The sequence below is a fragment of the Lissotriton helveticus genome, chromosome 3_1 (assembly GCF_964261635.1).
Source record: "Lissotriton helveticus chromosome 3_1, aLisHel1.1, whole genome shotgun sequence".
Taxonomy (NCBI): domain Eukaryota; kingdom Metazoa; phylum Chordata; class Amphibia; order Caudata; family Salamandridae; genus Lissotriton; species Lissotriton helveticus.
This window is the reverse complement of record NC_136061.1, coordinates 705,043,338-705,115,426: the sequence shown is the minus strand read 5'-3', so window position 1 is coordinate 705,115,426 and position 72,089 is coordinate 705,043,338.

The following is a 72,089-nucleotide window of genomic DNA, read 5'->3' as shown; positions in this document are numbered from 1 at the left end:
CACGCCTAGATCAATGCCCTACTCAAGAAACTCCGGCCCATCTCTCTACTCCCTTTCCCAGTCAAGGTCATAGGGAAAACCATCAACAGACAGCTAACCCGATACCACGAAGAAAACAGAATCCTGGACCCTTCCCAGTCAAGGTTCCGCAGGAACCAAAGCACTGAGACTGCCCTCATCGCCGCCACCTGCGACATCAGGACCCTGCTGGACAATGGCGAGACCGCAGCACTCATCCTCCTAGACCTCTCTGCCACCTTCGACACCGTCTGCCACCTGCCCACTACACGCACGCCCCTACGCCACAGGTAACCGAGACAAGACTCTGGTTTGGACCACCTCCTTCCTCTCCGGCAGAACCCAGAGCGTCTGCCTCCCCTTATTCCGTTCCAAAGCCTTCGAGATCATCTGCCACGTACCCCAGGGATCCTCCCTCAGCCCGACGCTGTTCAACATTTACATGGCCCCACTTGCATTTGTAGCCCGACAGCACGACCTCAACATAATCTCCTATGCCGACAAAACTCAGCTGATCCTCTCCCTCACCAAGGACCCCATCACAGCCAAAGTCAACCTCCATGAAGGAATGAAGGCTGTCACCGACTGGATGAAGACCAGCTGTCTAAAGCTGAACTCGGACAAGATGGCGTTCCTCATCCTCGGCTCCAACCCTTCAGCCTAGGACTCCTGGTGGCCGACGGCACTGGGGGCAGCCCCGACACCCACCGACCACGCACGCAACCTGGGAATCATCCTCGACTCAACGCTCTCAATGACCAAGCAAGTCAACGCCGTCTCCTCCTCCTGCTTCAACATCCTCCGCATGCTCCGCAAGATCTACAGATGGATCCCAACAGATACAAGAAAGACAGTCACCCAGGCCATTGTCAGCAGCAGACTCGACTACGGAAATGCCCTCTACGGGGAAGCCCCGACCAAGCTCATCAAACGACTACAACGCATCCAAAATGCCTCGGCACGACTGATCCTCGCCTTTACCACACCACAGCCACATCCCCCCCACCTGAGAAACCTGCACTGTCTCCCCGTCAACAAGAGGTTATCCTTTAAGCTCCTCACCCATGCACACAAGGTAATTCACAAGACTGGCCCAGCCTACCTCAACAGACGGCTCTCCTTCTACACCCCCAACCGCCAGCTACACTCCGCCGACCTCTCACTCGCCACCGTCCCGCACATCCGAAGAACAACTACCGGTGGGAGATCCTTCTCCCACCTCGCCAGCAAGACATGGAACACCCTCCCACTGAGCCTACGACAGACCCAAGACCTGCTGACCTTCAGGAGGATACTCAAGACCTGGCTGTTTGATTAGTAGTGGCCACCCCAGCGCCTTGAGACCCTCATGGGTATGTAGTGCGCTTTACAAATGGTTGATTGATTGATTGATATAGTTCCATTCCATTCAAAGCTCATTTAAGATGTCATGAGTGATGTCATGAGTGACACAACTGACCATGTCATGAATGAAGTAATGTCTGAGGTAATTAGTAGTACATTGCAGGGGAGTAAATTATAGTTAGCTCAGGTAACTATAACTGCTGAATTTCACTGGTTGTGTATGAGTGAAATCTGAGTCTAACTATACCATCCCTGTAATCTTTGTTTTTTTTCAGCAAATTTCTAGGTTTTTTTTAACGTTAAGTAAGATGCATATCACAATGGATGTTGGGGGGTTGGAAGCAGGGCCAGGCATTGTGCTGCCCCTACCCAAGCTTGCTCCTCCTGCCTTCCCTCCTCCTAGCCATCCATTGTCCAAGTCCATGTCCCTGCTCCCTTATTACAGCCCTGTGTTGCCGTTGTTCTGCCACTGGCCTTCCCCCCTTCTCTGAACAGTTAGCTTGCTGCCCCATCTACCTCCTCCCAATCCTTCGTTGTCTGAATCCATGGACTAGCCTTCTCTCTCCTGCCATGCATGGTCTGATGTGCTGTCACTGCCCTCCATTTAGCATGATGTACCAGTCCACTCCTCCTGTCCTCCATTGCCCAATTCTATGCCCCATAATTGACCTCCTGCTTAGCCTCCGGACTTAGCTTGCTGTCCCTATTCTCCTTCCCCCTGCCCTCCGATGTCTGTGTGCATGCCCCTGCTCCATCCTTTTTGCCCACCATGTTCAATGGACCTGCCACTCCTATCTACTCTGAGTGTTCTGTTGAGCTGCCACTCCCCTCCCACCTGCCTAGCATTGTCAGATGACTGTAACCTGTCCCTGCCACCTCCACCCTGCCTGTCCACATTCTATGCCCATATCCCCTTCCTCCTGTCCCACATGGTCCATTTTACTGCCACACCCTACTGCCCTCCCTGGTCTGGTGTGCTGCAACTGCTCCTCCTGCCTGCCCTGCGTGGTCTGTTGTCAGGCCCCTTCCCCTGAACTCTCTTGTCCCTGCCCAGGTCCTAACCCTCCATTCTATCCTCCATGGTCCTTTGTGCATGCCCCTGTACCCTCCTTCTTGCCCATCATAGCCATTGTGCTGCCATGTCACATCCTGCTTGCCATGCATGGTTTTCTGAGCTGCCACACCCCCTCCCACCTTCCCTGTGTGGTCAGCGAGCTGTGTGGTCAGCGAGCTGCCCCTGACCCCCTCCCACCTTCCCTCCATGGTCTGAGTGTATGCCATTATAGTGTCACTGTTGCTCTCCATGGTGTGTCTTGCTTCTAGTGCCCATCCTGCCTGACCTCCATGGTCAACTTGCAGCTCCTGCCCTGCCCCCTTGCCCCCAGCCCTCTTTTTCAATGTGCAGACCCCTATTCCCTCCCTCCTGGCTTGTCTGTTCCATTGTAATGCCCCAGATACGTCCCTCCTGCCCTTTATGGTCCGTTATGCTGCAGCTTTCTCTCCTGTGTGTCCATTATGGTCAGCTAGCTACCATTGCCTCTTTCCCCTCTGTTCTCTGTTGTCCATGTGCATGGTTCTGTCCCCTCCCTATTGCTTTCTATGGATTGTTGTGCTACACTCCTGTCCCGCATACCGTGTGTGGTGTATTATGCTGCTGCAAACCGTGATGCCTGCCCTGTAGGGCCAGTTTGGTACACCTCACCATGTGCCACATGTCCTCTGTTATTCGAGTCCATGTCCCTACCCCTATTCCTCCTGCCTTCCATGATCCAATGTACCATGCTTGCTAACATTTTGAACTTTGTAAAAGAGAGATTTTGAAAAAGAACTGGGGTGTTGATTTTCCCCTTTGACTTACATTGAAAAAGAGGAGATTGTAGGCATGAGGCAGATTAAATAAAGCCCATTTGGGCTTAAAAACATTAGATGTTTCCTGGCTGAATCGGGTCTGTTGGCATGTATGGTTGTACTATCACTGCCTCTTTCTTCTGCCCACAATGGTCTATTATATTGCCACAGCCTCTCTTGCCAGTCCTGTATTGTTTGTTTATTGCCCTTGCCCCCCTTTCCACTGCCCTCCATAGTCCATTGTGCAGCCACTGCCCTTCCTGCCTGCCCAGTGTGGTCAAATTGTTGCCTCTGCACCCTCCTACCTGCCTTCAATTTTTGGAGTCCGTTCCCCTGCCTCTGCCTCTCAACAGTATCCCAATGAACAACTAGATTGCTAATATTCTATATTTATTACAAAAGTGTGGAACGCCTGACGTCATCTGGATGTAATCAAAACTTTAATACTTTAATACCTAGAGCATTTCCTTTAGAAATTACATATATGAGAGGTTGGTGCTCTAAAAAACTAAAATGAGGACATATTTTCGGAGTTTTCAAATAGCGACAAAGCACGTTTAAATTATTTGTCATCTTTATGTTTTTTATCCAGTTGACCCATTGATTAAATGTTGCACTTAGGGGAGAGGATGTGGTGTTTATTCCTGAGCTGCAGACTTTGCAACTGGGGAATCAGTTTGGAGTTTCTGCTTCAGCTCGACATTCTGTGATTCTGGTCAAATCACTTAATCTCCCCATGTCTACAACCAAAATGAATGTGTTCTTGTGTGATGTAAAGCGCTCCAATACCTGACAAGTCTGCACCATATAAAACTGCAAAAACACAAAAAATAATAAGTGTTTTGCACACTTCTGTCATTGGGCTACATCTGGGCTACATCTGGGTGATAGTTGTGCTACATTGGGCTCTTTTGTCTCTGGTGGCCATCTTGGGAGATTTATTTGTCATTAAGTTTCCTAATTTCCTCATTTACTGCAGTCTCCTCAGTAGGAAATGCTTTCAGTTTTTTACTTTGATTCCATCAAGAAGGTATTCAGATATGTCTGAATTGACTCAGAAGTGACTCAAAATGTGCCCTAATTTTTCTTTCGTCAGCACTAATCACAGCAAAATGAACTTACTCTTTGTGTTCCTTTTTAAATTAAATGTTTTAAGTGTTACCAGTTCATTCCAATCATGATGGCTTCAGGTGTGCCATACGTTTGTCATAAGTAAGACAGTAAGCGCTCTAGTTGTTCTTAAGAACACTCTGGGACATTCTGTCATTGAACTATACGTGGGCTACATCTGGATGATATTTGTGCTACATTTGGGCTCTTTTGTCTCTGGTGGCTATCTCGGGAGACTTATTTGTTATGAAGTTTCCTAATTTCCTCCTTTACTGCAGTCTCCTTTCAGTTTTTTACTTTGGTTCCATCAAGAAGGCATTCAGATGTGTCACACATTTGCCATAAATTCTGAATGTTAGCACTCTAGTTGCTCATTAGATCACTGTAGTAAAGCTACTGCTCACCAGGGAAGTCTGCTGCTGGTATTGAAAGTGCATGTTTCAGTCTGTATGTCAGAATTTCTTAATGAAAAAGAAGAGGATTTGAGAAGTCACTCAAAATGTGCCCTAATTTTTCTTTCTGCAGCACTAATCATAATTTCTATGGCAAAATTAACCCCCTCATGAGTTACCACTTTATTCCAATCAAGATGGCTTCAGGTGTGCCATACGTTTGTCATAAGTAGGACTGTTAGCACTCTAGTTGTTCTTTAGAACACTCTGGGAAGCTGCAGTAGAGCACAAAGGAATCAACTGACAGTCTCTGCTCTTGTAGTCTGTGTGTCAGAATTTTTTTAATGAAATAGAAGAGGATTTGAGAAGTCACTCAAAATGTGCCCTAATTTTTCTTTCTGCTGCACTTATCATCATTTCTATGGCAACATGAACCCCCTCATTTTGTTCCTTTGCAAATTAAATGTTTTAAGTGTTTCCACTTTATTCCAATCAAGATGGCTTCAGATGTGCCATACTTTTGTCATAAGTAAGACTGTTAGCGCTTTAGTTGTTCTTTAGAACACTCTGGGACATTCTGTCATTGGGCTACATCTGGGTGAAATTTGAGCTACATTTGAGCTCTTTTGTCTCTGGTGGCCATCTTGGAAGACTTATTTGTTATAAAGTTTCCTGATTTCCTCACTTACTACAGCCTCTCAGTAGGAAATACTTTCAGTTTTTTACTTTGATTCCATCAAGAAGGCATTCAGATGTGTCACACATTTGCCACACATCCTGAATGTTAGCACTCTAGTTGCTTATTAGATCACTGTAGTAAAGCTACTGCTCATCAGGGAAGTCTGCTGCTTGTATTGAAAGTGCATGTTTCAGTCTGCATGTCAGAATTTCTTAATGTAAAAGAAGATGATTTGAGAAGTCACTCAAAATGTGCCCTAATGTTTCTTTCTGCAGCACTAATCATAATTTCTATGGGAAAATGAACCCCTCATGTTGTTCTTTTTAAATTAAATGTTTTAAGAGTTACGACTTTATTCCAATCAAGATGGCTTCAGGTTTGCCATATGTTTGTCATAAGTAGGACTGTTAGCGCTCTAGTTGTTATTTAGAACACTCTGGGAAGCTGCAGTAGAGCGCAAAGGAATCAACTGACAGTCTCTGCTCTTGTTGGATGTACATGTTTTACTGAGAATGTCAGACTTCATTCTCACATGACTGAGAATGATAATGTGAATTTACAGAAAATATGCTCTCAGTTTAGCGCTTTAGTTGTTCTTTAGAACACTCTGGGACATTCTGTCATTGGGCTACATCTGGGTGAAATTTGAGCTACATTTGAGCTCTTTTGTCTCTGGTGGCCATCTTGGAAGACTTATTTGTTATGAAGTTTCCTGATTTCCTCACTTACTACAGCCTCTCAGTAGGAAATACTTTCAGTTTTTTACTTTGTTCCATCAAGAAGGCATTCAGATGTGTTACACATTTGCCATAAATCCTGAATGTTAGCACTCTAGTTGCTTATTAGATCACTGTAGTAAAGCTAATGCTCATCAGGGAAGTCTGCTGCTGGTAGTGAAAATGCATATTTCAGTCTGCATATCAGAATTATTTAATGAAATAGAAGAGGATTTGAGAAGTCACTCAAAATGTGCCCTAATTTTTCTTTCTGCAGCACTAATCATACTTTCTTTGGCAAAATGACCCCCCCTATTTTGTTCCTTTTTAAATTAAATGTTTTAAGAGTTACCACTATATTCCAAACAAGATTACTTCAGGTGTGCAATACGTTTGTCATAAGTAGGACTGTTAGCACTCTAGTTGTTCTTTAGAACACTCTGGGAAGCTGCAGAAGAACACAAAGGAAGCAACTGATAGTCTTTGCCCTTGTTGAATGTACATATTTTACTGAGAATGTCAGACTTCATTCTCACATGACTGAGAAAGTTAATGTGAATTTACAGAAAATATGCTCTCAGTTTAGCTTATAGATCACCTTCCAAACCTCTGTGGGAAAAGCATGATAAAATAGTTTTCTCTCAAACATGATTCATGATATCCCAGCAGAAGGCTTTTTCACACGGTCAAATCCCCTTAGAACACACCACAATTCCTAAAATGTATATGGTACCTTCAAAAAATGATTTATAATGTAACTAAAGTCTTAAAACCTTCTATTAACTGCAATGCTTTTTAATGAGGTGCTATCATGTATATTGGTCCAAAGATGGCTGCCAACACTTCTTGGATGAAGTAATGACAGCCAATCAGATCTCACGATGAGATGTGTGGTTAGGCTCCACCCAGATATAGATATTTCTTTTTCCATTAATATTTAAAAAAACTACTGAACAGATTTACACCACTTAACAAAAAGCGGTCTTTCTGAACCAAGAGCTACCTTTTTGCCAAATTTGGTGTAATTCGTTTAGCAGTTCGGGATGTAGCCGTGTCTAAAGTTTCCTAAGGAAAATTGCATGGAGAAAACATGTTTTGGGACCCCCTTTTTTCCTGGCCCCCACTTGCCAAATCAGCCCGAAACTTTCAAAATAGCTGCGGACCGAAGCGGCCATAAGTTTTGAAAATTTTGTGAAGATTCGTCAATTGGCGCCAAAGTTATTGGGAATAGAATGTTGCAATTTTCCTATGGTAACTAGGTCCTAACTATAACTCTATATATGTATATAATGTCGCATAACTACCCAACTGAAAAATATATTGCCACTGGGGAGCTATAATTAGTTAGGTCTGCATTTCCTTAGGAAATGCCTGTTTTGGTTTGCTAATAAATTTGGTACTGTTTAACGAATCTTCACAAAAAATGTCCTTTTTGGGTTCAGGGTGATCTGGGAAGCGGGGGCTGCGAAAAGGAAGGCCTAATCCTAAAATCTCCATTCATTTTCCATAGACTTTATAAGACTGCGATACCATAAAAATTGTTCAACAGAATTACACCAAATTTGGCAGCAAACTAAATGTTGGTACTGAAAGCGTACTTTTTTGTGATTTGGTCAAAATTTGTTCAGTAGTTTTAAAGAAATTAAGGTTAAAAAATACTTGTATATCTGGACAGTTGGGTTCATGGGACTCATGAGACTCGAGAGTCTTGCGAGTACAACTTAAAAAAATAGAGCATTCTGATTGTCCTAGCGGGCTTTTTTCCCAAAGGCCAACTCACTCCTGTGGAAGTGAGGGTTCCATGGGTGCAATCACTCTCATTGGCTGGCTGCAACATAAAAAAGGAGATGCCCTTCATGGGGCCAAAAATTAAAAATAAGACCCCCGGGGAACCAAATCCTTCACGTCCGAATAACAAATAAAGGGAAGGGGGACATGTGGACACCATCCCATAACCCCTCTATGGTCCAGCGGACCACATTCTTTAGGGACCAATTATAATGAAAGGCGAGGAGTTTGCACAACCACCCTCCTCGAGGCTTAGGCCCCGGGGACCCAATTCTCCAGGGCCAAATTGATTTTAAAAGGGGAAGGGTGCAACACGCTCCCCTCCCCGTGCTGATATAGCCCTGGGGATCCCTTCCCCTGGGGTGCGATAGTGTCAAAGGGAGCCCACCACAAGAACACTGTGGTTCCCTGCCTAAGAGAAGGTAGGAAATTCAACTTTTCTCCCAGCGGGAGCAGTTAAGAAATGCTACACTGTTAGACTTGGGATCATTGGCATGGTTTACCCAGACTTTTTGCCTCTACCTCCTTTATTTTTGACAATATGCTAGATTTTGTTTTTGCTGGCAATCAGTCAATCAATTAAGGCATTTATAGAGCGTGCTACTCACCCCTAAGGGTCTCATGGTGCTGTGGGGGCGTGCTGGTAGTGCTCGAACAGCCAGGTCTTGAGTAGCCTCCTGACGGTCAGAAGGTCTTCGGTCTGCGTAGTCGGATGGGGAGGGTGTTCCAGGACTTGGCGGCGAGGTAGGAGAACAATTTGCCGCCGGTGGTCATTCTTCGGATGCAGGGGACAGTGGCGAGGGCGAGGTCTGCTGTGCGGAGCTGGTGGTGTGGGGTAAAGTAGGTGAGTCGTGAGTTGAGGTATGTTGGTCTGGTGTTATGGAGTGCCTTGTGTGCGTGGGTGAGGAGCTTGAATGTGATCCTTTTGTTGACACAAAGCCAGTGCAGGTCTCTCAGGTGGGGTGTGATGTGACTGTGGCGAGAGATGTCAAGAATCAGGCGTTCTGTATGCATTGCAGTCATTTCAGCAGTTTGGCCGGGGCTCCTGCATAGAGGGCATTTCCGTAGTTCAGTCTGCTGCTGACAAGAGCCTGGATGACTGTTCTTCTTGTGTCGGTGGGGATCCACCTGTAGATCTTACGGAGCATGCGGAGGGTGTTGAAACAGGAGGATGAGATGGCGTTGACTTGCTTGGTCATGGAGAGTGTTGAGTTGAGCATGTATCCCAGGTTGCGTGCATGGTCGGTGGGTGTCGGTGCTGCACCCAGGGCAGTTGGCCACCAGGAGTCATCCCAGGCTGAGGGGGTGGAGCCGAGGATGAGGACCTCCGTCTTGTCCGAGTTCAGTTTCAGACGGCTGTTTTTCTTCCATTCAGCGACAGCTTTCATTCCTTCGTGGAGGTTGGTTTCGGCGGTGTGAGGGTCTTTGGTGAGGGAGAGGATCAGCTGTGTGTCATTTGCGTAGGAGATGATGTTGATGTCGAGCAGTCTGGGGACTCAGGTAAGCGGGGCCATGTAGATGTTGAGCAGTTTCGGAAAGAGGGATGATCCTTGGGACACTCCCCAGATGATTTTGGATGCTTTGGATCGGAAGGGGGTGAGGCGAACGCTCTGTGTTCTGTCAAAGAGGAAGGAGGTGGCCCAGTCTAGTGCTTAGCCGCACATTCCTTCGTCATGAAGGCAAGTGCGTAGGGTGAGTGGCAGACTGTGTCGAAAGCGGCTGAGAGGTCCAGTAGCATGAGGGCCGCGTTCTCGCCGTTGTCCAGCAGGGCCCTGATGTCATCGGTGGAGGTGACGAGGGCCGTTTTGGTGCAGTAGTTGCAGTGGAACCCAGACTGGGACGGGTCCAGGATGTTGTTCTCCTCAAGGTAGTGGGTCAGCTGTTTGTTGACGGTCTTCTCAATGACCTACGCTGGGAATGGACGGGAAGTTCTTGAGGTCCCTTGGGTCTGCCTTGGGTTTCTTGAGAAAGGCGTTGATTTTGGCGTTCTTCCAGCTCTCTGGGAAGGTCACGTTCTCGAACGAGATCTTGATGGCCTTGTTGTGGAAAAGTACATTTTGCCATGTTGTATGTGCCTATGTGTTCCCCATCTTCTGTTATATGTGCATGATCGATATGCATGTATTCCCCTCTGATCGATTAAAGACGCAACTACAGTTGTGTCCATCTCTAGTATGCCAGTTTCCAGTCTTCATGAAAGCAACGAATATTAGGCCTATGTAAACCTACGTTGCCACATTTCACAGTGTGCACGTTAATTCATTGAATTGTCCCCGTTTCTAGGCCTCAAAAGGGCCCGGACTCAGATTCAGCTCCTGTCTCCTGAACCCTCTCCCTGGAGCGATACAGCCCCCACCTGTATCCCTGACCCTTAGCTTACTTCTTGCCACGCAGTGCCCGGCCCGGCCTGGCTCTGCCTCCCAGTCTGCCAAGAGTATGTTATGTTTCTAGTTATCAGTCCAGCCCTCCTTCTCAGCATTCCTAAGCTACTGAATCGCATCAATAGTTTCCGTCATGGTCTAGCCTTTATGTCTCCATGTAAGAGAAATACTGTATTAATATTCATAGAATATTCCTCGCACACGCAATACATATAGAATAATGCATGCACCAGTCTTAGTGTCTGTTAGCCTTTGCCCTGATAACTTTTGGATTCTATCAACATGTACTCTAAACACCAGATACTAGATATGCCTTGGGTACATGTCGCTCTGACACTCCAGACTTTAGTCTCCTCTTCTAGCGCAGAAGTCATAGCCCCCAGTTCTCCCTGGTAACACGTCATTGCCCGTTTGCGCGCACCACTAGGTCAGAGGTCCCAGCTGCTCAGGTAGCCCCCTCCATGTTTCCGCCCCGTTTATGACACTTCTGTTACGTTTGCATCACATGTCTATGTATACGCCCTGTACACGCCTTCTTGTTACATCATTTTGCCCTTATCTTTCGCGACTGCTACGAGTCACACCTACTGCTACGCCTACTGTATTGAATGTAATGTATTTGTTTAAGTATATATACTGTGCACCCATATTAAAAGTCATCCCAGTCCCCCATTATTCCCAGATCCTGCCCCCGGCAGCTGCCTTCATTCCCTTCCCGTACAGGCTGTCCTGTTCCTGTCCTTTATGCCTGATTAAAGCCTGTCGACTCAAGATACCTCGAATCCTGACTCTTATTTATTGAGCTACCTGTTTTATTGATTATATGAAAAATAGTACCGGTAATTAATTATTTATTTACCACATAATGGCGCCCGAATAGGGACTTGCCCTTTCCCCACGCGCCGGAGAAGCCACGCAGGCCCCCTGATCCTCTGCAGCCGTGACGGAACCATACCGTGCACGTGCAGATATTTCTGCTTCAAGTATCCCTCAGGCCCACGGAGGAGACGGAGGTTGCGGTCCAGCGTCCAGACGAGGCGGTGAGGAACGCGGCGAGTCCCGACCAGAGCCCAAACCGAGAGTCCAAGGTCCGAGGTATCCGGAGGCCCACCTGTAACTGAAGTCCGAAGTTCGTAGTCCGTCGTCGTAGCAGTCCAGTCCAGTCCGAGGCCTTCCGTTCTTGCTGCCCGGTGAGTACCGTTGCTGGGGTAGTATCTAGACAGTGTCAATTAATTTGTCTCTGGTCCGTGGATTTGGGTACGCAGATCCAACACGAAGTGTTCACCTAGGTGGACGCGGGTCCTGACGTGTCTCTTTATGGGACCGGTAAGTTTCGTGCTGTTTTAGCAGTGCATCTAGTCATTCTAGTAAGTTCAGTTCTCGAAAATTCATGTATTCTGTCCAAACTGTTATTTTAAATGTTATTTCATGTGTTTTCAATGTCGTGGCATGAGTGATTTGTTTTTCAGTTTTATTGTGTTTATTGTGTATTGTATTGTGTCCAGACTCCAGCCTAAATTATGCCTCTGTTCTCGAAGTTACGTCAGTTAAAAAACAGAAAAGGTCTGCTCGAGGAAGCAGTTCCTGTCCCGCCTAGGGACAGTCCAGGTCATTTTATGTATCATAAGCATGGCTTAAGTGCCATATTATATCTAGATTTATGGGTGGAGTACACCAAGGAATTAGAGGAGAAATATAGATGGCCCGTATCCGGTACGTGGGATGCTGAGTGCATCATGCGAGTAGAAGAAGCATTATGGAAAAAGAAATCCAGACAGTCCCAGAAAGATGCCATCGAGTTATGGCGCAAAGAATCTCATAGAAGAACCGAAAAAGAAATCAGAAAAACAGAATTAAGTAGGGAATCCTCAGAAAGAGCCCAAGAAAGGGAATTAATCAAAGTAGGTGAACGAGTTAAAGCCGAACAGTCAGACAGACAGAGAAATGCCCTCATTAAGGGTATGTATCCTCTTCTTGCCGAGGGCTTGCCGAAAGCAACCCCGGAAGTACCATGTAATTTTCCGCCGCCATTAGTTCCGATTAAGCTATGTCACAAACCGACCGCAGCTGATATTTTTCTCTCGTCCTATTTGGACGACACAGTCCCAGAATATGCAAATCCTGTTCCGCCTGCTCCTGTAAGTAATGTAATCCCCGTTCCTCCAGCCACCGGGGCACCCGTTGCAGCACCTGTTACGGTACCCCCGGTCCAGCCTACAGTACATGTACCTGCTACATCAGTCACTCTCCCAGCACGTACAATACCCGTCGACGATTCTAGTCTAGGGGCCGCGGGGGGAAGTCCTCCTGGAACTGTGGTAAATAAATAAATAATACCCTATTTTTGAATGCATAAATGAATAACAGATAGCTCAATAAATAAGAGACAAGATTCGAGGTAGTAGGAGTTTGCAGGTTTATTACAGCATAAAGGACAGGAACAGGACCACCTGCACAGGAATAGGATGGCAGCGCTGCCGGGGGCAGAATCGGGACAAGGAGGTGACCCTTTAATAACAGTGCACGATCATATATACATAACGCAAACACATAGCATTACATTGCAATAGGCGTAGCAGTGGGTGGAGCAATAGGCGTGACGCGTAGTAGTCGCGAAAGATAAGGGTGAAAATGGGTGTAACAGGGCGTATACATAGACATGTGATGCAAACGTAACAGAATATGTCATGAATGGGGCGGAAACCATGGAGGGGGCTACCTGAGGAGCCGGGACCTCTAACCTGATGGTGCGCGCAAACTAGCAATGACGTGTTACTAGGAGAAGCTGGGGGCTTCGAACTCTGTGCTAGGAGCAGAGACTGAAGTCTGGAGAGTCAGGGTGACATGTACCTAAACAGTATCTAGTATCTGATGTTTAGAGAACATGTTGATATAAACTAGAAGTCAGGAGGGGAAAGGCTAACAGACACTATGACTGGACCATGCATTATTCTACATGTAGTGCGTGATGAAGAATATTAAATGACCATTAAATGCAGTATTTCTCTTACATGGGGACGTGAAGGCTAGACAATGACGGAAACTATTGATGCGATTCAGTAGCTTTAGGAATGCAGAGAAGGAGGACTGAACTGATAACTGGAATCATAACATACTCTTGGCAGACTCAGAGGCAGAGCCAGGCTGAACCGGGCACTGCGGGGCAGGAAGTAAGTGAAGGGTCGAGGATACAGGTGGGGGCTGTATCGCTCCTCAGCGAGGCTTCAGGAGACAGGAGACAGGAGCTGAATCTGGTGTCCGGGCCCTTTTGAGGCCTAGAAACGGGGACTTTACAATGAAATAACGTGCACACTGAGAAACGTGGCAACGTAACTTTACATAGGCCTGATATTCGTAGTATTCACGAGAACTGGAAACTGGCATACTAGAGGTGGACACAACTATAATTGCGTCTTTAAACAAACATAGGGAATACATATGCATATTTAATCATGCACATATAACATATGATGGATGACACGTAGGGACACAGAACATGACAAAATTTACTTTTCCACATTCCCTCCTTGTCACTACGTTTTCCATCAGGAAACATCAATATTCATGATACCATCTATCATTTCATACAGTATCATTTGCTCATCTCGAATTATCCTGGAACGGGATTTAGAACGGGGCTTGGGACTAGGAATACATGATGTAGCACAAATGCCGCAAATCGCAGGGCCACATTGTATACAGAGGCAGCAGCTGAATATGATCGCTACTGCAATACCTAGAAAGGACAATACTTTCCATCCCCAGGCGGAAATTATATTCCAGAACCAACCGGACCATGTCCAGGTGCCTGGACCTTGGTGTAACAGATGGGCAATTTTATGGAGTCTGGTTATAGCTGAATAAACAGACGGCGCGTTATTTGGAATGAAAATGCAGCAACTAGATCCGATGACTCTACAGGCCCCGCCCCTATCGGCCAATATGACGTCAAGGACGAGACGATTCTGGAGCACAACAATTCTCATAAAGGATTGCTCTTCGGTTAAGTTACCTAAAGCAGAGGCAGTCTCATTTACTACTGCTTCGAGTGTTCTGGTTAATCTACGTATCAGTTTACTATTCACAACTGTACCTAAATAAGGAAAGACACCTTTATTGATATCTATATATTGTTTAGAGTAGTTTCAGTATAATCGACAATCGGGAGGTTTCTCTTGGGTCTTGTATGTACTAGGTGTGTGTTTCTATGATAATCAGATGGGGCTAGGAAAACTGGTGGCAGTAGGAAGGCAATGTAACAGGTTCCCTCCCAATCGAGGGGCAGACGAACATATGCAGTTTGACCACAAATAAAATAAGAATGACGTGAAGCTTTGAAAATAGATTTCCCACTGTCACTATACTTGACAATAGTAGTACAATCACTATGTCCTACATGTACGGAACCATTATTTCGGACACATAATTCGCCTTTAACTGGTAGCACTGAAATAGTAGGTAAGTCTGGAGTGGAATCAGACTGAACATTCAGGACCATGAAATTCGAAGAATAGTTACCTAAATTATACACTTCATTTTCTAGATCTAACCCGGTTCTGTGGGGGAGACCTTGCTTGTCTGGAAAACATGTACTGTTAAGAAAAGACATATCTGTTGAGGATGACGTTAACGTGGACCATGCTCCACACGAACCATTATGTGAAAAAGGATAAGGAAAAAGTGGCAGAACTCCCTTCGGTGTCTGGAAAGGGGGGAGTCGACCACATACCCAACAATTAGTGGCATTGCTGGTCTGGTGTGAATAATGTAACATGCGGATGAAAGAATTATTTCGCATAGCGAGGCGGTAAGAGAGTTCATGAGGAGGTAGATCACTAAACGTATGCTCTACTGTAGCATTAGCAGACTTATTTACATGAAGAACTGGGAAATACAGGTAAAATGCGTAACTGGTGCAGGAAATCATAATGCTGAGAAATAATATGAAACATAGAAAGACAATACATCGAATTGAGTTTTGACTAACTCTCTCACTATGGGGGTCTATTTTATACATGTCAGAAACAGTCTAACCGTTTCACCTAGGGGAGGACTTAGACAATCAAACTGGCTGACTTATTTTACTAGACCGGAGTTTCAACTTATACTCCTGTTGCGGAGTTTTCTCTAACAGGGGAGGGTTTGTAGCAATGTCTTTTGCGGGACAGTCCTTGAGAACAATATTTTGGCAATCCTTCAAATCCTGGGAAATGTTCTTTGAGACGGGTTTCAGTCCATAAAACTTCTTTACGTGCGAAAGGTGCACCCAGCCTTTGCGACCCTCCAACTTCACGGCTGTACGGGTGGCGTGGAGGACCTGTCGGGGCTCCTTCCAGCGTGGCTACAGCGGACTAGAGCGGTCAAAATTGCGGACAAGAACCATGGATCCTGGAACGATTTCATGCGGTGCCACCTCGGTATTGTCTGGAAATGCGGCGGCAACCTGTGAACGACAAGAGTTGAGGGCAGACATCAAGGAAGCTAGGTAATCTGTCAGCATATTACTTGAAACATCGGTAATACTTCGGGGTCTAGGAGTACCCCACATGTTAGGGGGGCGGCCGAATACGACCTCATACGGGGACAGACCTGATCTGGAATGTGCGACCATGCGCATATAGAACAAAGCGACTGGCAGAGCTACTAGCCAGTCCACACCTTTCTCTTTACATACTTTTGCAATACGGATTTTCAGAGTCTGGTTATGTCTCTCTACGAGACCGGCTGCTTCAGGATGGCGTACACAATGGAACTTCCACTGGTATCCTAACAATAGGGAAACGTGCTTCATCAACTCAGATGAGAATGGCTGGCCGTTGTCAGAATATACGACTCTAGGGAGTCCATAGCGGGGGAAGAACTCACGAACCAGCTGCTTGGCAGTGGTCGCGGCGGTGTAATCTGGGACTGGATATGCTTCTGTCCACCTGGACAAAGCGCATACAACTACAAGGACATACTTGAAACCTCGACATCGCTCCATCTGAATATAATCCATCTGGAGGACTTCAAAAGGGTGGTCAGGGGGCTGGAATCCACCTTGTTCCACCGGGACACTTTTACCTGGATTAAACTGACAACATATCATACAGGTAGGGACTTTCTGCTTGGCTGCAGCTCGTAAATGCTTGTTGAACCAAATGTTCTGGATACTGTCTAACATAGCTTTTTCTCCTAAATGTGCTGGACTATGTGCGGTAGTGATAATGACTTGAACCATAGAGTCGGGGAGAAACCATGTGGCTTTTCCCTTCGTCACCCATCCCTGGTCTGTCTGGACCCCTCCTTGTTCGGACCATTTCCTAATTTCTTCAGGAGTAGCATGTAACTGTATGTCTATGACATCTTGTGTAGGGTCCTTAACTGTCATGCATGTAGTCGGATCTGGAGTGTGTGTCTGTGTCGGATTAACTGGAATGTCTGGAGTCTGTGCTGTAAGCTTGGCTGTGCGATCTGCTAGATCGTTACCTTGAGAAATAATGTCAATAACTTTCGTATGTGCTTTGCACTTCATGATAGCGATAGATGTTGGTAAATGTATGGCATCTAACAGAGCTTGAATAAGGAGACCATGCTGAATCTTGGTTCCATGAGAAGTCATGAAACCTCTCTCTTGCCAGAGCACTCCGAAGTCGTGTACAACTCCAAATGCGTAGCGTGAATCTGTGTAAACATTAACTTTCAAGTTCTTGGCGTGTATGCAGGCTTGTGTCAGAGCAACTAGCTCTGCTGCTTGAGCGGACAGGGTGTCAATACGGTGTGTCTCAATAACTTCGGTGTCGGTAGTCACTGCATACGCGGAGACTAGTTCTCCTGTACTTGTTCTCATGCATGAACCATCCACATAAAGTGTCAGGTCGGGGTCTGGTAACGGAATATCTGTCAGATCTTGGCTTTGTCGTAATGTTAACTACTTCCACGCAGTCATGTGTGGCAGAATTCGAAGTAACTGATGGTAACAATGTAGCAGGATTTAAAACGTTGCAGCGTCTGATTTCTATGTGTGGCTGGAACAGTGTCAATTCATAACCTGTTAAACGTGCAATTGTCAAGTGCTGAGTCTGTGTTCGGTTTAAAAGAACTTCCACGGAGTGTGGAACTTGTACTGTCAGGGAGTGTCCTAGGACTATGGAATCACTTTGTCTGATAGCTAGGGCTGTGGCTGCAACTGACTTGAGGCACGCAGGCAGAGCCTGGGCTACAGGATCTAATGTGCTCGAAAAATAAGCACATGGCTTGTATTGTCCTGCTTGATCTTGTGTGAGAACAGATAATGCTGTACCTTCGCGTTCAGTGACGAAAAGTGTAAAAGACTTACTGTAGTTTGGTGTAGCTAGAACTGGAGCTTGACATAGGGCTTTCTTTAACTCATTGAAACTGAGTGTATGTTCAGATGTCCAGGGGAGGACAGTCGATACGGCTGCCTCCTGTGTCGTTAACTGTATCAGTGGCTTAGCTAGAAATGCATACTGAGGAATCCATTGTCTGCAATAAGAAGTAAGGCCGATAAAGGCACGTACCTCCTTCTGGGTCTTGGGCTGAGGAAGACTCGCTATTAACTGGATACGGTCAGGTGTCAACTGCCTACCCCTCTTGGACAGTAAGTGTCCTAAGTAGACCACTTGCTGGACACAGAATTGAAGCTTAGAAGGGGACACCTTGTGCCCCATCTCGGCAAGGAAATACAGAACTGTAAGGGATGCTCGCTCGCAAGCACGTTCAGAACGGGCTGTGACCAGTAGATCATCGACATACTGGAGCAGGGCAGTGTCAGTTGGCATGTGAATGTTGTCTAGTTGTCTCTTAAGTGCTTGACTGTAAATGCTAGGGCTTTCTGTGAAACCTTGAGGAGCTCGTGTGAACATATAGCTCCTTCCATTTAAACAGAATCCGAAAAGGAACTGGCTGTCTGGATGAATAGGGACACTGAAAAACGCGTTCTTGAGGTCGATTATAGTAAAGAACGTGGCTTCGGAATCAATGGCTGTCAATAGGGAAGAGATATCTGGAACGACTGGGTACTGAGGAATAATACATTTATTAAGTTCTCGTAGGTCAATCACTAATCGATATACTGGGGGTGCATTTGGATCCGTACGTTTCATGACTGGAATGATCGGAGAATTGCATACATTGGAGTCAGTTTCTACAACCACTCCTTGAGCCATGAGCTCGTCAATAATTTCGGATAAGGCTGCTACAGCCTCAGGTGGCAATCTGTACTGTCTGATTCGTGGTAACACCACACCTGGCTTGAGAGTCACACGATGGGGTGTGATTTGCATATAACCAACATCAGTTGGACCTTGCGCCCATAGATGCTGCGGAACATTGGACAATCTGGGATCAAAATCTCGTAATACATAGTGACCCTTAAAGTCACGTAGGAACAGACGTATTCCCTCTGGGGAACAGCATATAACTGCACCTAACTCTTTCAGTGTTTTAATGCCTAATAGGTTTTCTGGACATGACTTAGTAAGTAACAAATCAGTAGTACGGGACAATGGACCTACTTCTAGAGTAACTGGCTTTGATATTTCATTTACAATGGGTTTTCCTGAAAATCCAAGGGAAACATTTCTTGAGCCTGAGAGCGGAGCCCCTGGAACTTCGGCGTGACTTATAGTGGTCCTACTTGCCCCTGTATCGATCAAAAACTTTCTGTCTTTCCCTAATACTTGACTGTGAACATAGGGACCTTCTTGATCTACAGGTATCTCGATGAGAGGCAAGCCTACCTCCCTCTCTAGGCTGTTTCATGAATATGGCTGGTACTCTGGATACTCAGACTGTGCATACTGATACATTTGCTGTGTAACATGCTGTGTTGCAGCAATAGGCTGCGGAGCTGTAACTGTCTGTGGTGCATTCTGTGGCTGAGGAGTCTGTGAAACTTGTTCGTGTCTAGGCGGACGTGGTCTTTCTTTAGTCTTACCAGTGGCTATGTTGTGTTTCAGAACTGCACACTCGTTTATAAAATGACCTGGCTGTTTACAATAATTGCAGTTCCCTTTAACGGGAGCTGCAGGATGACTGGCTTGATTCGGACCCCTCTTCTGACTGTCTTGAGGAACAGATTGTGCAACTAGTACTTTCATTTTCGTGTCTTTCATACGTTTTCTCTCGTGTTCTTGTTCTTCCCTGATCCTATTCTGGTGGTATTGGAGCATCTGCAACATCTGGGACGGGGTATTAGCTTGCCAGGTACTTTCGACTTTCAAAACTCGATTTTTAATTTGTGGACTTGAATTCTCGACTAATTTAGTAACAAAAAGATGAGGGTATGACTCACTACTTGTCTTGAGGCCACTGTTGATGCTAAAACATTTCTCAAATCTGGAATAATAATCACTAATATCTTCGTCTTGTTTCTGTTTACAGGCTGAGATTGCATCCCAGTCTTCTTTTCTAGTTGTCAATAATCTAGGTAAAACTTGTATTAATAATTCTGGTAATTCTTTACATTTCGCTCCAAGACCGGTACCTGGTACTCGTGCCTTGTCTTCGGCTTCTAGAACTGCCCAATCGATCTTTTTCTCTCCCACCTCCCATTCTTTTTCCTTGAGCTTTTCATACACCCCTGTGGGCAACAGAACCTTTAACATTTTAATTATATCTGGATACGTGTATTCTCCCATACGGAGCATGTCTTTTAATTCTCTATGGAACCCTGCTGGATCTTTATCATGACAGGGAATTAATTTCTTCATCTCTAGGAGTTCCATCTTTGTAATCGGAGTGTAAACAAACACTCGTTCTAGTTCGCCACCCGTTCCTCTAACTGGGTGGACTTCTCGTAACGGATTCTGTCTCTCCATGTAAAATGGTTTACTTTCTGGGGGTGAGACATGAACAAAATGCGGGTTCAGAAACGTTCTATATTTGTGACGCTGTTCTAGAATGACACTAATTAAATCGGTACCTAAACCTTTCCATCTATACTGGAGTAACTCGTTCAGGACATCGTGTAACGGACCTGGATCAGAGTGCTGACCCTCATACAATGTAATGAGGTGCTGGATCATATACATACCCGCCAGTCGTTGCTCGGCTGGGGGCATTTTTAGAAACATTTGTGCCACTATTTCATCTGGAAAAGTGGTAGAATCAGTAGTCCATCGGACTGCTGATCGGACTAGTTCTTGTTCATGCATGGTACTTAACTCACTGTAACCGATTCGTGATTTCAGAATGTGATCGGTAGCTTGAAACACTTGTTCTAGAGAACCTTGTTCTGGTGCTGGATGATGAAAAATAGACTTGTGTTCTAGGCGTAAATGGCGATCTGGAAATCTAGATTTTCCTACATACGCTATTCTGTCGGGATTCTCGTCGTCTAACTCTTCAGGATCAGAGTTACTTTCTTTCTCGCTTACTTGTGCTGCTTTACGTTGTTCGTGTATTCTTATTATTTCTTTACGAATTTTCTTGTACATACTTTCCATAGCACTGATGGTTCTGTGCTTACCCTCGGCTATATTATCACTCCACTTTGTCAGGGTTCTCATTTCGGCTTGATCTTTGGTCGGATAATCTTGTTCTCGTATTAGACAATTAATCAGAAACTTTAATAGCATGAGCTGGACTTCAGCTTTTCTTTGAGACATGACTTCGCCAATGCTTTCTGGATCATCCCCTGTACGGATGAAACGATATATTCTGTCTAGATCTTCTTTCATATTCGGTAGGGTGACTAGATACTCGGCCACCCTTCTTACACGTAATGAATATAAAACCATATTATCCTCTCCTGGGACTGGATCATAGCCACATTCATTAAGGGCTTTTCTTATTTCTGCTACAGACTGATGTCTGGGCGTACGCTGTGACGCTTGCATATGTAATTCGGCTGTCGTTAAACGCTTGTGTGGCGGCGGGGTTTGAGGAGTACCTCCCCCTGCGGCCCCTAAACTAGAGTCGTCGACTGATCCTCTTCGTACTAGTGTGGCAGGAAATTGAAATGCGGGCTGAACTGGTATGGCGGGCTGGACCTGGGGGACTGTAGCAGGTACTGCAAGGGGTACCCCGGTGTCTGGAGGAACGGGAAGTGCCTGATTTACAGGGACTGGTGGAGCGGGGACAGGATTTGCATATTCTGGGACTGTGTCGTCCAAATAGGACGAAATAAAAATATCAGCTGCGGTCTGTTTGTGACGTAGCTTGGTCGGAACTAATGGTGGCGGGAAATTACTGGATGCCTCTGGGGTCGCTTTTGGCAAGCCCTCGGCAAGAAGAGGATACATACCCTTAATAAGAGCATGCCTCTGTCTGTCTGACTGTTCGGCTTTAACTTGTTCACCTATCTCGATTAATTCTTTTTCTTGTGCTCGTTCTAAGGATTCTCTACTTAATTCTGACTTTCTGATTTCTTTTTCGGTTCTTTTATGAGCTTCTTTGCGCCATAACTCGATGGCATCTTTCTGTGACTGTCTGGCTTTCTTTTTCCATAATGCCTCTTCTACTCGCATGATGCACTCGGCATCCCATGTACCCGATACGGGCCATCTATACTTTTCTTCTAACTGTTTGGTATACTCTACCCATAAATCTAGATATAGTATGGCACTTATGTCATGTTTCTGATACATAAAATGACCTGGACTGTCCCTAGGCGGAACTGGAACTGCTGCTTCCAGCAGACCCTTTCTAGTTTTTAACTGACGTAACTTAGAAAACAAGGGCATGACTGGACTGTAATCTAGACACAATACAATACACAATGAACACGATACTTATTCCCCATTCATACCACGACATTAAAATACATGAAGAACATTTAAAAATAACAGTTCGAACAGAATACTACCTGGAATACGGGACACAGAATACATGAATTTTCTCGAGAACAGAACTGACTGGAACAGAAACTAGATGCACTGCTGAAACAGTACGAAACTTACCGGTCTCATAAAGAGACACGTCAGGACCCGCATCCACCGAAGTGGACACTTCGTTTGTGGGTCTGTGTACCACCAACCCACGGACCAGAGTCAATCAGATTGACCCTGTCTAGATACTACCCCAGTAACGGTACTCACCGGGCAGCAAGAACGGAAAGCCTCAGACTGGACTGGACTGCCTCGACGTCGGACGGACGAACTTCGGACTTCTGTTACGGGTGGGCCTCCAGATACCTCGAACCTTGGACTCTCGGCTTGGGCTCTGGTCGGGACTCGCCGCGTTCCTCCACCGTCTCGTCTGGATGCTGGACCGCCTCCTCCGTCTCCTCCGTGGGCCTGAGGGATACTTGAAGCAGAAATATCTGCCGGTGCGCAGAAGAGTTCCGTCACGACTGCAGAGGATCAGGGGGTCGGCGTGGCTTCACCGACGCGTGGGGAAAGGGCAAGTCCCTATTCGGGCGCCATTATGTGGTAAATAAATAAATAATACCCTATTTTTGAATGCATAAATGAATAACAGATAGCTCAATAAATAAGAGACAAGATTCGAGGTAGTAGGAGTTTGCAGGTTTATTACAGCATAAAGGACAGGAACAGGACCACCTGCACAGGAATAGGATGGCAGCGCTGCCGGGGGCAGAATCGGGACAAGGAGGTGACCCTTTAATAACAGTGCACGATCATATATACATAACGCAAACACATAGCATTACATTGCAATAGGCGTAGCAGTGGGTGGAGCAATAGGCGTGACGCGTAGTAGTCGCGAAAGATAAGGGTGAAAATGGGTGTAACAGGGCGTATACATAGACATGTGATGCAAACGTAACAGAATATGTCATGAATGGGGCGGAAACCATGGAGGGGGCTACCTGAGGAGCCGGGACCTCTAACCTGATGGTGCGCGCAAACTAGCAATGACGTGTTACTAGGAGAAGCTGGGGGCTTCGAACTCTGTGCTAGGAGCAGAGACTGAAGTCTGGAGAGTCAGGGTGACATGTACCTAAACAGTATCTAGTATCTGATGTTTAGAGAACATGTTGATATAAACTAGAAGTCAGGAGGGGAAAGGCTAACAGACACTATGACTGGACCATGCATTATTCTACATGTAGTGCGTGATGAAGAATATTAAATGACCATTAAATGCAGTATTTCTCTTACATGGGGACGTGAAGGCTAGACAATGACGGAAACTATTGATGCGATTCAGTAGCTTTAGGAATGCAGAGAAGGAGGACTGAACTGATAACTGGAATCATAACATACTCTTGGCAGACTCAGAGGCAGAGCCAGGCTGAACCGGGCACTGCGGGGCAGGAAGTAAGTGAAGGGTCGAGGATACAGGTGGGGGCTGTATCGCTCCTCAGCGAGGCTTCAGGAGACAGGAGACAGGAGCTGAATCTGGTGTCCGGGCCCTTTTGAGGCCTAGAAATGGGGACTTTACAATGAAATAACGTGCACACTGAGAAACGTGGCAACGTAACTTTACATAGGCCTGATATTCGTAGTATTCACGAGAACTGGAAACTGGCATACTAGAGGTGGACACAACTATAATTGCGTCTTTAAACAAACATAGGGAATACATATGCATATTTAATCATGCACATATAACATATGATGGATGACACGTAGGGACACAGAACATGACAAAATTTACTTTTCCACAGAACCCCGCCTCAACACAGACGTGTGACATTACTCGAGCTACATGCCCGAGCGTTACAGCGTTCGCCCAAACATCAGTCAGTTGCAGATATTAAGCGAGCCCTTACCGAATGCCGTTATGATCCAGTCCCAGGCGATGATGATATGGTCCTGTATTCATTACGTGTAAGACGGGTGACCGAATATTTGGACACCCTACCGAATATGAAAGGTTATCTAGACAGAATAAATCGTTTCATCCGTACAGGAGCAGATCCAGGAAGTATTGGCGAGGCCATGGCTCAAAGAAAAGTCGAGATTCAGCTCATGCTTTTAAAATTTCTAATTAATTGTTTAATACGAGAACAAGATTATCCGGATAAAGATCCGGAAGAAATGAAAGTCCTGACCCGGTGGAGTGACCATATAGCCGAGGGAAGACACAAGACACAGAACTGTATAGACAGTATGTACAAGAAAATCCGTAGGGAAATAATAAAGTTACACGAGAAACGAGAAGCAGCACGAGTAACCGAGAAAGAAGACAACTCTTCTACTGAAGAGGTAGACGACGAGAATCCCCCCAGAATAGCGTATGTAGGTAGAACTAGACTTCCCGACCGACATTCACGCCTAGAACACAAGAAAGTTTTTCCTCCTCCAGCACCAGAACAAGGCTCTCTTGAGCAAGTATTTCAAGCTACCGATCACTTTCTGAAATCACGAATCGGTTATAGTGAACTTAGTACCATGCATGAACAAGAACTAGCCCGATCAGCGGTCCGATGGACTACTGATTCTACCACTTTTCCAGACGAAATAGTGGCACAAATGTTTCTGAAACTGCCCCCAGCCGAGCAGCGACTGGTGGGTATGTATATGATCCAGCACCTCATTACACTGTATGAGGGACAGCATTCTGATCCAGGTCCGTTACATGATGTTCTGAACGAGTTACTCCAGTCTAGATGGAGAGGTCTAGGTACTGATTTAATTAGTATCATTCTAGAACAGCGCCACAAATATCGAACGTTTCTGAATCCGCATTTTGTTCATATCTTACCTCCAGAAAGTAAATCATTTTACGTAGATAGACAGCATCCGTTACGAGAAGTACACCCAGTTAGGACAACGGGTGGTGATCTAGAACGAGTATTTGTTTACACCCCTATCACAAAGATGGAACTCTTAGAGATGAAAAAGTTAATTCCCTGTCATGACAAGGATCCAGCAGGGTTCCATCGAGAATTAAAAGACATGCTCCGTATGGGAGAATACACGTATCCTGATATCATTAAAATGTTAAAGGTCCTGTTGCCCGCAGGGGTATATGAAAAACTCAAGGAAAAAGAATGGGAGGTGGGAGAGAAAAAGATAGATTGGACAGCTCTAGAAGCTGAAGATACTTCCCGAGTACCAGGTACCGGTCTTGGGGTAAAGTTAAAGAATTGCCCGAGTTATTGATCCAGGTTTTGCCAAGGTTACTAGCCACGAAAAAGGAAGATTGGGATGCAATCTCAGCTTGTAAACAGAAACAGGATGAAGACACTAGTGATTTTTATTCTAGATTTGAAAAATGTTTTATAATTAACAGTGGTCTGAAGACGAGTAGTGAATCGTACCCTCATCTTTTTGTTACCAAACTAGTCGAGAATTCAAGTCCACAAGTTAAAAATCGAGTATTGAAAGTCGAAAGTAGTTGGCAAGCTAATACCTCGTCACAAATGCTACAAATGCTCCAGTATCACCAGAATAGAATCAGGGAAGAGCAAGAACACGAAAGGAGACGTATGAAAGACACGAAAATGAAAGTATTAGTTGCACAATCTGTTCCACAAGACAGTCAGAAGAGGGGTCCGAATCAAGCCAGTCATCCTGCAGCTCCCGTTAAAGGGACCTGCAACTACTGTAAACAGCCAGGTCATTTTATAAACGAGTGTGCAGTTCTGAAACACAACATAGCTACTGGTAAGACTAAAGAAAGACCACGTCCGCCTAGACAAGAACAAGTTTCACAGACTTCTCAGTCACCCCAGAATGCACAACAGACAGTTCCAGCATCGCAGCCTATCGCTGCAACACAGCATGTTACACAGCAGATGTACCAGTATGCACAGACAGAATATCCAGATTATCAGCCATATTCATGAAACAGCCTAGAGAGGGAGGTAGGCTTGCCTCTCATCGAGATACCTGTAGACCAAGAGGGTCCCTATGTACACAGTCAAGTATTAGGGAAAGACAGAAAGTTTTTGATTGATACAGGGGCAAGTAGGACTACTATCAGTCATGACGAGGTTCCAGGGGCTCCGCTCTCAGGCTCTAAAAATGTTTCCCTTGGATTTTCAGGAAAGCCGATTGTTAATGAAATTTCGAAACCAGTTTCTCTAGAAGTTGGTCCATTGTCCCGAACTACTGATTTGTTACTCACGAAATCATGTCCAGAAAATTTGTTAGGCATTAAAACATTAAAAGAATTAGGTGCAGTAATTTGTTGCTCCCCAGAAGGAGTTCGATTGTTTTTACGTGACTTTAAAGGTCACTATGTATTACGTGATTTTGATCCAAGATTATTAAATGTACCACAGCATTTATGGGCGCAAGGTCCAACTGATGTAGGCTGTATGCACATCACACCCCATCGTGTGACTCTCAAACAAGGTATAGTTTTGCCACGAATCAGACAGTACAGATTGCCACCTGAGGCTGTAGCAGCCTTATCCAAAATTATTGACGAGCTTATTGCTCAAGGAGTGGTTGTAGAAACTGACTCCAATGTATGTAATTCTCCTATCATTCCAGTCCTGAAACGTACTGATCCAAATGCACCTCCAGTATATCGATTAGTGATTGACCTTCGAGAGCTTAATAAATGTATCATACCCCAGTATCCAGTAGTCCCAGATATTTCTTCCCTATTGACAGCCATTGATTCCGAAGCTACATTTTTCACAGTTATCGATCTCAAGAACGCATTTTTCAGTGTCCCCATTCATCCAGACAGCCAGTACCTTTTCGGTTTTTGTTTAAATGGAAGGAGCTATAAATTCACACGAGCTCCTCAAGGTTTCACAGAAAGTCCTAGTATTTATAGTCAAGCACTTAAGAGACAACTAGACAATATTCACATACCAACTGACACTGCCCTGCTCCAGTATGTCGATGATCTACTGATCACAGCCCATTCTGAACGTGACTGCGAACGTGCGACACTTACAGTTCTGTATTTTCTGGCCGAGCAGGGGCACAAGGTGTCCCCTTCCAAATTACAATTCTGTGTCCAGCAAGTGATCTACTTAGGCCACTTACTGTCCAAGTGGGTTGGCAGTTGACACCAGACCGTATCCAGTTAATAGCGAGTCTTCCACAGCCCAAGACACAGAAGGAGGTACGAGCTTTTATTGGCCTCACTTCTTATTGCAGACAATGGATTCCTCAGTATGCATTTCTAGCCAAGCCACTGATACAGTTAACGACACAGGAGGCAGCCGTATCGACTGTCCTCCCTTGGACCCAGGAACATACACTTGTTTTCAATGAATTAAAGAAAGCCTTATGTCAAGCACCTGTTCTAGCAACACCGAACTACAGTAAGCCTTTTACACTCTTTGTCACAGAACGTGATGGTACTGCATTATCTGTTCTCACACAAGATCAAGCAGGACAGTACAAACCCTGTGCTTATTTCTCGAGCACATTAGATCCAGTAGCCCAGGCTCTGCCTGCGTGCCTCAAGTCAGTTGCAGCCACAGCTCTAGCTATCAGACAGAGTGATTCCATAGTATTAGGACACTCCCTGACAGTACAAGTTCCACATTCCGTGGAAGTTCTTTTAAACCGAACACAGACTCAGCACTTGACCATTGCACGTTTAACAGGTTATGAACTGACACTGTTCCAGCCACACATAGAAATCAGACGCTGCAACATTCTAAATCCTGCTACACTGTTACCGTCAGTTACTCCAAATCCTGCCACACATGACTGTGTGGAAGTTGTTAACACTATGACTAAGCCAAGACAAGACCTGACAGACATTGCATTACCTAATCCCGACCTGACACTTTATGTGGATGGTTCATGTATGAGAACAAGTACAGGAGAACTAGTAGCCGCGTATGCAGTGACTACTGAAACTGAAGTTATAGAAACACATCGTATTGACACCCTGTCTGCTCAAGCAGCAGAGCTAGTAGCTCTGACCCAAGCCTGCATACGTGCCAAGGACCTGAAAGTAAACATATATACAGATTCACATTACGCATTCGGAGTCGTACACGACTTTGGAGTGCTCTGGCAGGAGAGAGGTTTCATGACTTCTCATGGAACCAAGATTCAGCATGGTCTCCTCATTCAAGCTCTGTTAGATGCAATACATTTACCGACAGCTATCGCTATCATGAAGTGCAAGGCACATACGAAAGTTACTGACATCATTTCCCAAGGTAACGATCTAGCAGATCGAACAGCCAAGCTTACAGCTCAGACCCCAGACATTCCAGTTAACACGACACAGACACTCATTCCAGATCCGACTACTTGTATGACAGTCAAGGACCCTACACAAGATGTCATAGACATACAGTTACATGCTACTCCCGAAGAAATAAAGAAATGGTCCGAACAAGGAGGGGTCCAGACAGATCAAGGATGGTTGACAAAGGGAAAAGCCACATGGTTTCTCCCCGACTCTATGGTTCAAGTCATTATTAATACCGCACATAGTCCAGCACATCTAGGAGAAAAAGCTATGTTAGACAGTATTCAGAACCTTTGGTTCAACAAGCACTTACGAGCTGCAGCCAAGCAGAAAGTCCGTACCTGTATGATATGTTGTCAGTTCAATCCAGGTAAAAGTGTTCCGGTGGAACAAGGTGGATTCCAACCTCCTGACCACCCTTTTGAAGTCCTCCAGATGGATTATATTCAGATGGAGCGATGTCGAGGTTTTAAGTATGTCCTCGTAGTTGTATGCGCTTTGTCCAGGTGGACAGAAGCATATCCAGTTCCAGATTACACAGCCGCGACCACTGCCAGGCAGTTGGTTCGTGAATTCTTTCCCCGCTATGGACTCCCTAGGGTCGTGTATTCTGATAACGGCCAGCCATTCTCATCTGAACTTATGAAACATGTTTCCCTTCTGTTAGGGTACCAGTGGAAGTTCCATTGTGTGCGCCATCCTGAAGCAGCCGGTCTCGTAGAGAGACATAATCAGACCCTGAAAATTCGCATCGCAAAAATATGTAAAGAGAAAGGTGTAGACTGGCTAGTTGCCCTGCCAGTTGCTTTATTTTTTATGAGGATGGTTGCACATTCCAGATCAGGTCTGTCCCCGTATGAGGTCGTATTCGGCCGCCCCCCAAACATGTGGGGTACACCTAGACCCCGCAGTATTACAGATGTTTCCAGTAATATGCTGACAGATTACCTAGCTTCCTTGATGTCTGCCCTACACTCTTGTCGTTCACAGGTTGCCGCCGCATTTCCAGACAACACCGAGGTGAAACAGCATTAAGTCATTCCAGGCGACCTGGTGTTGGTGCGGAATTTTGATCGTTCAAGTCCGCTGGAGCCCCGCTGGAAGGAGCCCCGCCTCGTCTTGCTTACCACAAGGACCGCCGTGAAACTCGAGGGGAGAAAAGGATGGGTCCACCTGACCCACATAAAGAAATTCCATGGAGTACCAGAAAAGACTTTTGCTAAGGACTACCGCATTCCTAAAGACTGCCTAAAAACAGACTCTGAACTCAAAGTTCCCCTGTTAGAGAAAACTCCGCAACAGGAGTATAAACAGAAGCTCCGGTCTAGTAAAACAAGTCAGCCAGTTTAATTGTCTAAGTCCCTCTCGGGTGAAACGGTTAGACAGGTTTCTGACATGTATGAGATAGACCCCCACAGTGAGAGAGTTAGTCAAAACTCTATACGATGTATCGTTGTTCTAAGTTTTTTGCTATTTTTGAGTCTTATGGTTACCTGCACAAGTTATGCTTTACATTTATGTTTTCCAGTTTCACATTTAAATATGTTTTCTGATGCTACAGTAGAGCACACATTTAGTGATCTGCCTCCTCACGAGCTATCCTATCGTCTTGCTATGCGAAATAATACATTCATTAGGATGTTACACTATTCACACCAAACCAGCAATGCCACTAATTGTTGGGTGTGTGGTCGACTCCCCCCTTTCCAGACACCGAAGGGAGTTCTGCCACTCTTTCCTTATCCGTTTTCACATAATGGTTCGTGTGGAGCATGGTCCACGTTAACGTCATCCTCCAATGATATGTCCCTTCTGAATAGAACATGTTTCCCAGACAAGCAAGGTCTCTCCCATAGAACAGGGTTAGATCTAGAAAATGAAGTGTATGATTTAGGTAATTATTCTTCGAATTTCATGGTCCTGAATGTTCAGTCTGATACTACTCCAGACTTGCCTGCTATTTCAGTACTACCAGTCAAAGGCGAATTATGTGTCAGAAAGAATGGTTCCGCACATGTAGGACATAGTGATTGTACTACTACTGTCGAGTATAGTGACAGTGGGAAATCTATTTTCAAAGCCTCACGTCATTCTTATTTTGTTTGTGGTCAGACCGCATATGTTCGTCTGCCCCTCGATTGGGATGGAACATGTTACATTGCCTTCCTACTGCCACCAGTTTTTCTAGCCCCATCTGATTATCACAGAAATACACATCTAGTACACATTAGACATAGAAGGGAGATCGAGTCCCCAATTGTCGATCAAACTGAAACTACTCTAGAACAATATCAAGACTTCAATAAAGGTTTCTTCTTCTTTATAGGACCTATCCAGAATAGTAAGCTAATACGTAGGTTAACCAGAACCCTTGAAGCAGTAGTGAATGAGACTACTTCTGCTCTAGGTAATTTAACCGAAGAGCAATCTGCTATGAGATTTGTCGTGCTCCAAAATCGTCTCGTTCTTGACGTCATACTGGCCGATAGAGGAGGAGCATGTAGAGTCATCGGATCTAGTTGCTGCATTTTCATTCCTAATAACGCGCCGTCTGTTTATTCAGCTATAACCAGACTTCACAAAATTGCCCATCAGTTACACCAGAATCCAGCCACCTGGACATGGTCCAGTTGGCTCTGGAGTATTATATGTGCCTGGGGATGGAAAGTATTGTCATTCCTAGGTATTGCAGTAATGATTATATTCAGTTGCTGCCTCTGTATACAATGTGGCCCTGCGATTTGCAGCATGTGTGCTACCTCTTGTATTCCTAGTCCTAAATCCCGTTCCAAGACAATTCGAGACGAGCAAATGATGCTATATGAAATGATAGATGGTATCATGAATATTGATGTTTGCTGATGGAAACGTAGGGCACAAGGAGGCAATGTGGAAAAGTAAATTTTGCCATGTTGTATGTGCCTACGTGTTCCCCATCTTCTGTTATATGTGCATGATCGATATGCATGTATCCCCCTCTGATCGATTAAAGACGCAACTACAGTTGTGTCCATCTCTAGTATGCCAGTTTCCAGTCTTCATGAAAGCAACGAATATTAGGCCTATGTAAACCTACGTTGCCACATTTCACAGTGTGCACGTTAATTCATTGAATTGTCCCCGTTTCTAGGCCTCAAAAGGGCCCGGACTCAGATTCAGCTCCTGTCTCCTGAACCCTCTCCGAGGAGCGATACAGCCCCCACCTGTATCCCTGACCCTTAGCTTACTTCTTGCCACGCAGTGCCCGGCCCGGCCTGGCTCTGCCTCCCAGTCTGCCAAGAGTATGTTATGTTTCTAGTTATCAGTCCAGCCCTCCTTCTCTGCATTCCTAAGCTACTGAATCGCATCAATAGTTTCCGTCATGGTCTAGCCTTTATGTCTCCATGTAAGAGAAATACTGTATTAATATTCATAGAATATTCCTCGCACACGCAATACATATAGAATAATGCATGCACCAGTCTTAGTGTCTGTTAGCCTTTGCCCTGATAACTTTTGGATTCTATCAACATGTACTCTAAACACCAGATACTAGATATGCCTTGGGTACATGTCGCTCTGACACTCCAGACTTTAGTCTCCTCTTCTAGCGCAGAAGTCATAGCCCCCAGTTCTCCCTGGTAACACGTCATTGCCCGTTTGCGCGCACCACTAGGTCAGAGGTCCCAGCTGCTCAGGTAGCCCCCTCCATGTTTCCGCCCCGTTTATGACACTTCTGTTACGTTTGCATCACATGTCTATGTATACGCCCTGTACACGCCTTCTTGTTACATCATTTTGCCCTTATCTTTCGCGACTGCTACGAGTCACACCTACTGCTACGCCTACTGTATTGAATGTAATGTATTTGTTTAAGTATATATACTGTGCACCCATATTAAAAGTCATCCCAGTCCCCCATTATTCCCAGATCCTGCCCCCGGCAGCTGCCTTCATTCCCTTCCCGTACAGGCTGTCCTGTTCCTGTCCTTTATGCCTGATTAAAGCCTGTCGACTCAAGATACCTCGAATCCTGACTCTTATTTATTGAGCCACCTGTTTTATTGATTATATGAAAAATAGTACCGGTAATTAATTATTTATTAATTATTATTACTAAAATGTATATGGTACCTTCAAAAAATGATTTATAATGTAACTAAAGTCTTAAAACCTTCTATTAACTCTATTAACTGCAATGCTTTTTAATGAGGTGCTATCATGTATATTGGTCCAAAGATGGCTGCCAACACTTCTTGGATGAAGTAATGACAGCCAATCAGATCTCACGATGAGATGTGTGGTTAGGCTCCGCCCAGATATAGATATTTCTTTTTCCATTAATATTTAAAAAAAACTACTGAACAGATTTACACCACTTAACAAAAAGGGGTCTTTCTGAACCAAGAGCTACCTTTTTGCCAAATTTGGTGTAATTCGTTTAGCAGTTCGGGATGTAGCCGTGTCTAAAGTTTCCTAAGGAAAATTGCATGGAGAAAACATGTTTTGGGACCCCCTTTTTTCCTGGCCCCCACTTGCCAAATCAGCCCGAAACTTTCAAAATAGCTGCGGACCGAAGCGGCCATAAGTTTTGAAAATTTTGTGAAGATTCGTCAATTGGCGCCAAAGTTATTGGGAATAGAATGTTGCAATTTTCCTATGGTAACTAGGTCCTAACTATAACTCTATATATGTATATAATGTCGCATAACTACCCAACTGAAAAATATATTGCCACTGGGGAGCTATAATTAGTTAGGTCTGCATTTCCTTAGGAAATGCCTGTTTTGGTTTGCTAATAAATTTGGTACTGTTTAACGAATCTTCACAAAAAATGTCCTTTTTGGGTTCAGGGTGATCTGGGAAGCGGGGGCTGCGAAAAGGAAGGCCAAATCCTAAAATCTCCATTCATTTTCCATAGACTTTATAAGACTGCGATACCATAAAAATTGTTCAACAGAATTACACCAAATTTGGCAGCAAACTAAATGTTGGTACTGAAAGCGTACTTTTTTTGTGATTTGGTCAAAATTTGTTCAGTAGTTTTAAAGAAATTAAGGTTAAAAAATACTTGTATATCTGGACAGTTGGGTTCATGGGACTCATGAGACTCGAGAGTCTTGCGAGTACAACTTAAAAAAATAGAGCATTCTGATTGTCCTAGCGGGCTTTTTTCCCAAAGGCCAACTCACTCCTGTGGAAGTGAGGGTTCCATGGGTGCAATCACTCTCATTGGCTGGCTGCAACATAAAAAAGGAGATGCCCTTCATGGGGCCAAAAATTAAAAATAAGACCCCCGGGGAACCAAATCCTTCACGTCCGAATAACAAATAAAGGGAAGGGGGACATGTGGACACCATCCCTGAACCCCTCTATGGTCCAGCGGACCACATTCTTTAGGGCCGAATTATAATGAAAGGCGAGGAGTTTGCACAGCCACCCTCCTCAAGGCTTAGACCCCGGGGACCCAATTCTCCAGGGCCAAATTGATTTTAAAAGGGGAAGGGTGCAACACGCTCCCCTCCCCGTGCTGATATAGCCCTGGGGATCCCTTCCCCTGGGGCGCGATAGTGTCAAAGGGAGCCCACCACAAGAACACTGTGGTTCCCTGCCTAAGAGAAGGTAGGAAATTCAACTTTTCTCCCAGCGGGAGCAGTTAAGAAATGCTACACTGTTAGACTTGGCATCATTGGCATGGTTTACCCAGACTTTTTGCCTCTACCTCCTTTATTTTTGACAATATGCTAGATTTTGTTTTTGCTGGCAATCAGTCAATCAATTAAGGCATTTATAGAGCGTGCTACTCACCCCTAAGGGTCTCATGGTGCTGTGGGGGCGTGCTGGTAGTGCTCGAACAGCCAGGTCTTGAGTAGCCTCCTGACGGTCAGAAGGTCTTCGGTCTGCGTAGTCGGATGGGGAGGGTGTTCCAGGACTTGGCGGCGAGGTAGGAGAACAATTTGCCGCCGGTGGTCATTCTTCGGATGCAGGGGACAGTGGCGAGGGCGAGGTCTGCTGTGCGGAGCTGGTGGTGTGGGGTAAAGTAGGTGAGTCGTGAGTTGAGGTATGTTGGTCTGGTGTTATGGAGTGCCTTGTGTGCGTGGGTGAGGAGCTTGAATGTGATCCTTTTGTTGACACAAAGCCAGTGCAGGTCTCTCAGGTGGGGTGTGATGTGACTGTGGCGAGAGATGTCAAGAATCAGGCGTTCTGTATGCATTGCAGTCATTTCAGCAGTTTGGCCGGGGCTCCTGCATAGAGGGCATTTCCGTAGTTCAGTCTGCTGCTGACAAGAGCCTGGATGACTGTTCTTCTTGTGTCGGTGGGGATCCACCTGTAGATCTTACGGAGCATGCGGAGGGTGTTGAAACAGGAGGATGAGATGGCGTTGACTTGCTTGGTCATGGAGAGTGTTGAGTTGAGCATGTATCCCAGGTTGCGTGCATGGTCAGTGGGTGTCGGTGCTGCACCCAGGGCAGTTGGCCACCAGGAGTCATCCCAGGCTGAGGGGGTGGAGCCGAGGATGAGGACCTCCGTCTTGTCCGAGTTCAGTTTCAGACGGCTGTTTTTCTTCCATTCAGCGACAGCTTTCATTCCTTCGTGGAGGTTGGTTTCGGCGGTGTGAGGGTCTTTGGTGAGGGAGAGGATCAGCTGTGTGTCATTTGCGTAGGAGATGATGTTGATGTCGAGCAGTCTGGGGACTCAGGTAAGCGGGGCCATGTAGATGTTGAGCAGTTTCGGAAAGAGGGATGATCCTTGGGACACTCCCCAGATGATTTTGGATGCTTTGGATCGGAAGGGGGTGAGGCGAACGCTCTGTGTTCTGTCAAAGAGGAAGGAGGTGGCCCAGTCTAGTGCTTAGCCGCACATTCCTTCGTCATGAAGGCAAGTGCGTAGGGTGCGTGGCAGACTGTGTCGAAAGCGGCTGAGAGGTCCAGTAGCATGAGGGCCGCGTTCTCGCCGTTGTCCAGCAGGGCCCTGATGTCATCGGTGGAGGTGACGAGGGCCGTTTTGGTGCAGTAGTTGCAGTGGAACCCAGACTGGGACGGGTCCAGGATGTTGTTCTCCTCAAGGTAGTGGGTCAGCTGTTTGTTGACGGTCTTCTCAATGACCTACGCTGGGAACGGACGGGAAGTTCTTGAGGTCCCTTGGGTCTGCCTTGGGTTTCTTGAGAAAGGCGTTGATTTTGGCGTTCTTCCAGCTCTCTGGGAAGGTCACGTTCTCGAACGAGATCTTGATGGCCTTGTAGAGGTGGGGTGCGATGGTGGTGCTGGTTTTATTGAAGATGTGGAGAGGGCATGGGTCAGATGGGGAGGTGGAGTGGATGCTGCTCATGATTTTAATGTTATCCTCATCATTGATGTTAGTCCATTTGGGGGGGTCGCTGTGGGTGGTGACTGTGGGGTCCGAGGTGTCCTTGGCTGCCGTGGTGGTCTGGATGTTGAAGCTGTCCTGGATGTCTGCGATCTTGCAGTGGAAGAAGGAGGCAAGGGAGTTGCACAGGTCTTGCGACGGTGGTGTTGGAGCTGGGGTTGAAGAGTTCTTTCACAATGTTGAAGAACCCTCGGCTGTTGTGTGCATTGTTGTCGAGGTGGTCTTTGAAGGAGGCCTTTTTGGCGGATCTGATGAGGTGATGGTGTTGGCGCATGGCGTTCTTGTGGGCTGCTTAGTTTACCGGTATCTTTTCATGGTGCCATTTCTTCTCCAATTTTCAGCAGTTTTGTCTGTAGGTCTGGAGGTCTGGGGATCTGCGGTGAACCAGCTGGCGTTCCCATTGGTGTGTCTGTTGGAGGGGTTCTTGACCGGGACAAGGTTGTTGGTGCAGTCAGCGATCCAGCATCTGAGGTTGCTGGCGGAGGCGTCCGGGTCAGTGGGGTCGGTGGGTGGGCTCTGGGCGAGGGTGGTGGTTAGTTGGTCTTCGGTGACTTTGCTCCAGCAGCGGTGGGGGATCTGTTGGGTGCTGTGGTGCGTAGTAGGTTTTTGGAAGGTGTAGTGGATGCAGCGATGGTCGGTCCAGTGGAGTTTATAGGTGTGGCTGAAGGAGACGTGGGAGCTTGTAGAGAAGATGGGATCCACTGTGTGACCGGTGGAGTGGGTGTGACCGGTGGAGTGGGTGGGCGTTGTCACGTGCTGTCTGAGTCAGGTTGGCGAGGTTGTCGATCATGGTGGTGGAGTTGGTGTTGTTGTTTTTGAGGTGGAAGTTCAGGTCTCCTAGGAGGATGTAGTCCGTGGAGGCGAGGGAATGCGTGCTGACGAAGTCGGCGATAGAGTCGCTGAACTGTGGTCGGGGTCCGGGTAGTCTGTAGTTCAGGGTTCCTCTGAGGGTGGTGTTGGGGGTCGGTGTGGATCTGGAAGTGCAGGTGTTAGGCAGTGTTGAGGGTGTCATTGGAGTTGGTAGAGACCTTGAGGGTGGACTTGTGGATAATGGTGATTCCTCCTCCCACTCCATTGGTGCGGTCTCTGCAGGTGATCTTGTAGCCATCCGGGATGGCTATGGCGATGTCGGGTGCTGAGGAGTCATTCATCCAGGTCTCTGTCAGGAAGGCGACGCCTGTAGAGGATGTGTCGAGCAGGTCCCACAGTTCGATGGCATGTTTGCGTGCGGAGCGGGTGTTCAGGAGTATGCAGCGGAGGCGGTTGGGTCCTGTCCTGGTGGGTGGATTGGTGGCTCAGGTGCTGGTGAAGCTGCAGTTCCGGCAGGAGAAGGGTCAATGGGTGTGCTTTGGGGCGGCCTGAAAGCAGGTGTGTTCTTGTCTGGTGTTGAGTGTGTGGAGGGTGCTGGCATCGTAGCGGAGTTGGGCATTGTGGTGTTCACGGGGGCCAGGGGTTCTGGCGCTGAGCGCGGTCCAAGCGCGGACGGGTGCAGACGGGCATGCCTTAGGTGCACCTTCGGGAAGGGGAATGAAAAAAACGATCACAGAAACCAATTACCAAAATTCAGTGCAATTAGCAGAAAAGAAAAGAAAAGAAAAGAACAGAATAACAAGATGCTTTGGGCACTTTGCCACTGCTGATCAGTGTCAGTTCAGTTCAGTTCAAAATGCTTTATTTGGTTTGTGAGACACAACCATATAAGCAGACAGTAAAATACAATACTTTTGTCATCTATACATATTAGAATCATCAAAGTTACACATCAAATTAAATAGCACACATATGGGAAAACACCATTAGATACAAAAATGCCATTTATAGTACAAAATATACCATTATCGTTATACAACATTTCATATGCAAAGTACATGTTTCATATAATTCACCCGCTAGAAGCTTTCTAGAATGTTTTGGGGGTTAGTATATTATGTGCAAATTTCGCAATAAAGTGTTGTGTGCAAATGCTAGGCACTTCGTGCAAATCTTGCTAATGTGCAAAAACCGCATAAAAGTGCCATGTGCTTCCTATGTTACGCATTGTGAAAAAAAGCAAAATACATTATAAGCAAAAAGGGTTCGCAATAGGGTGTCATATGCCATAATTATGCACTCCGTGCAGATTTCGTTAAAATACAAAACTGCCTACAAGTGCCATATGCTTCCTGAGTAACTCATTATACTAAGAGTCCATACAATGTCATATAAATGTTATGTACTATACCCTGAGTAATACATATTAGCAATTAATGCTTCATGTGCAAATTTTGTACTAAAGTGGCAAGTGTTGATATTGTACAAATTATACATATCATACCAAAGTGCCCTGTGCAACTAGTACAAAATACCTTAATATTAATAAAATACCCGATTTACAGTTTAATGTACAAACTGAGTATAGGCTCAAAGAATAATAGATTTCCTAGCAGCTATACATTTTAAAATATACGAAGCAACATAAAAACAAATGTCTGCGCTTTCTAAAGAGGACATTAACTTCATTGCCATTTTAGTGGACCGAACTTTATATTTTAAAAAGATAGGTTTCAGATAAAATTTCCTAAAAGAGGAATAAAATTTACAAAACATTAAAAAGTGACAATAACTTTGTTTCGAAATGTTATCGCATGGACATGTAGAATTAGTGCTTATTTTCATGTGTGGGAAGGCCACAAGGTGGTGAACAATTCCTAACCTATGACGCGTTAAAACAAAGCGATGAGAGTTTCTTGACACTGCAGTTAAATATGTCTGGAAGCCTTTTCTAAGGTTGAATTCCTGGTAAAAAACAAAAGTAGGTTGCTTCCCAGACAATCTCTCTCTGACCTCCCTGTTATGAGCTAGAAAGATTACTTTTAGCCCCTTCTTTGATATTGCTGCTGCAAACTCTGGCTCCAAGAGAATGTTACATTTAAACAGGAGATTATACCAGTCATAAATATATCTAAGGGTATTTGCACTATTACTTCAAAGTTACAAATATCAAATTACAAACTAAACGAACACACCATTCTTTGGATTTAATCCTATATATTTCATTGCTTTAGAAGACATAAATTGTACAAATATCTCTGATATACATATATTTAGACGGTTGTCCTCAACAAAATTTTCAACACAAATGAGTTTAGCCATTTCAGTATTTTTCTCCTGTACTTCTAGTAATGTTTCCCTCGGGCGATACCACGCTCGTTTTCGTGATCTGTTTAATAGGCCCCTTGGGTATCCTCTCTCCTTTAATTTGCTGATGAGGACATCACTTTCTTTGAAATAACCTGGCGTCTGGAGCAATTTCTGCGTAAACGCAAAAACTTCCCAAATGGCAGGTTGTCCCGCAGATTCCTGGGGTGATGGGAGTTGTAACGTAACAAAGTATTGCGATCTGTTGGCTTCTTGTATAAATTCATTAAGATCTTTCCGTCCTCGATCTCAAACGTTAAATCCAAAAATGGGATTGATTCTTTATGGAAGGTCATCGTAAACTGGATATCTGTGGAGCATTGGTTTAGCCAGATCAAAAATGTTTCTAATGTATCTTTCGTACCAGTCCAAATCATCATAACGTCATCTATATATCTTTGCCATTTGGTTATACATTCTTCATATGGGTTTTGATTACTATAAAGATATTTAGACTCAAAATCATCCATGTATACTTAGTTCCAACCGCAAATAGAAAAGTATAAGAGGGTTGTAACCAATGTACAGTGATTTATGGACTGGTTTTTTAATTGTTGTAATGTATGTATAGTTGTTAAATTGTAGTGAATGTCACTTTTTTCTTGTTTTTCACTCTCATGCACTTTAATCACGTGTAACCTTATGTTTTTGTCTTAGAAAATTTTGTTGAGGACAACCGTCTAAATATATGTATATCACAGATATTTGTACAATTTATGTCTTCTAAAGCAATGAAATATATAGGATTAAATCCAAAGAATGGTGTGTTCGTTTAGTTTGTAATTTGATATTTGTAACTTTGAAGTAATAGTGCAAATACCCTTGGTCATAAGGATAAACAAAAGCAATTTTTCTTCCCAACCAAACCATTGTTGCATATATATACTTGGAACCCAGGTTCTGCGGGTCACAGGGCCACCCCATTATAATTAATGGATAAATATATCTAAGCCAGGGAATACGAGAATAGTGATTCAGCTTAATACAATCTCTTTTAATCGATTGTGTGAATAACGTTTCATTTTTAGACCAAATTGATCGCTATAGTGTCAGGGGGCGTAAAGCAGCTAAATCTGAAATGTAATCAATTCCCACTTCTTGGTGTATTAATTCTGTGGACGCCGATGGTGGTACGCACAATAAACGTTTGAGGAACTTGTTTTCATCATACTGGAGCGACTTTCCACAATGGTGATCCCAAGCTCCTGCCCCATATAACGCAGACGAAACACACCTGGCGTTATAAATGGCCACCATGTCCTTTATTCTTCGGTCCCCCAGTTTAGTGGAAAATCTAAAAATACTATTTGTGTTCCTGCTCATTTTAAGGCTCACATTTTCATGTTCGTTTGTCCATTTCCCATCCACTGCAAATGTTACTCCGAGATAGCAGAACATGTTAACTGCTTGCACTTTGGAATTATCTATATAAAAAGTCCTGACTGACTTAACTTTCTTCCCACAAGTCATAACGAAAGTCTTCGTTTTATTGATTAAAAGTTTCCTCCTCTTTATAAATATTGCAAAGTTATCAATAAGTCGCTGAAGTCCGATCTGAGTGCGTGATAGTAAAACAGCGTCGTCCGCATATAATAAAATTGGAACAACTTTTTTCCCGTCTATTAGTGGGGCATCAGCGGGTATCTGGCTTAATGTTGCGTCGACTTGATTAATAAATAGTGAAAATAAAAGTGGAGCCAAAATTCAACCCTGGCGGATGCCTCTTTTGACCTTAAAAAAGGGGGTACATTAACCAGCTGGTCCATAACGTACTTTACATGATAACCTCTCATAGAGTCTTGCTAAAAAGTGTACAATTTCCTTAGGTGCACCAGAATCGAGTAGCGTAGGCCATAAAATAGAATGTCTACTAGATCAAAAGCGCTACTCAGATCCGCAAAACATAGGAACAGATTTCCCTCCTTAACAGTAGTATATTTATTAATCAGGAGGTCAAGATTAACGCTCTGTTCCAGGGTCCCTAAACCTTTTCTGAACCCATACTGCGCTTGTGATAAAATATCGTTCTCTAGAACCCATGTTTCCAACCTTTTTAGCAAAATCCTGCTCATGATTTTAATAGATGAATCTAATAAAGAAATCGGACGATAATTACACGCTTCAGATTTCGATCCTTTTTTAAAGAGGGGAATAATTAAAGACTGACCCTAGACAACGGAAGTTGTCCTACAGCCGCAACCTTAAAAATCCTTGCTAATATAGGATCCCATAGGTTCATTTCATTTTTGTATAAGACCACCGGAACCCCATCGGGCCGGGGGCTTTACCACCTTTGCTATTAACTAGTCCTTCATACACCTCATCTAGACTTATTTGCAAAGGTAATGATGACCAAATAGAGTCATTACACATAGTTATATCTAAAACCAACCTATCTGGATTAAAAATGTTTGTGAAATGTTCGATACATGCATTACAATCAACATGCGAAGTTAATTCAGGCACGCAGTAATTCTTTAAAAAGGGGCTATTTATAGTCTCCCAGAATAATTTACCATTGTTTGTGTCTGCTGCTAGGCTAAGTTTATTCCAAGCCTCCTATTGGAGATCTCTTTTTTGGTTTTCTAAAGCTATTTTATAATTATACCGTAGGGTTTTAATAGCTGTATTGTTTCGAGGTTTAATGCACAGGGCCTGTTTTAATTCTCGTAAAGCCAGAGTACAATTTTTATCAAACCAGCCGGTGCATGCTGCCTGGTTCCGCTGTTTCTTTTGGTATATAGGCCTTCTATAATTTTATTTATCTTAAGAAAACTGCAAAGTAAAGTGTTAGGGTTAGCATCGTCGCTAAGGCAGTAGTCTATTTCGATGCTGCACTTTCTTACCACCTCCCTTTGTATCTTCTGGGGATCGGTACCAGCCCATTTGATCCTCATGCCGTTAGGTCTTGTAGCGGCGATGTTATTAATGCAAACACTATTAGTGGGTTGCTTATTTCCCCAGCACAATAGTGATATAGATATACTGTTATGATCGTTTATTGCTTGCTCCGTAATCCATAAATTGGAGTAATCGGTGTTACAGGAAATCAGGATATGATTGATATTGGTATTTGCATTCCTGCCTATAAAAGTTGGGCAATTGATATTTCCCTTATTCTTCTTGCAACTTAACAGTTCCAGATCTAATTTTACTATCAAATTATTTAAGGTTGTGCCATAGCCACAATGGGGGAAGTGCAGGTGGTCGGCATTATCATCTACACCAGTCTCCTTCCCAAATCCACACAACTTACTTTGGGCCAATGGACAGGTTTGGATGTTAAAGTCGTCAACCCAAAGGATGATGGCCTGTTTACTTGATGATGCCTGGACCCTTTCAATTTCTTTCCCAAGTGGCTGTACAATATGCCCTCTACTATTGTCAAAAATATTATTATAATAATTATTAAGTACTAGATTTTTGCCTTTAGAAAACTCTAATCACATCACCTGGCTGTAAATATCCACTGATGTACAGCTTTTAATCTTACATATAGTTAGTTTGTTGGATATCAGGAGTAGGAGACCGCCCTTTGCTCTGCCTACTGCAGAATTAGCAGCACTTAGCCAATGGGAGGTATATCCTTCTATAAAAATAGGCTCCTTGCACCATGTTTCTTGTAGGCAGATGATGTGGTAACCTGCAATAATAAAATCCCTCCAAAATGGTGTGTCCAGTTTCCTATTAAGGCCTGCAATATTCCATGTAACTAAGCTGTATCCTTCATCTAGTTTGACTAATACTGGTTTACATAGAGGTGAAACTAAGCTCTCTTTTAGTGGAATAACAGGCAGTATCTCCGTTGTTATTGACGATGTAATGGCTGACGCCCCTTTTGTTACACAATTTATATCACCCTTCATAATAGTACCTGTGGTTAAGTTAAGTATCTCAGTTGCTTCTTGTGTGTTTGCCGAAAAGTGGAGCTGTGGACAGTGATCTTCTACTGCTGGGAAGATCGTTGTGTAAAACGCTACATTTCGCCGGACCCGCTCCGCGGGTCCTGCTTCACTTACTGTCTCCGTGGGGGCTTGTGAGGAGTCCAGGGCTGCGAGCGTGAAGGCAGGGACTCGAACTTCCAGGAGTCCCTGCGAGGCCGATAATCACCACCTGGCACGCCCTCATTACACACGTACATTACCAGCCCATTTCCCGCGTACGCGGGTCGCGCGCGGGTCGAATCGCGGAACGAAGCCCGGGCAAAGGGCGGGCCCTCCTAGGCCCTCAGAGGCCGAAGTAGGCTGGGCTGGGCCCAATTATTTTCATTTATCATTTTTACACACTGCCTTTCCAATTGTTTATGTATTAGTCATTGTTTTCTTGTTGATTAATTACAGTTTCATACATTTGCCTTAAGGATTTCCCCTGTTATTTCATTATTTATTTTTGCTTTTTTATCATTTTTTTTGTGTTAATATAATTATGACAGCAAAAAAGCTCCGTTCTGGGAGACTTTTGGTAGGAAGATCGTGTGCCAAAACCAAATCTAACCCTCTCAGAAATAAGGAGGTCCAAAACTTACAATTAAAAGGCCAGTGTCAATCATTCCAGCTATGGGAGAAGCCCAAAGATAAGAATATGCCTACGGATATGGGTGTAGCAGCTTCCCCTGTGGGGGCTCTTGAGCTGTTATTGGAGGATCCACTTGTGGGGGGGAAATCTGGTATGAGTTCACTGATTTGTGATGAAATTAATTCAATAAAATCCACTGCTTCCCTCCCTAGTAACTTACTTGCCCCAAGAGCTGAGGGCAGGATGCAGAATAATACTCTTACAATGCCTGGTGTCAACTGTATACAAGAACTCGCAGTTGGTTCCAATCAAAGGGAAGGGGGAAATGAGGATTCCCAAATGTTGGATATTGATCTGGATCTTTGTGGGCGCTACTTGCAAGACGGATCTTTGAAGCTACTTGAGGCCGCTAAAACTCCACTTGGCTCCATTCCCTCGGGTCTCCGTCTTTATAGCAGCACCCCTTCGATAAAATCCCAACAACTCAAATAGCCCCGAATTTAATATATCAGGCATTCACCCTACTGTCTTTTCTCGCCCAGAGAGTCTTGATAAACCTATCTCTGAGTCCCTGATTGCTTTAGAACATCTGTTGTCCTCAATGTTAATGCTATTGGGCAAATTTGTAGGAAGTAATGATTGTGTTCTAGAAACAGTTACCCAGATTCTGAAGGTCCTTTTAAATTGGGAACAGATACCTAGTATTGATCCTCGAGGTGGTTTGCAAGGTCCTAAAGCCGGTGGTGATGTTTTGCCTGAATCTGGGCCCATAGACTCTTCTCTCAATTCAATCCAGAACATCCTACCTGTCTCCGCTGAAAACGAGTTTTTATCAAATGTGCTTTTGTCAGTCCCTAAATCGTCAGCATATAACTGTATCACGGATGTGGCCCTTGAAATTGTAGAAGATTCTAGTAAGGGAGAAGACTCAAAATCTGTTAAAGAGCTTTTTCCTATCTTTGTCCAAGAGTCTAAGGAGAAGGGGGAAAAAGAAAAAATGGAAAATCCAGAAAAGCGTAGAGAAAAAAAGAGGAAACCTCTCTGTAGATTTAAAAAAAAAAGAGGCAGAGACAAATAATCTTTGACGATGTTTTAGACCAGCACGTCAAGAGTGAGGTTAATATGTCCTTGCATACTATTGTAGGGGCACCAATTTGCAAAGTGAAAAGGTGCCAGTTCTACCTGTTGAGAACAGCGATATTATTTCTAGTCGTATGATTCCCAGTCTAGGAAACCCCTCTACTGGATTAGAGATGCCAACGAACCCTTTTCCGATAGTGAAGCTGAAAAAACCTGCTACTGGATTGGTATCAGCCCTCAATCCAACTGCTTCCTCTTTTTTTGCTCCGATAGAAGATGCAGTCTACTCTAATAAAACCTTTGGAATCACAAAGGAGGATAGTATAGATACGCTGACGCTGGATTTCCTCCCTCTCTTTGATACTGAATTAATTATGAACAGATCCTGGCTCCTTAGATGTTTTAAGGAGCTGGAGAGTTTAAAGCTAATCCAAACTAGTGACATTGATCTGGTCACAATTTTGAATGGTGAGGTAGGTTCCTGTACTAGGGTTAGGTTCTACTCCAAACTTATCGTGAACCACATTTTGAAGCAGGCTGAGAATCTTCAGAGTCGTGGGATCGATGTAATTCCTTTTTTTTCCCCCGTAGAGTTGATTCCTTTGATAAGAGGCCCTTTGGCTCTGGACAGGCTGTTCCTCCTTTCCCCTTTGAGGATTTAAGGATCAGCTTTTCTAACTCTAAACGCCTAGTATCCCATGTAATCCCTCCCTCTTTTCCTCTAAATGGAAATAGAGTAGACGATGGTCAACAATGGAATTGGTTACCCGGCGCTTTCTCGGGTAAATCTACAGACAATCCCAAATTATTGACAAATTTTTAGCAGCAGTTTAAAAATTATCTCTTGGAATGCCGCTGGAATTAAGAACAGTCCTGAAAAGATGCAGTATTTATATACCTTGGAGGCTAATGTGATCTGTATTCAAGAGACTTGGTGTGTGGATAAATTGTCTGTGGATAGGGATTACAACGTCTTGGAAGGAGGGGCTGTTGCCTCTAAGAGGGGACACGCTAAAGGGGGAATTGCTTGCCTGTTGTCTAATCGGATAAAGTGGAAATACTCACATCACTAAGATCCCAGTAACCTTTTCCAGGCAGTGACATTATTTTATTTTAACAATCTGGAAAAGATACAGTCCTTGGTATTAATAAATGCATATATCCCCCCTGATGACTGTTTTAATGGAGTGTTAAAACAAGTTTTTGCCTTCATTAAACAAATTACCAAAACAGTTCCTTCCCCACAGGTAATTTTACTGGGCGATCTTAACTGTAAGATTTCTAATCTAAGCTTGGATCTATTTAGAAACAGGCTTAAAGAGGAATATTTTCAGATCCCACAAGCTCTTTTTCCTGTTAAAATTAGAACACACAAGAGAGGGAAACTGCTCCTGAAAGAATTATCCGAATCTGAGGGTATTATAGTGAATGGAAGGCTTCCCTCAGACACTCCTGCTCTTTTTACGCACAAATCTCACAACAGTGAGTCGATATTGGACTACATAATTGTTGAGTATTGTTTTTTCCATCTTTTACAAGATCTAGTGATCTCACAGACTCCTTTCAGTGATCATAAAGTAATGGTTTTAACTCTTTCTATAATCCCGCCCCCGGCTGACCCTTGGACTCTTAATGGCGATCTGATCAATTTTGGGGCTAAATCTGGAAGATGTTTTTGGAACTCAAAAGCCATTAAGGGTCTAGAAAACCTTCTAGATAAAACACTCAGCGATCTCCATAATTGGCTAGGGGCCGAACTGACGTCTTTTGAGTTTTTTATGAAAAGGGTTACTCTGGTTGCAAGGAAATCTAACTCAATTATAAAAAAGCCCACACTCCCTTGTTCGGTCATTTCCCTAAATAAGGAAATAAATAAACTGGTGAGGGAACAATGCTTGTCCAGATCCTCCGAAAGATACCGACAAATAACCACCTTAAAAAGAAGGAGACGAAGGGCCAAGATTAAAATAAAAAAGAAAAAGAGGATTCTTTCTGGATTAACCTGCGGGAGGCCGCAGTGAACGGGCATGCTAGATTGTTCTGGTCCATAATCGGGGAGGGTTGTGGAACAAGAGTTAGTCCTCGCCCTATTCACATATGTGAGCAAACCTGGGTAAATTATATTGTAAATTTATATGCCAGTAATGGGCCCGCGGACGTGAATATGAGTCTTTGCTATGATAGAGACACCTTAATAGATTTCCCGTCCGAGAAAACCATTGAATTGGCTATAAAAGAACTCCGTCTTTCAGGTGCAATGGGGCCCGATGAACTTCCCATATCGGTCCTGAAGCAGGACCCAGTTTCTTGGAGCAAAATTGTGTTCTTTTTATTTAGATTTTGCTTCTTGAATAAATCTGTCCCCTCGTCTTGGAAAGGGAGCATTTTGGTGCCTTTGTTCAAGAAGGGAGATAGGAATAATCCTAAGAATTATCGACAAATCGCCCTTCTTGATGCAATCGGTAAAAATGTTTCCAAATGTCTCCTATATACCATAAATGATTGGGTGGAGAGGAATCATATTTTACCTCTAGAACAGACAGGTTTTCGCAAGGGCCATGGTACATTGGACAACCTCACCGCTCTCCAGATAATCTGTGATAAATATGTCAGGGTTCGAGGAGGAAGAATATATGCAGCGTTTATTGATTTCTCCACAGCATTCGACAAAGTAGATCGGCCATTGCTGTGGAGAAAGCTGGCAGCCCAGGGTATGCCTCCCCTCCTGTTAGATTTGGTTAAGGCCCTTCATTCTGATACTTGGTGCCAGGTCCTACAAGGTGGGGAAAGGGGTGTTATCCCAAATTATTCTGACTATTAACGGACTAAAGCAGGGTTGTCTTTTGGCACCTCTGCTCTTTTCCTTATATATTTCTGATCTCCCTAGGTCTTTATCAGCTTGTGAAGGTATCTCTCCGTTATTAGGGGGATCCCCTATCTCTTGTTTGCTTTACGCGGACGATATTCTTATATTAGACCTTACACCCAAGGGGTTAAATAATCGTCTGCATGCCTTACATCTCTTCTCAGAACTCCATTATTTAAAGATAAATACGACCAAAAGTCAAATCATGAGTATGTCAGGGAGGAAAAAAACAAAATATAAGAAATTTAGCTGGTCCGTAGGTGGACATAAACTGGAGGTGGTTAAATCTTATGTCTTCCTGGGGAAAATATTATCTGACAACCTAAGCGACAAGGCCCACATCGATAACAACGCCCGTAAGGCCTTGTCTCAGAGTAAAAGTTTAAATACATTATATTCTGCCACTGGGAGAAGACACTTTCCACATATGCTAGAGGTTTTTAGGGCTAAAATACCGTCATCACTCCTGTACGGAATTTAAATAGTTGATATAGGGCAATGGGGTTTTTTACATGTTGTAGAAGGAAAAATCTTATGGTTCTTAGCCTCCACTAACACTTCCTGCTCAGTGGCATCCTTGAGACTAGAGTTTGGCATCCGTAGTAGTTGGGTGCAAGGGTTGGCAGGGCTGGTGCGTTGGGTAACCAGCTTAGCCAGAGGGGATGTGGGTACTCTGAGACACCTAATGAAGTTGGAATTGTTGGGTACTTTTAGGGAGTTCTCCTCTTTTGTAAAGAATTTTAGGAAAGCTGTTGAACTTTTGCAATTGGAGGAAAGCACTCTTTTTACCCTATCTGCCGTTCAGTTAAAACCTCTCTTGAAACAGGCCTCGTGGGAACTCAGCTTTAAACTGGATAGGGAATTCATACTTGCTAAGAAAAATGTATCCCCCCTTATTGATACGTGCGTATTAAAACGCATGCAACCCTATGTCTCCTGGAATATACCCCACGGCATACGGCGTTTCTGGCTTCTTTTAAGGCAGGATCTACTCCCTCTTAATAAGCTTATGGCTAAGTGGTATGGTTACCCTGCAACCTGCAATCTTTGTAATCTGTCTACTCAGGATTTTATTCATGTTCTTTTTGTATGTCCTGCACTTCGCGTATTTCGCCGCAAGTGGTTTAGACAAATTTGTTTGAGATTGAACATTCTTACAGCCAACTCTTTCTTAAGTGCTTTATATAATCCTCCTAATGAAATGTTTTGTTTCAACATTTTTTATTTCTTTAAATGTTTTTAAATATTTATTAGAAGGTCTCATTCAATAGTGTTGGCTGATCACTTAGTATTTGTTAAAAATGTTGTCAAATGTTTGTTGTATTTTTTTTTAAGTACTTTGTATTATGTATATGCTTTTTCTTTTTTCTCTCGTTTATGTGGACCTCTTTGGAGTTCCAAAACATAATAAATAAAACTAAACTAAGTATCTCAGCCACCTCCATTAATGGTGCGAAAGATAACAAGGGGGAAGATGACAAAGCCTCACTGCCCACTGCATCTATGGCCTTCTGTGAGCTCCCTGTTAAACCGTAATCCTGGACTGTATCCAAAACCAACGTATGTCAATCGTTGTCCTCTAAAGAATCAAAAGCCTGAAATCTATTATAGGTTGGGATGGTAAAACAGGACCAAGGTTATAGTATTGTTGACATTTTGTTAGAAGTAAAGTTAGAACTACTGCTTAGATTGTCATAATTTTTGGATGCCACCAGATGCCTGTAGAAATACCCTAGGGGGAGGAGGGTCGTATTGTACTCCCATGCTGACGGGTGGGGGGGCATTAGCAAGAGTGTTCCGTGCCCAGCATGGGGGATCTAAAATGTATGATTATACAATCTCCCTCAAAGTTTTTCCTGAGGGGACCAACCCATCCCACCCTTTGTGTTAACAGTATCTGGTTTGCCCCCTCTATTGGGAAATCACAGTTATTGTACAGCCAATATAAAATTTTATTTGTATGTGTATCATGGTTTTCCACTTGATCTTTCCTTAATTTGGGGACATTTATAAGAACGGCAACATAGGCACCGCATTCAGGTGACAAATTAATAAAAGCTGGAGTCTTTCTCATGATAGCAGACATTGGATTTGTGTGGCTTCTCTTAACATTTTCTATGGGCACTGATTTTTCCTTTACACTAGAGCCCTGGTTAGAGGTAATCATTGCGCTTTTTCCATTAGATGTGGAAGTAATCTTTAGCAGTTCCCCATGGCCTAGATGTTCATTTGGTGGCCTTTCTGGGATAGCCTTACTCGAGTTAGATGCCATAGGGGGACTGTTATTACTCAGGACAATGGCTTCGCTGTTTTTACCATTTTTACCATTATTTCCATTATTTGCCTCTGATCTGGGTCTGTCCCGTTGGAACCCCATGCTGATTTTATCCAAATTACCACTTAATTTATGAACCTCCCTGGCCAAATTACCCACCTTTTCGTAGAGGGGCCTAATCAGCTCAATTAATTTGTCATAAACGGCTTCAATATTAAAAGTACCAGAGGTTGCATCTAGGTTTTGTTTTGATCTTGTTCGCGTGGTGACCGTATTCCCTGCTGTGGCTAAACATTTATCCTTTTTTGCCTTCAAATTTACCTGCCCTAATGTTTTCTTTTTATAACCCTTTTCTTTCGTTGGGGGCGTAGGTAAAGGGTATGGACTAATGTCCATAGCAGGTAACCTAGATGTGTTTGAGATGCCAGAAAGCTCATCGCCATTATTATTATTATTAGGTATATCATCGGGGAAGCCATTGTCCAAAATGGCTTCTCTGGTCGGGCTGGGCACTTCGCTTATATTGGCCAGGTCGGCCAGCATAATACTTGAGCCCATTGAAAGGCACCTCTCGGTGCGATCAATTTCCTCCGTGAGGGCACTAACAGCTTTTACCAGGTATGTATCAATGGTATTACACGCGTTTTCAAGCATTGGTTTTGCACGTCTCTTTGCCATAACTAGGAATTACCAATACTCGCTCCCCATAAAAAAACTTAGTTAAACTAAGTAAAATACTCCTAAGGAAACAAATGTACCTATAGTCAAGTTCTTTACCCTTATAACACACTTTCAAATCTTTACATAACTTTCTGGGGTACATAGAAATGGGGGCAATACATATGTCTCATAAAAACCTTATTAGAGGGGGGCCCAGCTCAGCCTCCTCCAGCCTCTGATGGCCTAAGACGGTCCCGCCCTTGTCCCAGGCTTCTCCCGGCGTCGCCCACGCGCGTCCTGCGACGCGAAGCAGCGCCTTTCTTTTGAGCGCCACCGGGCGCGGAAGTGGGCGTGGGCACGGCCGTGGTCGCAGGGTGACCTGGGAGCTGTAGTCTCCCCCCTCAGCGGCCGCGCGATGAAACACGCAGCGGCGGCAGGGGAGACCGGCAGCAAGTGGCCCCAAGTTCAGGCAGCAGGTCAGGGCAGGTAGGCGATAGTCCAGCAGAAAAGCAGCCCCGCAGTCTTTCACACAAAGCCCCCGCTCCACCGAAGCAGCGCCTCTCTTTTAAGCGCCACTGGGCGCGGAAGTGGGCGTGGGCGTGGTCGCAGGGTGACCTGGAAGCTGTAGTCTGCCCCCTCGGCGGCCGCCCGATGAAACAGACAACGGCGGCAGAGGAGACCGGCAGCAAGTGGCCCCAAGTTCAGGCAGCAGGTCAGGGCTGGTAGGCGATAGTCCAGCAGAAAAGCAGCCTGCAGTGTTTCACACAAAGCCCCTGATCAGTGTCAAAGTGCAAGTATTCCCTGTGTAAATTGTTATTATGATTGCATATCCCTGATTGGCATATTTGATGTACTGATAAGTTTGAGTTTGAGTTTAAAATTATTTATTAAGCGCACGGTCACCAGCGGTTTCATGGCGCTATAACTGGCAAAATAACAGGGTAGGAGCAGAGAATATAAAACTGAGGTAATTTGGAATGATAAAGGACTAATCAAAGGCTTTGGAAAACAAGTGAGCCTTAAGCTGCTTCCTGAAGTGCGGATAGAGAGTCAAGGCTCTAAGTTCTGGAGGCAAGGAGTTCCAAAGGAGGGGGGCGAGGGTCGCAAACTTCGAACCTCCCCATTTCCTCCTCCGAAACCGCGGGACTGTGAGAAGGGATTTGGCAGATGAACGTAGTTCCCTGGCAGGAACATAGGGTGTAATCTCAGATGAGATAAAGGCCGGAGCCGTGCCCAGTCGAGCTTGGAAAGTGAGGGAGGCAAGCTTGAACTGGACACGCTCACGGACTGGAAGCCAGTGCAAAGATTTAAGGAGGGGGGTGACATGGTGGAACTTTGGCAATTTAAACACCAGGCGTGCCGCCTGGTTCTGGATCTGCTGCAGCCGTCTTAAGCTATATGCAGGTATACTAGCATATAGGGCGTTGCCGTAATCCAGGCGGGAGATGACCATTGCCAAAGTTATCAGTTTCAGAGCATCAAAAGAAAAAAAACGGGACACCTTGCGTATAGTACGCAGTGACAGAAAGGAAGAAGATACAACAGAACTAACCTGGGAGTGAAGGGTGAGCTGGGGATTGAGCTTAATACCTAAAGTTTTTACTGAGATGGAGGGGACAGGTGGGGGACCTAAGGAATGGGGCCAAAACAAAGAAGACCAGGGACTGGATGAACCACCCGTCAACACCAGCTCAGTCTTGTCTGGGTTGAGTTTCAGATGGTTGTGGCTCATCCAGTCTCGGATATAGATCATAGTAAGTTGAAAATTAGAGACAGAAGCAGGGGAAGAAGACAGATTAAAGACAAGTTGGAGGTCATCCGCGTAGTTATACACGGAGACCTCCATCTGTTGTAGTGAGAAAATAAGAGGGGCAATGTAAAGATTGAACAGGAGGGGTGAGAGGGAGGAACCTTGGGGGACCCCGCACTGAACTTTCCGGAAGTCCGCAGTAAAATCACCCAGGCGAACCGCCTGGGAGCGGTCCCTCAGGAAGGAGGACAACCATACCAGGGCAGTGCCCCCGATCCCCGCCGCCCTGACACGGGAAAGTAAGATGGTATAATCAACCGTGTCAAAGGCGGCTGAGAGGTCGAGGAGGACTAAGGCCTGAGTCTGGTTGGTGTCCATCCCCTCCCTGAGGTTGTCAAGGACCGAAAGTACTACGGACTCCGTAGAGTGTGCGGGGCGGAAACCGGCCTGGCGGGGAGCTAAGACCCCGTGCATCTCCACAAAGGAACTCAGAGCGCAGGTGACATGGCGCTCGAGTACCTTTGCCAAGAATGGCAAGAGGGAGATGGGACGGTAGTTGGCGGGGACCGAGGGGTCCGCGCCCGGTTTCTTAAGTATAGGGACAATGATCGCTGTTTTCAGTGGGGAGGGTACAACGCCCTGAGAGAGCGAGCTGTTGAGGAGATGAAGGGAAGGATCAGGGCAAGAGGAAAAAACGTGGCGAAGAATGTGGGAAGGACAAGGGTCTAGGGGGGAACCGGATTTAACTAAAGGAATAATTGCAGACAGGGATTCCTTGGTGAGAAGAGGGAGGGCACCAAGTTGTCCCTTAGGGGGGGGCACTGAGGATCTACAAAATTAGAAGAAGGGGGAGGGATATTTGCTTTGATAACGGCAATTTTTTGGATAAAAAAGTTGTTATGGGAGTGACAGAGTTCCATAGAGGGGGTGGGCTTCAAAGTGGTTCTGTCGGAGAATGCCAGGTTGTGCACAATCGAGAAAATTTCCCTCGATTGGTTCTCCGCGGCGAGGATTTTGGAGGAGAAATAAGTTGTTTTTGCCGCCAGGATAGCCTGTTTGTATTGGGTCAGGATGTTAGTAAACTCCAATCGAAGTAGGGGGCAATAGTTTCTCCTCCAGGCACGCTCCGCTCTGCGTACTGTTAATTTGATGGTCTTGAGGTCCTCATTGAACCATAAGTTTGCATCCTGCTCCCGCTTAGAAGTGACCCGCTTTAGGGGAGCGATAGAATCGCAGCCAGAGGTGAGCCATTGATCGATGGACGTGACCTGGGCGAGAGTGGACAGCCCATGGAGGGGGGGTAGGATGCAGTAAGTAAGGCTGATAAATGGTCGGGGTCTACTCGCCCCCAGGCCCGGACCCAAACATTTTTAGGAAGTGGGGGTTTAACCGGGGAGTGGATGGGAAGGGTAAATGAAATCAGGTAATGGTCTGACCACGTGCAGGGAGAAATGGATATAGACTTTACAGGGCAGTTCAGAGACCAGAGCTGGTCTAATGTATGTCCTTTGACATGGGTAGGGGCCTGGATGTGAGATGTAAAATTTAAAGATTGGAGGGTTTCTGAAAATTCCTTAGAGGAAGGGCATTCTGCCGGGTCAGAGGGCCAAAAAGTCCCTAGTACAGTGCACTGTGTGTGCCCAGGGCCTGTAAATCAAATGCTACTAGTGGTCCTGCAGCACTGATTGTACCACTCATGTGAGTATCCCTGTAAATGTATCTCAGACAGACCTGCCACTGCAGAGTCTGTGTGCCCAGTTTTAAACTGCCATGTCAACCTGGCAAGTAGACCCACTTCCAGGCCCTAACCTTCCCATTTTTTTAATGTAAGCCACCCCCCAGCAAAGACCATGCTACACTCATGGGCATGGCACAGTGTATGTAAAAGGTAGGACATGTGCTGGTGTGTTTAATATTTCCTATTAGTAAAATACTGCCAATTTTGTTCTTCACTATTAAAAGGTTATCTGTCCCATAGGTTAACATGGGAGTTGCTTTGTAACATCTTACAAGTTTAACTTTCCATTGGGAAAAACTAGATAAATGGAGCTTAGGCTTACTAAACACCGAATTTAATAACCTATCTTTATAGGGAGATGGTTTTTAAATTGTGTGTTTGAAAACACCACTTTTAGAAAGTAGGTATTTTCCTGTTTAACCATCCTATGTGGCACTGCTGTTGTGTATTGACTGTCTGTGTTTGGAGTGACAGGAGCAGGGGATGTGCATTCACTGTAGACTGATGTAAGGGGGTTGAGGTGTGTCCTGTCTTTCCTGGGTGACTCATAGGTTGGCTGAATAGACACTGGATGCATTTAGAGTGGTGGGAAGGGTTTCACCTGCACCTGAATAGGCTGTGTTTCCTTCGCACAATGCTGTCTCCACCTCCAATGGTTATGCTGCACCAGAAAGGACAGAATTGGTTTGACTTGGCTCAGAGACACTTACCACAAAGAGAACAAATAGAAATGGTCAAGTCAAGTCAAAAATAAAGTTTATTTATACCATTTGATCTATAAACCACTGTTCATACTTTATCATATAAAATCTACATGTCACAAATTCATATTCTTAACAATAAAAAGTCATATTATCCTAAAAACAAAATTTTTAACAGTTTAAAACACAATTCATTTGGATTACAGAGCTATTTGCTACTTTTAAGCCTCCAGCCAATCAGGGAACTTATTAATGCCCTGCATAAATTACCCAATGGCTATCGCAATATCTAAATTTTCCATATCGACTAAGAGCTCCCGTGCTTGTGAACGCTCCTTAACATCGTATTTTAAAAATATCGGGCGAAGGAACCGTTTACGTAAATTTCAAAATATAAAACAATCCAATAAAATGTGCAAAATATTACATTTCATTCCTAACTTGCAAACACATTTACCATCAGGATGCATTAAAACTGCTTTTATTGCACTATTTATAATGATCGGGTTAATACCTATTCTTAGCTTAAGTACTTCCATTCTTAGCCAACGGTTTGGTAATAAATCTAAGTATGGGAAGCTTAAGTCTTTCTCCCAGCCTGTACTCATAAATTTTACAGAGTCTTTCTTTCTCAAATACTCTTGGTCTGTTACCCTAGAAATTTCTTTACCCTGCGCTTTGAGTACACTCTTTATTACATTGATTTGGAGTGTCTTTGGGTCAATGTTCACCTTCAAGTGGTCGCAAATGGCCAGGAGATTACTTCTTGTTGCCTTGGCCCATTTTAATTCACTGTTCTGAATTTCTTTCATGCACCATTGTGACACCTTTGTAACTTACCCCAGCCCCAATCGATTCCAGAATCTGAGGAGACTCAACTGCACCTGGACATTCCATGCAGTTAGACCTACTTCCAATCTGACTGCCTGGATCATTGCCGAACTAGGGAGGGACAGTAAGAATTTTAAACATTTCCCCTCCTCTTTATCCCAGGAGCTTTTCCCATCAATGCAGAGTACTTCCGCACCATATTGGAGTTGCGAGGGATCATAGTCTTAAAGGCTGCCAATAGAGGTTTATGAGACATATTGCCAGAATCTTTTCAGCCCACATACCGCTAAATGTGCTTTTAATTTCTGTGCCTCCAAATGGGTGCCCCACTTCAGGGACCTTGTAAACCATATTCCGAGGTATTTATATTTGCTTACAGTATCCAATTTGATTTGGCCCAAGTACCAACGAAACTTCGTACTCTTTTTCCCGAAGCACAAAATTTTAGTTTTGTCCATGTTTACTGTAAGTCGTTTTGCTATACAATATTCATTAAATACATTTAACTTCCTCTGAAGACCCACCTCTGTTTGGTCCATTATTACAAGGTTGTCCACATACAGCAAACAAGACAGGTGCCTTCCATTTATTTTTGGGCTTGCACCTCTGGCTATACCCAATCGCAGAGGCAAGTCTGCTAGGAATATGGCAAAAAGTAGCGGGGCCAGAACGCAACCTTGCCTCAGCCCATTGTTTATCGCTATCTCCGGAGTAAGGCCGCCAGAGGTATCTTTGATTACCTGTGCCCAATTTTGGTTATGCAATTCCTGGATTACCAACAAAAGGTTGGCAGGGGCCTCGTAATTTCTCAATGTCTCCCACAGACAGTCCCTATCCACCAGATCAAAAGCTGCGCGAAAGTCCACGAAGCAGCAAAACAATTTGCCCTGCTGCTTCACGGACTTCCTTGCTACGGCCCACAATGCAAAGCAGTGATCAACAGTAGAGTGGCCTTCCTTAAAGCCGCCCTGCTCTATTGGAACTATTGACTGCCGCTCTGCCCACTCCTTTAATCTACCAAGGATTATTTTTGAGAAGACCTTTTCTCCAATGTCCAGTAAGTTGATCAACCTATAATTCTTTGGGTCCTTCTTTTCCCCCTTTTTGTGCAAGGGACTAAGGGGCCGATTAGGATGGCGGACGGACTTGCGTCCGTCCGCCATCCCAGAGGTGGAGGGACCGTCCGCATGGGCTGCGGCGGTCCCTCCGTGCAAATTAGGATGTGACCGCCACCCTGGCGGTCACATCCTGGATATTTAACATTGCGGCGGGTGCTGCTTCAAGCAGCACCCGCCGCAATGTTAAAAGTGCATGTTTAACATTTACATGCACAAAGCGGCAGGCACCGCGCGCCCGCCTACACCCTGGGGGCCCGCAACGGGCCCCCAAAATCAAAAGAACACATGCTTTTCCACGGCGGAAAAAACGCCGCGGAAAAGCATGTTTACAAATGCATCCTAATTTGGCTGCCGGTGTCTGATAGACACTGCCAGCCAAATGAGAGCTTTTCCGCCGCGGTTGTAATCCGACCGCGGCGGAAAAGCAGCGGACAGAAACCAAGACCCACCAGCCATCGTAATGCGGCGGTGGGTCTTTGGTGACTCTGCAGAGGATTTTCCGCCTCCTCCGGGCCAGAGGTGGCTTCCGCCGGCCCGGAGGAGGCGGAAAATCCTCCATCCTAATCGGCCCCTAATTATGGCCCCTCTCCAGGATTTAGGGAAGTGGCCTGAGTCCAAAATTGCTACAAACATATGAGATAGAAATCCTGCCCACCAATCTGAATAGAAATGGGATATAAGTATTGGACCGTAAACTCCAGAGAATTAGATCACTTCTGGACTCAAGAAGAACCTCTGCCACAGAGACAACCTGGAGAGCTGTAAGAAGCAGTACTACCCATTTGCTGTGTGTGCTTTGCTGGGTTGGCTTGCAGTTGCTGCTTCTGCAAGGAGAGGACAAAGACTGGAACTATTCTGTTAATCTGCTTGAAGAAGAATCTCCAAGGGCATGAGTGTGCTTCACTCCTGTTCTGAAATCTCAGGACCACGAAGACTTCACCTGCAACCCCCTGACTGCCACCTAGAGTCCTCTGTGGACTACATAATTCAAAAAGGGTGCCAATTCCAGTTCCTGTGCCCTAATAATAGTGTGGTTGGTTTTGCTAAGCATGAAGAACAACTCTGATGCTGTCAGCGATGCCAACAGTGATGCTGTGACATGCACGACTTACCACCCAGCCTGCACAATATGCCCCTACAATGTCCAGTCTATTCTAAATCTTGTAAGTGCACAGGGAAACCATGAAGAGTACATGGGTTGGGTACATGTAAACACGAGTTTCCTAGCTCCATGATGGCTTCGCTGATTTCTAAGATGTTTGGTACCAAAAATCTTGTTTTAATAAAATCTGCATTGTTGCCAGTGGTGAATTTATTAATAAATTCACACAGGTGAAGCTTTTAGAGGTTCCCCATAAAAGCAAAAAAGCACTGGTGTGGTCTTGACTTGTTTTCACCAGCCTGCCACTACCAGACATATTTCTGAACTCATGGGTAGACAGCAAGCACTCCCAGTAGACAATGACAAAGCCTGCTCTGGGCGGTGGAGCTTTACACTTCTTCCGGGACAGGGTAGCCTTCCTTTGTCCGGAAGCTTCAAAGGCGATACTGCATTTAAAATCCTACCCAGAAACCACCAGATACTGGGGGAGGCCAAGCACCCTTTCCTGTTCAACTGTTGGTGGGAGGAAAGGTAGGAGAATTAGTTAGATTAGGAGGAAGGTCTCCACTGAATCTAAACCACGCCTAGGGCGGGCAGGCAAGGTGAACTGCTCTCCTGAAATTCCACACTCTTGTGATGGTGGAAAAACAACTTAACAGGTATAGGGTAGTGCCTCTTCCCACAAGACGTGGTGACTAGAGGGTGTAGGCACTCTAAAGGAAGGTAGCCCATTGGATACTACCTGTCTCCCCTTGTAATACCTCTATATTCAGTATTTAGGTGGCACCCCAAGACTTGAACATGTGATTTGTTTGGGAAAGGGAATACTAGGAGAAAAGAAGACCCACTGCACAAGAACTGAAGCCCTGTTGCAGAAGTTAAAGTTGCCAAACCTTGTCTGCTGCTCCCAGATCTCGACAATCACTGCTGCTGTGTCATCCTGAAACATGAAAGGACTCCACGAACCCTGAAAGTACTTCCCTTAGAACTGTGTTCTTGGTCTAAAAAAGACTATTTTTATAAACTGGTCTTGGATTTAATCTTGAGTGTGTATCTCATTTATTGCCTCTGTGAAGTACAAGAAATGCTTAGCACTACCCTCTGATCTCATGTTTCCGTGCATCACTGGTGGTCGCTGTAGTGCAATGAGTTGGGTACCCCAGAGCTTTGTGGTGGTGGTAGTGGGCAGTGTGGGTGTCAAAATCTTGGTGAGAACAGGCCTGTTCGCAGTCCCTAAGAGACTAAAGCTTCAGGATTTCTCCTTTCCTTGAAGGGGGAGCTCATCTGATGCTATACCAAAGGTTCATGACCTGAAGGGCATCTCTTGGGGTCAGGAGTTCACTCTAACAGAGGCCAACAGGGCTCATGCAGGTCCATTGGCAGGTCCAGGCAGCAAGTCAGCTGGGCAGAGCCAGGGAGGCCTATGGAGCCTGTTATGTCCCTGTAGCTCAGAACACGAGGTCAGTCAGCTGACACTTGGAGTCACTTCAGCCTGGGATGAAGGGTATAGGTCCAGTCTTCCTTCTAAGCAAGTAGGCAACAGGGCAGCACTGTAGTCCTTGCTGTGTAGTATCCATAGATTTATGAAGAGTTAAGTCTGAAGGTCCAATATTTATGCTTGGTGCCAGGTTTGAAGTAGGAGAAGGTTCTGGAGATTTGCTCCCCAGAGGTGTATGGAATTTCCTGCCTCCCTGCCCTGGCTCCATCTTGTCTAGAGGTGCAGAAGACAAGCGTCCAACCCTGTTAGAGTGAGCTCAGGCAGAGACTTTGTGGTGTACAAGTGTGGTAGGTGACAGCTCCCCCTATCAAGTCGGAGATGGCCCATTCTGCCAACACCTATTCCCGCTTTATCTCACTGTCTGCGAGCAAAACACAAATATCAACTGCCAGCTACACCTAGAAATGTGACCCAGGATTCAGACTGCACCACCAATTGCTTCGGACAAGAAAATGCCAACTTTATCAAAGTGGTATTTTCAGAATTGGAACTTAATATACAACTATACCATAAAAGATAGTTTTAAATTACAATTCTTTAGACACCGAACACGATATCCCTACCTGCTGCCAATTGAAAGTTATCACTTTTTACATGTAATGATGTAAATCAATGTTATCCTATGGTAGAGGCAAGCCTTGTGGTAGTGTAATTTTTGACTACCAGGGCATGTAAAAGCTAAATGTGCATGTCGAACGTTTTAGATACACTACACCCTGCCCTATGTGCAGTTTAGTGCCTCCTCTGGGGTTACTTATATGTATTAAAAAGGAAGGGTTAGGTCTGGCTTATTTCACCAGGTCAAAATGGCTGTTCAAAGCTGCACACACAGACTGTAACCGCAGGCCTGAGACATGTTTAAAGGGGCTACTTAATTGAATAACACCATTAGTGCTGGAGACTCACTGGTAGCATTTCTTTTACAGGCCCTGAGCACAGGTAATGCCACTTTACTAGGGTCTTACAGAAATTAAATCTGGCAATTGGGTGTAAGTCAATTTTACCATGATTAAAGGAGAAAGTACATGCACTTTAGCACTGTTAAGCAGCGGTAAAGTGTGCAGGGTACTAAAAGCCACATAAAACAGATTCAGAAAATGGATGGGTGGAGGTAAAAATTCTGGGGATAACCCTGCAGAGATGGCCAAGTGCAACAGTAACTTTGCAATTGTATATTTGGTTGTAGGTAGATGTATCCACCACCGTTGAGGTAGGCAGAGACTCATATGTCTAAAGCTAGGCAGAGCTCCCCTCAAGAAAAAGCTGGATTCCATTGATGAGGGGACCCTCATTTAGTCAATGGTGCAGAAATTGGTATGCGAAAGATCGACACATGTTTTTTTACTTTTGTCAATAAGGCCCTCAGTCCTGTAACATTCCAAGCATACATTTCCAGGATGTAGTCTTTCCATGAAGAAAAAGAGGCACTGCAGGAAATAATTCTGGAAGGTATGATGAAAATGAGGCCTTGTATATACTTGCAGTATTATAAGGGAAGACTGGAATTAAAAGCATTGTAGACTCACAATAGGAATCTTGTCATATTAAAAACTTCTGCTTTAGGACCAATAGCCCTGCTGTTTGAGCACTCTGTATACCCACCACCATGCAATGCATCTACATTAATCTCACCGGTACTCTCCCTTTTCAACCTTAACTCCCACTTCCCATACAGGGTTTTCAACATTGAACAGATTTCTACACATACAATACTCCGATTACCTAATGTACAGTAACAAGAACCTGATTGCAGGAATGGGAATTAACCCCTTAACTGCTGGGCCACCCCCTTCTCATAACCCCTCCCGCTGCTGGGATGTGACCTTTGTTCGGCTATTTGGGGCAGTTGGCGCTTAGGGCTCCATATATTTTTTTCCACAAAAGGTATCCATGTCAAATTTGCTATTTTCTTCTAATATATTGAGGATTGTAAAGGTATCCAGGGTTTTTAGATTCCTCTTGAGGGTACTGGAAAAATAGCTAAATATGGCTAAACTTTGAGTTTTTGGGGAGAAAATCAGAAAAAAAGGTGCTCCGGATAAAAGGGTCTGTTTTTTTCTCCTATAAATGGCATCAACAAATTGTTTGCTATCACCATCTTCCTAGCTTTCAGTAACATACAGAGGTGAATAAAATATTATTTTTTTACCACAGTTTTGGCACTTTTTTAAAGAGGTAGTCTATTTGTCCTATTTTTTGGAACCTTAACCTATTTCCAGTTTATGGTGGAAACCAGTGTGAAACCCATGGCTGATCCAGGCAAACTATAGATTTATAGAAAGTGAACAAAATTCCAAATTCAGCAAGGGTACATATGTGTAGCTATATCAAGGTTCTCCCAAAGAAACTAACTGTTGAAATCGAGAAATATTGAAAATAAGTTAAACAAAATGGCCATTTGTGACAACGTTTTCAATTGTAACTTTTTGTCACAATGGTTGATTTACAAAAGCAATATACCATTATGTCTGGTAGACCCTTCTGGTTGCAGGGATATATATTGTTAGTAGGTTCCTCAAGAAACCAAGGTACCCAGAGCCAACAACTGAGTTGCACTGTCAATGTTTTTTCATTGTGTACCGTGTATAGACCAATTCCTTTGGTGAAGTAAGTAGAATGAAAAATGGGTATCAAGGAAACCTATGTATTTCTGAAAATGGGCACAAGATTTGGAGTTTAGGATCAGTGGTCATTCATTTATTTCTGAATTTTTACGCACAGTTGCCTAAGATTAAGAAGGTATTTTTCAAAATGTCTTCTTTCTTACACATTGGATTACATTTAAAAGGCACAAATGCAGTGAACTCCAAATGTTAATAACGGTTTTTCTACTATTGTATGCTCCCACATGTCTTCTGATCAAAATGTTACCTCACTTGTGTGGGTAACTCTTGTGCCCGTGACAGGAAATGAGCCAAAACATGGACGCATCACATTTTTCCACTGAAAACAGACCCTTTTTTCAATTGTGGTAACTGGATTTTGAGCCCTAGCTCAGACAGCACCTAGAGAAACCTAGGAAAATTGCATGTTTTTGAAAACTAGACACCAGGGGGAATCCAAAATGGGGTGATTTGTGTGGGTCTCACTAAGTGTTTTTTCACCAGGAATCCATTGCAAACCTCAAACTTTGATTAAGAAGCACGGTTTCCTCCCATTTCTGGTATGGAAAATTCTGGAATCTGCCGGGAGCCGCAAACCTAATACAAACCAGCATTCCCGCAAGTCTCCTGATAAAAATGGTAACTTGCGTGGGTAAGCTTAGTCCTTGCAACAGGAAAGAGCCCAAAACGCAACATGGATACATCACATTTTCCCACTTAAAACTGACCCTTTTTTTGTAAAGTGGGTAGCTGTGGATATTGGGCCTTAACTCAGCCAGCACCTAGAGAAACATAGCAAACTTGCACGTTTTTGAAAACTGAACACCTGGGGAAATCCAGGGTGGGGTGACTTATCTGGATCTCCCTAGTAATTTTACATGAAAGTCCTTGCAAATGTCAAACCTTGGTAATAAAAAAACACACACACACATTTTTCTTACATTTCTGTGAAGTAAAGTTCTGGAACCTGCAGGAAGCCACACATTTCTTACCACCCTGAGTTCCCACATGTCCTCCGATGAGAACGGTACACCACTTGTGTGGGTGGGCTAAGAGACCACAAGACAAAGGGCCCTAAAGCTCCACATTGACAGATAAGCATTAAAGGTAGCTGTGTTTTATAGCGCTATGCTATACCACCACTCATTTAAACCTTCGAGCCGCAGACATTTTTGAAAACTAGAGCACCAGGGGATTTGAGGGTGGTGTGCCTTGGGTAGATCCCATGAGGTTTTCTCATGTAGCATGCTTTGCAAACCTCAAACTTTGCATGAAAATACACATTTTCCTTACATTTTTGTGATGGAAACTTCCATAATCTGCAAGAATCCACAAATTTCCTACCACCCAGCGTTACCCCATAAAAATGCTGTGCCACTTGTTTGAAAGGGCCTAGTGCCAGCGACAGGAACAATTTAAACCAGGGTCGATGGGAGTCCTTGCTCTGATGGGAGTCCTTGCTTGATCTGTTCTTGTTGCAGGCTGCCCAAGCTTAAAATGAAATAAAGGAATCCCGCTGTTGCAGAGCTCCAGAGGGGCCTTTTTTTACCTTCCCAGTGTTGGCCAATGGCCAACACACACACTGAGGAGGTAGTGCGGGTGTCAGCCATTGGCCGACAACCATACCCAAGGGGTTAAGGCTGTAAAGGATGGTGGAGTGAAAACTAACGGGAGAGTATTAGCACCTTAACTCCCACTCTTGCCATCACTGGTGGAATGTGGGAAGGAGATGTGAAAGAGAGGCTGAATCAGTATGCGGATAAGAGTGTTTCATGACAGATATAATATAGAGGTGATTTTGTAAATGCTTTATCATGGTATTTTATATATTGGTTTGCTTAATACTGGAGAGTTAGAACATGGCTAGTATTAACAGAAACTGGAACGTCCCAGTGATTTTATGGAATGTACCATAAACCTGAAACTCTTTAGCACTGTGGGTCCAGGGCGAGCCAGTGGTTACAAGGAATCTATTATCGAACCATTTGTGAGTCTAACGGGCTCTTGGTGAAACAGAACCTAAAACAATTGAAAAAGTATTCACAAACATGTGAAACCGATCTAAAAGACTCCTTGTATCTTCTAAAGTGTCTACCTAAAATTTGAAATACCCTCGCTTTGTTTACCTGTGATTCTTCAATAGAATGATTAAATATTCAGAAGATAACAAAACATATATTTTTCACCTACATACCTTGCTTGATAAGCCGCTGGCCAGATGGCTCGGTAATTAACAAACTGGCTACTGACACCTGCTGTGATCTGCAAGTCACGAGCTCTAATACCGACAAGCCCAATTCAGCCTTCCTTTCTTCTGAGATCAGTGAATGGAGCACCACTAATTAATATCAGCTATTTTATGTTTTGACAATGGTGGATGGCTGCACTCTTCAGAACAAACATTATCACTTGCTGGGTCTGATTTCAAGCAAGGGCCCCCAGAATATTAACAAGAGAAAGAGCGTGACCTTACTTTGTTAAATGATCCCATGACCTAATTGCTTAAAAACAAACAGCAGGCACTTGCTGTAGGTGGTTGCAGGTTAAACATTCCATAAGTATCTTCTAAATTCGTCTGCATCTGCAGCTTGGTTGTTGCTAATTGCTGAAATATCACAGCCATTTACGCTACCTGGCTTTCCCCTGGGATCCACACTCACAACAGGATAATTCTTACCCTTATATAAATGTCACAGACGGCACTTGGTGTAATTTGCTGATATGATATCAAAAATAGCATTAAGGTAATTGCATTTTCCTATGGTAATATTTCATAGGCAATAATACATTTTGAAATTGCACTTTTTCTTAACCTGGTCATTTTTTTTACAGAGCTGCAATGAGGCAGACTTGCTCAATGGGTTTTTAAATATGTATTCAATTTATAAATGTGTTCATTAAGTCAGCCCTCTGCCCTAGGTTAAAGAATGTAGGCTGGTAAATTACCCTGGTCCCTCAATCATGTTCTCTTGTAGCGCAGCCACACTATTAGTGAGAAACGATAAAGTCCCCTTTTAGTCAATAAATGTTTGCCTTTTTTCTTTTGACCTGCCCTTTTAGTCAAAGAATGTAAAAAAGGATGTCAAAGAATGTCATCCGTCAAAAACGTTATTACGGCAGCAATTATATGATTCGTGTAATTGATGCAGTCTCTGGCTACAGCAAATGAAACTGAACTGCCAACGCCTCTCAAGTAATTCGAAAACATAACCGCGGAAGTGTCAGGAGGTTAATAAAATTCACGATTTAAATAGGAAAGAATGTTTCAGAGGATGTGTAACCCCTATTGCAGTATTTTTTAGTCATTACAATATTTTTCAGTCTTGTTTGCGAAAAAAAAGAGCAGGGATAGATTTCAAGAAATATTGGGTCTGATCTGATGTAGAAAATGTATTTTGTGGTTAGTTACAGGGGTTGTGACGGCAAACTACCATTTCAAGAGCTGGAAACACAAATAGGACTGCAGTGGAAAGGGCGTCTAACTCTAGTCGCAAAGTTATATATCAATGGTTTACGCCCGCAATTGTGTTCGCAAAACTGCCCCTTTAATGGAGACATCCTGCTTAAAATGCTATTCGGCAAAGCAAGTGAAGGATCCTCCGACGCTAAACCTTGCAGGTCACCAGCACTGCATTCTCAGCTAATCACAGATGCCAGCAGATTGCTACCTGCCTAACAGATATACATGGGGCTGGTCGTTATGTTATGACTTAGCAAGTTCTGATGCGACCTATTTGTACATAGGTTGCATCCTAGTTTGGAAATCAGATAGTATTAAAACTGCACATGCTGGTATGTGTTAGAAATGGGTCAGTTGTTGGCAGGTGGTTGCACCCTGTCCAAGTAGGGACCCTCACTCTAGTCAGGGTAAGGGGATTGCACAGCTACGAAAACCTCTGCTTACCCCATGGTAAATTGGCACGAGCATGCAGTCTTATTTCAGAGGCAATGTGTAAAGCATTTGTACATACGCACACAGTAACACAGGGAAAACACTACAAAAGGACACCACACCAGTTTAGAAAAACAGCCTATACCTATCTGAAGAAAACATGACCTAAAGGACAAAAATCCAACATACACATGTCATCGTAACAGGTACCAATCACTAAACATTCAGTTGGGTAACAATAAACATCTGTTATTCAGTGCCTAGATACCCTGGTGGGAACAAGCACTTGACAAGTGTATGTGCTATATCATGTTAATCCAACAGTTTGGCGCTGTCCGCCAGGAGTGCAGGCCGGCTATGGAGTCACACGGCCCCCAGTAACAGTACCTTAAAAACTATGAAAACGCAGGGCCTGATTCACAAAGGTAAACTTAGTCCAAAAGTCTAAGTTTAGATCTGAAGTCTAAGTTTAGACAAAAGTCTAACTTTACTAGTACTAAAGTTAGACTTGAGGTGTACGTTTAGACCGAAAATCTAACTTAGACCAAAAGTCTAACTTTAGGAGTAGTAAAGTTAGACTTTTGGTCTAAGTTAGACATTTGGTCTAAACCTAGTCCAAAAGATTATTTTTACTGGTAGTAAAGTTAGATTTTAGGTCTAAACTTAGTCCAAAAGATTATCTTTACTGGTAGTAAAGTTAGACTTTAGGTCTAAACCTAGACTTCAGGTCTGAACTTAGACTTTTGGTCTAAGTTTACCTTTGTGAATCAGGACCATAAACGTTGCACTGCTTCTGGGAGATGAGGCATCACTGGTACGGCGTCAGATCCTTACTGCTGTGCAGGGGAGGTGTTGCAGCATTGGCCGCAAGGCGTTGGTTCCTTAAAACAATGAGTTCGGAGGTCACCCATGTAGGTTATCGACTCCACGTGATGCGGTTGAGGCACTGGCATCGACTGGCGCCAGGGCTGCTGTGTAAGTCGGGGCGGTGCATTGTGCTCTTAACAAGCAGTGCCCTAAGCTCAGGTGCAGGTAGCAGTGCGATGTCGGTGCAAAGTTATGTCATCGGGTAAGTCGGGCTGCAGTACAAGTCTGGGCAGTGCATAGTGCACTTCATGAGTGGTGCATGGTGCAGGCAGCTGTCTCGATGACGGAGTCAGAGTTGATAAGTTGCTATCCTCTGCAAAACCAGGGCTGCAGTGTAAGTCGGGGCTGTGTGTCGTGCTCTTCACATGGTGCCCTTGGCAGGCAGCACTATAGCGTCAATGTTGCTTTTCTTAAAATTCAGCACCAGCCTCATGATGCCAATGGCCCAGGAACTGGAGTTGACGCCACTTAGCAGTCAGGACTCCCAGTAGAGAAGTTCCAGGTGCTGTTAGCAAGATGTTATTGAAGACTTTGAAGGCCCTGAGACATCTTAACAGGAGACAAGCATGCACAAGCACTTGGAGAACCTTGGAAGCAGGAGTCAGAAAGCAAAGTTCTGTCCTTTGATTCCCAGGCCAGAACAGCAAAGCACCCAGCAAAGTGGAGGTATCTATTGACAGAAATCCAGCTCTTCTTTCTGGCAGAAAGCCCTCATTCCAGAAGTGTTCTGATTTTGGGGTGTCAGAGGTCTAATACTTGCACTCTTTTATGCCTTTGAAGTAGGCAAACTTCCAAGTAAAGTCTTTGTAGTGCACAAGCCCTGCCTTTCCCTGGCCTGGCTCCTGACAGCCTACAGGGGAGGGGGGGGGGCAGCTTTGTGTAAGGAGAGGCACAGCCTCATTCAGGTGTCAGTGACAACTCCTCCCACCACTCTAGCTCAGGAAGGCCCATCAGGCTGGTGAATGCCCATCAGGCTATGCAAGGTACACCTCAGCTCCCTTTGTGTGACTGTCTAGAGTGAATACACAAGACCCCTACTGTCAGCCCACCCAGATGTGGATTCTACAGGCAGGCAGAGGCACAGAATGGTTAAGCAAGAAAATGTCCACTTTCTAAAAGTTGCATTTTCAAACACGCAATTTAAAAAATAACTTCCTCAAAAGATGTATTTTTAAATTGTTAGTTCAAAGACCACAAGCTCCAAATCTCTATCAGCTCCCAATGGGAAATTACACTTAAAGGCTATTTCAAAGCAATCCCATGTTACCCTAAGGGAGAGATAGTCCTTGTAATAGTGAAAAATGAAGTTAGCAGTATTTCACATTTAAGACATTTAAAACGTACCAGTACATGTCCTACCTTTTAAATACACTGAACCTTGGCCATGGTGCTACCTTGGACCCACATAAGGGTTGACTTACATATAGTAAAAGCAAAGGCCCGGACCTGGCAAGTGGGTGCGCTTGCCAGGTCGAAATGGCAGTTTAAAGCTGCTCAAACAGACACTGCAGTGGCAGATCTGGTGCACTTTACTATGGACTTATTAGTAAGTCAGATATACCAATCATGGAAAAACCAATTACCAATGCAATATAGACAGAGAGCATAGGCACTATAGAACTGGTTAGCAGTTGTAAAATGCTGAGAGCCCTAAAGTCAACAAAAGCAGGTCAGAAAAAATAGGCGGAAGAAGGCAAACGTTTTGGGGATGCCCCTTCAAAAAGGGCCTGGTCCAACAACATGTGAATGAGTATTAGTACATCAGGCCCATTGTTTAAACACAGTCTCCAAACCTATATCTGAATCCACCATCACCTGTATGTTTTATTTAGTTAGCCAGTTTCTTCCATCATCCCCCACTCATCTAGTTATCAGTAGTTGGACTTTGAAGAAAGCAGAGCACAAAAGAGGGAGAGAGAAGGGGGCATTGTTTACTGGGGTTTTAGGTCATCCTTCCTTTGAACATTTGTTTCCACAAAACATAGAACCTTTACCTCTAGAATCATGCAGGTAAAGGAGTTTTTGTTAATTGTTGGAAGATGACATTGTGTATTGTGTGTAGTATTAAGAGGATGCAAACCCTCACTCACACAAGATGACACGCTTCCTATTTACTCCTCTTTGAGGATGCATGTACACGATGGACCTTATTGAGGCTCTTTTTTGTCTTACCTAGATGCATTCTTTGAGTGATTCTGTCCATTTTTAAAAAGTATGTTGGTGTGGGTAATGAATTTAATGTTTTTTTCGCTCCCACGAGATTAGGCTTATTGGGACCCTACTTATCTCTGTAGATAATTGACATGGTTTTGCCTATTATAATACCACTCAGGTCACATGGCTTTCACCAAGACTGAGGCATATTGATCACTTTCAAACACGTATAGGTTCGAAAAATAAAGTCAAATCGCAGTATTGCACCTACTGTTATTGGTACTGGTGCTCTGGGCCAACTTATTAACCTCCAGCTTAATATTGCATGCACAACAGGCTTAATCAGTCTGAAATCTAACAGTCCTCTAATTCATTGACCTTGCGCCTTATTTTAAATTGGAGTAATTCTTTGGACATTTTCACTAGTCTAGGGGCAAAGGAACTTTCCATTTAAGTAACCTCATGTTATGGGTAGTAGTGTTCCTCATACATAAAGTAGCTGTTAGTGCAATTTATGCAAAGTCCATTATGAAACTTATGAGAGTGTTGGGAGGCTGGTCACCTGCATACATAAGTTATTTAATGGTCTGCAAAATACTTCCCTGAATGATATTAGTATATCATGCCTTATTAGGATCTGGGGTAATAGGAGGCAACCGACCAACAAGAGCAGGAGACAAACACTTCTAGGAAAGAGCAGGAAGAAGCAAGATTGTAATAGTTGGAGGGTTGGTCAGTGGTGACTAATGCATATAGGTGTCAGGCGTACCTTCAAGGTCAAGATCACTAAGAGGGAAGTCCCAAGAGAAGTCGGGAGCTGTTAGGAGAATTTAAGAACTATCGGTAACAGTGGTTTGTCGCCTGGCAACTAATTAGTTGTATGGCTACCTGACACATAGGTATATCCACCATTTGCTGTACATCTGCACATGTTTTGTTTCCCCCTTTTCTATTTCCTTTCATTCCCTTTGCATTTGTCTACTTTGTCTGGTTTATATGCTCCTGCATGTGCTGTCCAACCGAATCAGTTACGTTATCAAACCTACCTGGCAGGCATGTTCCTCTGGTTACTACTCCCATAACGCCCCCCTCTTTATAGCTATCAAATCTGGATATATCCACTTCTTAGTCCTCAGACTCCCTGGATTGCCAGAGGTTTACCCGTTACCTGCACCTCCTTACTAAGTCCTGGACTGGAATAGGAGTTGTGGCTGGAGGCGGGTCTGCCTTGTATTAACTATCTTTTATGTCCTTTATCCATGCTGTACTGGGAGGTTGTGTTCAAGCAAATGCATGTCTGGAGTTTTATCAATGCATACAGAGCAGGTATTGAACCACCAAGGATGTCTTTGGTGATTCTCTAACCCTTGCACCCATTTTCCCTCTGCTGAGAGTGTGGGTTCTGAGATTCTGTCACTTTCTGCATCACTTTCCAAGGGCGCCGTCTTGAGTATTAGCAGTGAAATCCACCAAACGTCACATACCTCAATATTAAGATTCATTAGTATTGTGTCCTTCAGACAAGATGCCATTTTGTCTGCTAATAGTTTCCAGAAGTAATCACATTTGTATAGTGGCTCCGTGATTGACCTTATCCCTGATATAAAGGGACGTCAAGACGGGGTTCTTGTGAATCTTGGATAATGTGTAAAAGTATGAAATGACAGTTTTTTTCTGTTCTCAAGAAGTAAGCTTTCGTTTTTCTTTTCTATCTTGCTAGGTCAGCTTCATTTATCAGAGAATTCGTTTTTATATTGATGGCTCCTGTGAAAGTTTCCTGTAGGCTTTGTTATCTGACTGTAGTCTTAGACAAGGTCTATTGGCGTCTTTGGACTATATGACCACAGGGCCGCCATTGTCCACTTTTTCAATGAAGATATCATCTCTTTTTCAGGGAATCCAGTGCCCTGTTCTCTGTTTAGGGAAGCAAGTCACAAGAGCATACTTTCAAATAACAGTGCATGTGCCGATAGAAAGTCATGAGCTCCCCAGAAAACCATGGCAAAGGGCTGTAGCGCTGAAAGACAGGCTGGCTTACTAGTTGCACAATAATCCTGTTTTGGCAGAAAACTCACATTTTCAAACAAAATTGAAATACAATTTGAGTGTTTCTTTTAGTTGCTTTTATTCTATTTATTAAAGGTTTTCCATAAAACAATACAAGAGGTGTTCAAAATGACATCAATTATGCATAAGTAGCATCACCACAGGCAAGAATATACAGATGTCACAGCCCATTGAGAGTGGATACAGGTGAAGGGAATCCTGCATGGAGAGCCCCATGCAGGAAAACATGTAATCAATCTGAGAACAAAGATACAAGCATTTCAATCTACCTAAGGTCTAGATGCATCCCAGAGAACCCCTAGTCCTTCACTGTGTTTCAGGGTAGCCCATGTAGGAGTCCCATCGGTGGTGGTGAGGTCTCCAGGTAAGGGTTGAGCAGCACTTTTGCTGTCAAAGCGGCTGATTAGCGTATTAGTAAAAGAGCTGCAGTGCTTTAAGTTTCAGCGGGGTGAAGCATGTGTATTCTAGGTGAGAGATAATTAAGTAGTGGTTGCCAAATACATGTCAAATTGGTATCAGTATGGGCCAGTTTGTGGGATAACTGCTCCACTGCCTTAGCATGCCCGAGTTGCATGAACCATAGGGAAATGTGTTGGGGAGTGTAGTCTTTTTCCAGCCAAGCACTATCAGTTGCTTGGCAGTGCCCAAATTGAAGCTAATGAGTCTTCAATCAGTGTGTGTCATCCCTTCCAAAGTGAGGGGTTGGATGTGCAGTATAACAGTAGTGTATGAAACAGGGAGTGAAAATCCTTCCATGCCCTTGATGTGTCCCAGAATCTCTTTCCAGTTCATAGTGATGAGGGAGCAAAACCACCAGATGTGAAAGAAATCCTCAGGCTCCTTACCACAATACCTGCAGAGGGCAGTAGCAGTAGGATAAATAGTGTGGCGCCATGTTTGGGTATAGTACCACTGAGCCATGAGTATTTCGGCTGCCTCCCATTGAGGTATGCTTCTTAATGTCTTGGGTATGTCACTCAAAAGAGTTTCCCACTGTTTTTGTGAGATGCCATCAGAAGTGCTTGTTTGCCATTGTGTTTGGTTTGGGTGAGTGTGGGGTAGTGTAAAATGCGGAAGCCCTTGTAGGTTTGAGATATTAGTCCCCTGAAGCCATCAGGTGTCCTTACTTGGTTCTCAAAAGGAGTGTAAATCTTTATGGCCCCCAGAATGTCTAGGAGGTGGAATGCTTAGTAGTGCAACTGGCAATATTGCTGTTGAGTCGATTTAGGGAGTCTGAATATTAGTGCTTCCCACAAAGAGGTCACGCAGGGTTCTACAATCCCCGGCCTCCCAACTTGTGAATGTGTGTGGGTCAAGGGCAAGGGTAACATCCAGGGTAAGGGCAATTGGTGTGTTGGGAGAAGGAAAAGTGGTGAGGCCTCTTCTGTGGGAGTGGCTATGTAGGCACTCCTAGGCCTGGCATTTTTAGGGAGCCAAACCAGGTGTCATAGGGAGCGACATGCCACTGTTCTGTCCATTTGGAGACAGTGTTTGTCGCTCTCATTGGCAGCCCACTCAGAAACAGAATAAATTGGCTGC